At 33.7% G+C, this 58,301-nt stretch overlaps 1 protein-coding gene across 4 annotated transcripts; it reads left to right on the top strand.

The window, feature by feature from the left end:
- Window positions 1-8,274: 8,274 nt before the first annotated feature.
- Window positions 8,275-44,360, top strand: TCEA1 (transcription elongation factor A1). Of its 4 annotated transcripts, none has more exons than XM_051970190.1 (10): window positions 8,275-9,052; window positions 14,179-14,241; window positions 20,221-20,326; window positions 21,536-21,623; window positions 26,063-26,208; window positions 28,159-28,215; window positions 33,227-33,381; window positions 34,511-34,657; window positions 41,397-41,468; window positions 42,880-44,360. In XM_051970190.1, the coding sequence occupies exons 1-10, from the start codon at window positions 8,990-8,992 to the stop codon at window positions 42,886-42,888; spliced, it is 906 nt and encodes a 301-aa protein (XP_051826150.1). In that variant the 5' UTR covers window positions 8,275-8,989; the 3' UTR covers window positions 42,889-44,360. The 4 variants fall into 4 exon arrangements, with proteins under 4 accessions (XP_051826150.1, XP_051826152.1, XP_051826153.1 ...); XM_051970192.1 differs by lacking the exon at window positions 34,511-34,657 and adding an exon at window positions 36,523-36,669; XM_051970193.1 differs by lacking the exon at window positions 8,275-9,052 and adding an exon at window positions 9,081-9,900.
- Window positions 44,361-58,301: the final 13,941 nt, after the last annotated feature.

A 58,301-nucleotide genomic window follows, 5' to 3' on the forward strand; every position in this document is an offset into this window, starting at 1 on the left:
TTTCCTGGGTTTTTAGATGTTTTAAGTATTAGGAGTATTTTAGACCTTCTTTATTCCTTTTTGCTTACTTTCACTGATAACTCTTACATCATTAATATAGCTGGTTATCCATAAACACCTGCCTTTATTTTCAGTCCCTTACTTACTTCCTTCCTTCCTTCCTTCCTTCCCTCCCTCCCTCCCTCCCTCCCTCCCTCCCTCCCTCCCTCCCACCCAATTGGAGTTGACTGACTTGCCTAGGGTCACATAGCTAGGAAATGTTAAATGTTTGAGGCCTGATTTGAACTCAGGTCCACTGGGACTTCAGGGCAGGTATTTTATCCATTGTGCCACTTAGCTGCCCAATTTCATTTTCCTAAATGCTAGATGTTAAAATATTTGAATATCCCTTTCCCTTCACTGTTTTTCTCTTGTAGGTTCAACATATTTTGTTTCTTTACATTTCTGTATTATATAATTAATTTGTTATGATTACCAAAACCTCTCATTAGTTAAACTAGTCTTCTGAAGAAGCATTTTAGTTTATTGACCCTCTTGAAATGTCATATACAAAGTGACTCAGCACTTCAGATTTATCTAAACAGCATAGATATCATGGTACCATTACTTTATATTATTTGTATGTCATATTGTTTTTATTGAGAGGCATTGTAATGATGTGAATAGAGTTGGCCTGGGAAGAGGAAGATAATAGGTTCAAGTTTTATCTCTGGCGTGTATAGGCGGTGTAACATGGGGTAAGTCACTTAATTTCTTAGTTTTGTAGGATATTCTTCATGAGTCCTGAAAAGTTGCAAGGAAGAGTGCCAAAATCTTCATTGGTAGAGGAAGTTTTCTTCTCTGGGAATTTGCTATGCCATTGAAATCACAGATCCTATAATTTAGAACTTGTGATCACATAAAAATCCCATGCTTTCAAGTTTTTAGAGTTGATTTTGTAGACTAAAACATAAGGTTTTAACAATTTTTTTTTTTTTGAGCAGGGGGCTATAGGATTTTGAATTTTACTTTCTGCTTTCTGTTATATTAGTCATTCTTCCAGATTTGTGTTATCAGTAGATTTGATAATCATGCCTTCTATATTCATTCAAGTGTTTGCTAAAAATTTTGTACAGATCAAGATTAGGCAAAAGAGCATTGTGGTTTGCCCCTAGAGACCTTATTTGGGTTGTCATTGACTCGCTGACCGAACACTATATAATTGTTTAGTTTTCTATGAATTTCTTACCATCTCATCTAACCCACATTTTATGTATCATTCATTAAGGATTTCAGAAGAAATGTCAAATTCTTATTCTTGCATCTACTAATGCCTTTTTTAAAAAAATGGTTAATCTATCATGATTTGTTTTTATTTTGGTTTCTAAATAAGTCCTACATATTAACATTCAGAAGCCAAATGTTTAATAATTCAATCTAGAATTTTAAAACGATCTATGTTTTAGTTTTCCATATTTATTTTCATACTTTGTCACTGATGGGGCATAATAGATAGGGCTGGCCTTGGAAACAGGAAGATTTGCGTTTTTTCCATTTCTAATATTTAATTGGCAGACTGGTCACTCTATAGGTAACTATCCACCATCTCATGTAATTGCCCCTCCCAATAGTTTTCTAAGAATGTAAATTCAGTAACTGAAATGATGGTGTGGGAATTCCTCAACAATTCCTTATAGTAATGAAGTCCTAGATCTGGTCCTTATTCTTATATATGTTTTGTTGGATCATTAACATTTTTTTCATTAGCTAACTCCTAACTTTTCTGTACAAAAAAATGTCTTGGTCTTATGGTAGGTCAATAATATTTAAATTTTCTCTTCTGGATCTGTTTTCTAAGTCAGCTGTTTTGCCAATGAGGTAGTTAACATTTTCTTTCATTTTTTCATTCTTTTTAGTTTGAGTGATTTTTTTTTGCTGTCTCACAAAGTTCATTTGTTTCCACTTGCCCTGTTCTAGTTTTTAATGAGATTTTCTTCAGTTATCTTTTTTCCATTTGGTTTATTCTGTTTTAAGTTGTAGTTTTCTTTTCATGCGTACCTCTCATTTTCTCTCTCATTTTTTCTTCTACCTCTCTTATTTGCCTTCTGAAGTCTTATGAGCATTGCCAAGAAGCCTTTTTGGGCTTGAGACAGGTTTATCTCACTCCTTGAGATTTCTTCTGTGCACATTCTGTTCTTGAGTGTGTTTTGGTTTTTCCTGTCACGGTTCTTTTCTGTTTCTTTCTCATTTTCTTTCTTTTTCTTTTGGTATTTCTTTTTTTTACTTTTAAGGTAGAACTCTGCTCTTCGGTTAAAGGTGGCATGGTCCCAAGCTTCCTGTGCAGTGACCTAAGCTATCTGTGCAGCTCTGAGCCTTGGCTTTGAGCATAGCGCCCCCTTGTGTTTGCTTTGTTCAGGAAACAGCCTTGTTTCCCAGAGTTTGCCTTCTGAGCTAGGACTGGAAGCTGCCCCACTGATCTGCTCCTATATTGAACCAGGACTGAGGATCTTAGTTGCTGATTTGCCGTGATTAAGATCCTGTCTCCAAGAGTCTATCTGAACTGGGCTGAATATCCTTTTCACTCTGGTGAGACTGACTTTTTCCCTCCCTGAGGCAATTGGGGTTAAGTGACTTGCCTAGGGTCACACATCTAGGAAGTGTTAAGCATCTGAGGCCAGATTTGAATTTAGGTCTTCTTGACTTCCAGGCTGGTGCTCTACCTACTGTGCCATCTCGCTTCCCCGAGACTTGACTTTTTTTTTTGAAATTTTCCTATCTATCTTCAGGGCTGGAGAGGGGTTTCCATCAAATTCTTCAGAGACTTGGCTTCATGTAGCTTTTGAGGGAAACTGAGAGGGCTTGAGCAGTTTCCTGACTTTACTCTGCCATTTTAGCTCCACCCCCTCCATAGAAAAATAACACATCTTTTTTTAAGTTCACAATAAAAAATTCTATAGTATTTTCTTTTTACCCCATGTTCTTTGTCCACTGTTTCAATGAAGTCTGAAAAGTAATTGTTTTCTCATTAACTTTATAACATTGTAAATGTTATATAGATTCTTACATACTTATTTTTTTTTACTATTTCCTTTTTTAAAAAGCATTTTAAAAAATAGTGATTTTTTTTTTCTTTTCCCCATTATTTCCCCCAAGATTTTTATAAATGTTAGGAATATTTGTAAGAGTATAAGGAATATATATAGATATATACATATATAAATACACACACACAGACTTGTAACACCATTGCTCCCCAGAATTCTTCATATATCCTCTGGCTTTTAAGATAGGAAGATTGCAAAGGAGAGGATGAAATTATGCTTTTGGGGTAGCGTGGAATAATTTCCCTTAAACAGTTCTCATGGATTTAAAAAAAAATTTGAATATATTTTTCTAATTACATGTAAAAACAGTTTTAAACATTTTTTTCTTCAATAGTATTTTATTTTTCCAAGTACAGATATAGTTTCCAACATTCATCTTTGTAAAATTTTGTGTTCCAAATTTTTCTCCCTTCCCTTCTCCCTAAAGCAGCAAGCAATACAATATTGATTAAACTTGTACAATCTTTTAAAATATATTTTCATATTTATCATATTATACAAGAAAAATCAGACAAAAAAGGGAAAAAATAAGAAAAAGCAAATGCAAAAAGATGAAAACACTATGCACTATGCTTTAATCCATATTCAATCTAAATAGTACTCTCTTTGGATGTGGATAGCATTTTCTATCTTAAGTCTATTGGAACTGTCTTGTGTAATATTTGGGTTAGGTTTTTGGACGTCCTTCGGACGGGTCTTGGTCTTTTCTTGTCATTTTAGTTAATCTAAAAGGTATGGAGTAGTATCTTAGACTTGTCTTAATTTGTGTTTCTCTAATAGTGATTCAGAACATTTTTTATGAGTATAAATTATAGTGTCCGGACTATCTCTCTGGAGGACCTCGGGACCAGCCTTGGTCTTAGTGGAGGAGTGAAGGAGGCAGGAGAACATCAGGATGGTCAAAGATGGAGTTTCCATCTTCTAGTCCTTATTAACCCTTATATACCTTATTGTAATTACATCATTACAGCATACTGATTGTGTGAACTAGAGAATCATTACATCACCATACTAAGTACTAATTATATATGTGAACTAGAGAACCATTATCTCATCAATTCCACTGAGTTAATAGCTTGTTTCAAGTATACTTCTCCAGAGTTCCATTCTTTACAATAAATGGTTTTAATTTTTTCATCTGAATATTGTTCATATCTTTTGATCATTTATCATTTGGTAAATGACTTGTATTCTTATAAATTTGACTAGGTTATACATTTTAGAAATGAAGCCATTATTAGAAGCACTAAAAATTGTTTCCTAGCTTTCTGTTTTTCTTTTAATCTTGGCTTCTTTGAGTTTTTTGTTTGTGCAAAAACTTTTTAACATAATCAAAATTATCCAATTTGCATTTCATAATATTTACTAGTTCTTTGCTTATAAATTCCTTACAGATCTGACAGGTAGACTATCTTTTGTTATACCAATTTGCTTATATTATCACTGTGTATGTATAAATCATGAATCCATTTTGACCATATCTTGGTATAAGGTGGGAAATGTTGATCTGTGCCTAGTTTTTGTCAATTTTTATCAAATAGTGAGTTCTTATCTTAGAAGCTATAGTCTTCTACAACTGTTTATGAAATAGTTGATTATTACTAAGTACTACTACTAAGTAGTAGATTAATACTCACTGACTATTGTGTCTTGTGGAACTATCTTATTTCACTGATCCACTACTCATTTCTTAGCCAATACCAAATTGTTTAGATGACTGCTGCTTTATAATGTAGTTTTAGATTTGGCATGGCCTTTGCATTCATTAATTGCCTTGATAATCTTTACCTTGTGTTCTTCCAGATGAATTTTGTATTTTTTTTTTTAAGCTCTATAAAGTAATTTTTTGGCAGCGTGATTGGTATGGCACTGAATAAGTAGATTAGGTAGAATTGTCATTTTTGTTATATTAGATTGATCTACCTATGAGCAACTGATATTTTTTCCATTTCTTTAGATCTCTATTATTTGTGTGAAGTGTTTTGTAAATATGTTTATACAGTTCTTGGCTTTGTCTTGGTAGGTAGACTTTCAGACATTTTACATTGTCTATAGTTATTTTAAATGGGATTTCTTTCTATCTCTTGCTCCTAGACTTTGTTGGTAACAGAAATGCTGATGATTTATGTGGGTTTATTTTGTGTCCTGAAACTTTGCTAAGATTATTCTTTGTTTCTGGTAGCTTTTTAGTTGATCCTCTAAATATATCATTATGTCTGCTAAGTGATAGTTTTGTTTCCTTATTGCCTACCACAGTTACTCCACTTTCTTCTTCTTGTCATTGCTAAAGTTAACATTTCTGGTACAATATGATTTTTAACATTTAAAAAAAAAATTTGGGTTCTAAATTCTTTACCTTTTCTTCTTCTCAGATAACAAGCAATTTAATATAGATTATGCATGTGAAATCATGCAAAATATTTCCATAATAGTTATGTTGCATTATCCCCCCAAAAGGATAAAATAATTTGTTTTAATTTGCACTCATCAGATCTTTCTCTGGAGGTGGATAACATTTTTCATCATAAGACCTTCTCTTTTGGATTATCATTTCACAATTGATTGTTGTATAAAATTACTGTAACTGTATACTTTTCTGGTTCTGCTGATTTCATTTTATGTCAATTCATATGTCTTACAAGATTTTTCTGATTCCTTATAGCATAATAGTATTTCGTCACAGTCTTAAATCTCTGAAGTACCACTTCACTTACATTCATCAGATTGGCTAATATTGACAAAAGGAAAAAATGATAAATATTAGAGATATGGGACATTTTACTTGTTCAGCCGTTCCCTGATTGAGAGTTATCTCCTATTTCCATTTCTTTACCACCACAAAGAGTGACTATAAATATTTTTGTACAAATAGGTCCTTTTCATCCACATGTGCAAAAGTTTGTAGCAGACGTTTTGTAGTGGTAAGGAACTAGACATTGAGTGGATGCATCATTTGGGGAATGGCTGAATTAAGTTAGAAAAATTTAACACAAACTGAAGATGAAGTGAGCAGAACCAAGAGAACATTGTACAAAGTAACAACAAGGTTATGTAATGATCCACTTATAGTAGCCTTAGCTCTATTTCAACAATGAGGTGATTCAAGGCAATTCCAGTAGACTTGTGATGGAAAGTGCCATCTGTTTCCACAGAGGGAACTATGAAGACTGTGGAGCAAAGTATAGTACTTGAACTTTTTTTGTTTGCTTTTTTTTTTTCATTTTCATCCCTTTTGATTTGATTTTTCTTGAGCAGCATGGTGAATATGGAAATATGTTTAAAAGAGTTGTACATATTTAACCTATATTGAATTACTTGCTATTTTGCGGAAAGGAGTGGAAGAGAGAGGGAGGAAAATTTGGAACACAAGGTTTTGCAAAGATGTTGGAAATTATCTTTGCAGGTATTTGGAGGAAAAAAATACTATTAAAAAACAAAAAATACCCTCAAAATTCCTTCCCCTTTTCCCATCTCTTTGGGATATAGATGAAGTAGTGGTATTGCTGAATCAATTCTGTGCACAGATTTGTAACCCTTTGGGTATAGATCTAAATTGTTATCCAGATTGATTGCATCAGTTCACAATTCTACCAACAATGCATTGGTTTCCCAATTTTTCCCACATCTCATTTTATCATTTTTCTTTTTTTGTCATATTAGTCATTCTGATAAGTGAGGTGGTACTTCAGAGTTGTTTTAATTCCTATTTATCTAATCAGAAATGATTCAGAGCATTTTTTTTTCAAGGCTACCTTTCTTTTATACATGATACTGTGTATCATAACAGTACATTTCAAACTCAACTATAGGTATCTCAAATTCAACAGGTATAGAACAGAACTGCTTTTAATTCAGAACTCACCCTTCTTCCAAGCAAAGGAAGATTCCTCGTTTCAGATTCAAAACTGTTATTTTCACTGCATGTATCCAATTAATTGTCTAGAATTTCTTTGCTTTTTCCTAGGAGGGAAAGGAAGTGCTGCCTCCTTAATTCAGTCCTTAATTTCTTCTCACCTTTCTTTATTGAAGCTCTTCCTAATTGTTTTTCCTGTATCTGGTCTCTTGACTTCAATACATTTAATACAGCTGCCAAATGGTTTTCCTAAATCTCAGCTCTCACATCCCTTCTCAAACTCCAGTGGTTTTCTATTATACCTTCAGGATGAATTTTTTTTTTAATTTGGCTTTTGAAACTGTTTATAACTTGACTCTGATTTTCCTTTCCAATCTTATATATAACTTCCCTTCTCACACAGGTCAAAATATAAAAGGTCCAGCCAAAAACACCATCTCTCAGTTCTTTTGAATAGGCTATCTTATTGGGATGCATTCCCTCATCCTTTCTTCTACTTTTCTAGAAAGAACCAAGTTCTAAGTAAGGCCTTTCTCCCTACCTCCAGCTTGTTTATGCCCTCCTCCTTTCCATTCCACTCCCCAAATTATCTGCTATTTATTTTGTATGTATTTAAAACTGTATACCTCTACAAGAAGAGGCTAGGTGGTGGTTATTTGTCCTTTGTTCTGGAAGGGCACTACGATATCAGGAAAGTGATGCTATGACATACAAGTGAGTTAGATTTTAGTGAGAGAGGAGTGTGCATTTTCCCTTCCAGAGCCTTCTGGGTCCAATGTCCAGATATGGATCAGGACTACCCAAGTAACCCTAGATGCAGTGGGAGATCTTTGCCTTTTTAAGCTAAGGTCGTCCTGGGGGTCTGTTGAATGAAGCCGCACACATTCTGTGATAAAGGTTACTTTTGAGGCAAAGAATCAAAATCTTGGAAAAGGGATTTGGCTATTGACATTCAATCTGAGTCAATAAGGACCCAAACATTAACCCAACAAGGCTAGGCCCATGACCTATTTATAACAAATCAACGAGAATCTGATTTTAAGGCAAGGTCCTTAAATGTAGCCAATAAACCACAAGATATCTTGGGAGGGTTCAGAAGTGCAAAAGGAAAAAGCTTTTAACTGTAGGTAAGGGTATGGTATTCTTTGTGGACAGGAGGGAAGACTGGTGAGAAAGGGTGAGCATTATTGACATGGGGTGAGGAGGGGAGCAGTGCAGTTTTTATGTCTGGCATCCAAAAATGGGCGAAGGAGTGGGCTTCGCGGTAATATATAAAAAGTGCTGGAAAAGTAGTTGGGGGAGCTGGACTGGAGGGCTTCCTCTGACAGCCCTGAAGAAAGCTAAAGAAAACCAGTTTCGGAGGGAGGAGATAAACTTTATTCGGGTATTTTGAGTTGGCCACACGGACGGTGGGCCTCAAAAGCACCAAAGAAGAAGCGACGAGGAGAAACGGTGGAGAGAGATTTAAGTTTAGGCAGGAATGAGTCCTGAATTGGGATAACGAGGGATTAGCCTGGGGGTGAATGGGCTTTCATTCTTTCTTCCCCGGACCCCCCTCAATTAAAAAAAAAATTTTTAACAAGCGTCCCTTCTCATTCACGTACTTTATTCTTTTCACTTTGTCCGCTAAATTTGGGCTTTCCGCTTGGTCTTTTAGGCGGGTTATTTTCAACGCCGTCAGCCCCAGTACGCCGGAGTACAGCGCTGAGGTGGAGCGGTCACCATTTCCGCCTTTTGGAGCGCCTCAGGCTCCGCCTTCCCTTCGGTTATCGGAGGTTGATTAGTGCTGCCTGCCCAGCGTCGCCAATGGATTGATTGACGCTGTCTGCGCCTGGGAGGAGCAGTCACCGACGCCCGGTCTTTATTTGTTGCTGAGGGGGCCTTGGGCCTTGGTTCTCAGTGTGTGGCTCTTCTCTGCCTGACGTTCTGGGACTCCTGCTTACCTTTCTTACGCTTACTCTTTTGACATCGCCCTTTTTGCCCCCGCTTCTCCCGCGTCCCGTCCCCACGGGGTGTGTGTGGGGGGGAGTGGGGTTGCAAAACCGCTGGAGCCATGGAGGACGAGATCATTCGTATAGCCAAGAAGATGGATAAGATGGTGCAGAAGAAGAACGCGGTAAGCGAGATAGGCGGAGAAGGCGCGCGAGACTCGAGCGCCGGATGGGGGGTGCGCGGGTGGGGTCGGCATGAGGAAGCGCGCGCTCCGACGTCCGGGCTAGCTCGCGCTGGGCGGCCGCGGGGGAAGGGGATCCGAGCTATTCCAGCTGCTCCGTTTCGGCCTCGGTCCGGGCCTCGCTCCCCTAATCAAGGCGATGAGGCTCGAGAGTGGCGGGGAGGCGATGAAGGCTCCCTTGCTCCTGGAGGACGCCGGGAAGAACGAACGGCTTCGGGCCGGTTCTTAGTGGGGGCGGGGCCAGTAGAATCCGAGCCCAGGGTCTCCCGCCGGGCGAGGAGGAGGCTGATCCTTGGCGGAACCCTAAGTAGTAGGGGCTGCCCTGTGGCGGCACGTGAAAGCGCCCACCTCCTAAATCTCCCTGCGCTGCCTCTCCGCGCCCCGAGGGACCGCACTATGTGTGTGTAGTTCCGGAATTACTCTGAAGTTTTATTTAGGAATAGAAATGCTGGGGAGGGCGAGAAACGGGGAGAAAGGGAGGGAAGCTTTTGTGTGGAGAAAGTAAAGGAAATTAAAGCCGTAATTCTGGAGCCTTTAAGTCTCTTGGCTCGACTTTTAATTAAAAAAAAAAAAATCATACTTGAGTGACGGCGTTTGCTGAGCAGCCACAAAGGGCTTTCCCATCCCTTTTCCAATTAGAGCCTGGCGATTTGACTACCTGCGATTGGGAGGCTGGTGTTGTCCGCCTCACACTGACACGAGCGCGCACACACTTGGACTTCCATTCTTTTTCACACTCCTCCCCTCCCCCCTTCCCCTTCGCTCTTCGATCCTAAAGTAGGCCCGGACAGGTAAGAGGCCACATTTTCTTGCTTTTTCCTCTTTCTGTGGGGTTTCAAACTTTTTGGTGTGTCGTGGACAACTTGGATGCCCACTTTTTATAACTTTGTTTCATTATCAAGTACAGTACATAAATATAAAGAACATTATTTCCTACTAAAATGCATGGGGGGAAAAACATTTGTATTGAAATATTGTATTAAAAAAAATTTTTTTTTGGACTCCAGACTAAGAGTTCTTGGTACCTGCCTAACTAAGTGACGCAGTCTCTGTAAAGGAGATGTAGTTCACGTGCTGTTTAGAGGTATTCAGTCCCTGGCACAAAGTAGGTATGTAATAAATGTTTATTGATTAATTTTTTTTAAGATAAAAGCAAAATACAGCCTTGTAGATAAATTCACTGGCTGGATCCATTTTTTCATAATAAATTTGTTGATCTCTGCCCAAAAGAGATTATATATGTGCAAGCTAAACTGCAAGCCTGTTATTGATAACGATAGTGAACTTTTCTCATTCCTCTAGGGTTTGTGGTGAACTTTTTTTTGTACTTACCAAACAGTTTAGGTGACTACGTTTACCAAAAGTTAACAATTAATAACCTAGTTCTCCCTACTTTCTTCTTTAATCTGAATCACCACATCTAGAGGGTAATATTCTGTTCTTTCCAGATCAACATTAGGATTGCTGCTTTGGTAGTTACTGAGATGTCACTTGTATGTCTGAGATCTAGTTCTTTCTTTTTATATGTACTTAACGTTTTCTCTCACTTGTAATTTGTCAATTTTAGAAAACTTTCCATCATGGCACTACCTTCTTAAGTTCACTTTCTATGAAATTCATTTTCAGTCCTGTAAAATTTCCTTTTATTTGTTTCCATTTCTTAAGTGGAATTATTTTTTTTTCCAAATCAAAAATGAAGAAGAGGAAGAGAGAAGTATATGGTTACTCTAGTTTAAAAAAAAAAATGGAATGGGCAATAGAGGCCATCAAATTCAGTGACCTTATTTTACAGATCAGTAAATTGAGGCACAGAAGTTCATTGACTTGGTCAGGGTCACATTGTAGCAGGATTTGAACCAAGGTCTTTCTGATGTCAAGTCAAATTCACTGTTCTGGAAATAATACTGTTTGGAGAGAGGGATTTACCACCCCCCAAGCCTCTAAGTTTTTAGGCAAAGACCTAAAAACCAGTTGTCAGATAAGTTGTATAGGGCATTTTTTTTTTCAAGTGTGAACTAGCCTAGATTGTTTCTGAGCTCCATTTAAGTTATGATTTAAAAGGGTTTGGTGATTATATTTGAAAATCCACTTCATGTTACCCCTAACGGAATAGGGAAGCTGGGTAACAAAAAAAATTTTAGATGTAAAACAGTATTTCTTTGTGTTACACATATATATTCGTTTTACATATTTCCATATGAATCATGTTGGGAGAGAAAAATCTGAAGAAAAGGAAAGAATCATAAGGAAAAAAGAAAAAAAATAAACATGGCATGTATTGATTTACATTCAGTCTCCATAGTTCTCTCTCTGAATTCGGTTGGCATTTTCCATCTAAAGTTTACTGGAATTGTCTTGTATCATTGAATTGCTGAAAAGAATCAAATTTATCATAGTTTATCATTACACAGTCTTGCTGTTGCTATGTATAATGTTTTCCCGATTCTGCTTGTTTCATTCAGGATCAGTTCATGTAAATCTTTCCAGGTAACAGACAAATGGTAGTTCGATCTTGTTTCAAATCCTTCCTAAGACAGTTGTTTCAAATCCTGTCCTAAGACATTCCTTAATATGTTCCTCAATTTCCTCAGCTGTGAAATGAGAGGATTGAATTATGCGTGTCTCATTGCCTATGGTAGGCAGACTTTCCTTGACCAGGTTAAAACAAGCTTTTGAGACAGCTTACTCATCAATGTTCCTTTTGAGTGCCTGTAGATACTAATGGCTATTGTCATAATTCAGGAGCTAATTCTGTTATCATCTGATGACATTGATTATATTTTGCCAACAAATGCCATATATGGAGACCCTAAAGAGAGTTTAGATTGTTTTATTTGGAGCTTTGGAAAGAAGGAAAGGATGAGTAAGGAGAGAACTTAATTATAGTTTTGAAGATAGTTTCTCAGGGTTTCCTCAATACCACCCTGAATGGTATTGAATTTCATCAGGAGTAATTGAAATTTGATGTTTCTGGGTTTAGTCATAAATTCATTATAAGGTAGACTGATAATTTACTAAATATAGACTATTTAAAAGTGTATAGCTATTGTATTTATCAAAAAAGGTTTTTCCTTTTCCAACTTTTGGTCTAAGTGAATAAAAAAAGGCATCCCTTCTTTCCAGTTATGCTTAGAATGTTATATAAAAAATTAAGCAATTTGATTATGTGAAACAAGATAATTTGAAATCATAGTTTCTATTCTAAGAATAGTTGGGTTTTTAAGCTTTATTACAAATTAAATTTTCTACTAGGTAAAGTAGTTCTCAACAATTATTTCAGGAACCTGAAGACCTAAAATTGTGTCTTACTTGATTTCTTTATGACTTCTAAGCATTTTGTCTTAGCAACATGCTAATCCTTCTTGCTATATTATAGATGTGTTGCACTGAGCCGTTTCCGCATTATCCATCTGAACTAAGTAATGTAAGAGATTATCTTGTTCCATAATAAAGTCTTAAAGTATTAATGAATCTCTGTTAGACCTCATGTCCAGCTTTCACTTGTACTGTGAACTAATTTTGGCTTTGAAATTAAACTGATTCTTTCTTCCTCTTGCATCATTACAGTAGTCGATGCTGTAATTTAATAGAGTCTATGTTAAAACTAGCTTGTTTGATTTTAGTTTTTCATTGTCAGTTAAATGCAAAATATAGTTTTAATTCAAATAAACATGACAAATAAGCATATATTTTGAGGAGTTTATTTTTAATCTCAATTCAAAAAGATGAAAAGATTGAATCTTGAAGTTATAAGTCACTATCATTTCCAGCTAACTCAAGAATGTATACAAATTACAGTATTTTAAATTCTTTTTTTTTTTTATCATTGATAACTGCCAAAAATGGAAGGGAAGGCTGCTTTATTAATTATCTCTTGAAATTTCTGGAAGGTACAAGTTTTTTTTCTTTTTTCTTTTTTTTTTTTTGTTAAAACCTCAATTTTCTGGGTAACCAAAAGCATATAGCTTAAGTTTAGTCATAGACCATATGTCACTGTTTTATTGTTTATCAAATCCATAGAAATAATATAGTGTCCCCCCCCCCCAAAAAAAAAAAATCACACAAGATGCTGAGTAATATGTTCTGGTTGAAGAAGTAGTCACATTGATAAGAATGTATGTGATATATTTAGTGTGAGTTTTAATTTATAGGTCTTTTATAAAAGAATCTCATATATCAGAAGTTGATATTGCTGCTTCTTAATGCAGTAATATTTCTGAAGTATGGAAAGGTACATATTAGATTTTTTGTATAATCTTTTTTATAGAAGGGTCAGGGTGAAGGCAATTCCATTAAAACAGATTTTGGGGGAAGTGTAGTAGGAGTGGTAATTGATAACATACTTACACATTGTATTGTCTTTAAGCAATAGAATATTCCTTAAAAGAAATATGATATATTGACTATTTGGTATGAAAAGAACTGATTGGTGTTTCCTTGTTTTCTTTGTGTGGATTAGTGACCAGATGGTATTTGGGGGTCAATGTTATATGTAATTAGAAGTAGTCTGATGGGACAGTAGATACATTGCCAGGTTTGGAGTCAGGAAGACCTGGGTTCAAATTCAGCCTTAGATGCTAGCTGTGTTATACACCCTGGGCAAGTTACTTAACTTCTGCTTCAGTTTCCTCAATTGAAAAATGGGGATAATAATGCCACCTCACTCTAGGTTGCTGTGAGGATCAAATGAGATGATAATTTATAAAGTACTTCGCATAGTACCTGACACATAGTAAGTACTATAATAAATGCTTTTCTCCTTTTTCTATGTGGTGATTTGTATTTTTAACTTGTCTTATTATTTATTCCTTCTATATTCTTCTCCTTAGGTTCTCTACAATGCATTTTTTTTCCCACTCTGCCAGCTCCCCTTGCTTATCTTTCCCAAATCCCCTCTTCCCACCCACTCAGTCATAAGCAGTACATCACATCTTTTTTGACCTTTGTGCTTGTATGAATAAATGGAATAATGGGGTCATGGCTAGGAAAACATTCTAAAAGTTTTTTTCTAGTTTGTTTTTTACAATATTAAAATGTGACTAAATATTTTGAATAATTTTGTTTTGTAGGCTGGGGCACTGGATTTACTAAAGGAACTTAAAAATATTCCCATGACTCTGGAATTATTACAGGTATGTTCATTGTGGGTATTATTGATATTGCAGGTATATCATTAATGAGAATAGGGGACTTCATAAAATATTAAAGCATAATTAATGATTAAACAAATGAACCACAGTTTCATAAATGCTCACTACTGATGGAAGTTGTTTGTTGATTTTTTTTTTACTCTTATAATAATGCAATTTGCTATTTAATGACATTTCAAAATTTAAGATAATTTTAAATAGTCATAAATTTACTTTGGATCTAAGAATTAGTTTAAATTTAAATTAAGTTGTTCATTTTCAAGAAATTAATCAACTTTATGTTCATATCTATCATTTGGGGATCATAGGAGGGATTTTGATAGATTCTCTTTAAAGTATTCAGAAAGAATTAAACACATGTAGCCAGGTTTTGGGGGGGACATATTTCTTTGCCAGGAGTTCTTCCTATTCATCCTTTTCCTATGAGTAGATGAAGGTTAATGCCTAAGAGGCAGTTTCAAATAGTTGAAAGAATGCTAAGTTTTAAGTCTCAGGAGCTTGTTACTTACACTTTGTAGGACCTCTCTGGGCTTCAGTTACCTTAGTTGTAAAATTCATGTCTTATTTCTTCAAGTAGGTTGTCTTAGGCTGTGAGCATATTGTAATAACCGGTATGTCCTGTATAACACGACACAGTGCCTTGTATATGATTATTCAGTGAATATGAAATAATTAAGTGAATAATTGTGAAGAATTTACAAAAATAAGCGTGTAAATTGTTTATTCTTCTTTCTTTTATATTTTCCTCAGGGCATTTCCTCTCAGATTCTTTCTTGCTTGCCATTTAATTATTTTAGATCCTTCAAAACTACAGTTTTTTCCCCCTTGATCACCTTTTATTTTTGCAAATAAGAGTAAATATAGTTTTCAACTTTCATTTCTGTAAAATTGTGTATTTGAAATTTTTTCACCCTCCTCAACCCCTCCCCAGGATAGCAAGCAATCTGATGTAGGTTGACTATGTACAATCCTTATACACATATTTCCACATTTGTTATGTTGTGTAAGAAAAATCAGACTAAAAGGAAACTCCGAGAAAGAAAAAATAAGTAAAGCAAACAAAAGATGAAAATACTATGCTTTGATCTACTTTCAATGTCCACAGTTCCTCTCTCTGGATATGGATATCATTTTCCATCCCCAAAATTAGGATAATTGGGACAATTTATTGGGATTGTCCTGGATCATCACATTATGGAGAAGATCTAAATCTATCACAGTTGATTATCACATAATCTTGCTGTTACTATGTACAGTGTTCTCTTGGTTCTTCTTATTTTATTCAGCATCTGTTCATGTAATTCTTTCCAGACTTTTCTGAAATAACTGCTTATCTTTTCTTATAGAACAATAATATCCATTACATTCATATACCATAACTATTCAGCCATTTCCCAGTTGATGGGCATCTATTCAATTTCCAGTTCTTTGCCGTTACAAAATTTTTTGCACTTGTAGGTTCCTTTCTCCTCTTAGATTTCTTTGGGATACAGACTCTATAGTAACACTTCTGAATTAAAGGATATGCACAATTTAGGCATAGTTTCAAATTGTTCACTAGAGTGGTTGGATCATTTCACAACTCTCCAACAATGCATTAATGTCCCAGTTTTCCTACATCCCTTCCAGCATTTATCATCTTTGTCATTTTAGCCAGTCTGAGAAATGTGAAGTGGTTCCTCAAAGTTCTTAATGTGCATTTCTCTACTCAATAATGATTTAGAGCGTTTTTTCATATAAGTGTAAATGGTTTTAATTTCTTCATCTGAAAATTGTTTGTTTCCTCAAAACTAGTTTTATAGCTTAAATTATTTCTTCCTTTTAAAAGTATTTTCTGGTTAACCTAAACCTATATTGAGGCATTAAGGTGGTACAGTGGATATGTTGTATTACTTGGAATCAGGAAAATAGGATTTGAAATTTAGCCATCAACACAGTCATATGATGTGGGCAAATCATTTAACCTTTCTCAGCCTTCATTCTCTTATCCTTTAGATAGGTATAATAATAGCACCCTGCTCTCATGGTTGTATTGGAGGATAAAATGAGAAAATATTTGCAAAAAAGTGCTATATAACTACTATTATTATCAGTAATAGTAGTAATAGTGATAGTATTCCACGTAAACCTACTTGCTTTCTATTAGTTTGCTTTTATTATATTAATTGGCAATGATTTATAGACTTGGTTTGGGCAAGATAGCTGCTGTGAGATCCTTTCTAAGTTGAAAATTTTGCGATTATTTTTTTTCTTAAAAGGCTATCTTTTCATATGTGTATTGTGTAGATCTATGGTGGCAAACTCAAAAAAAGAGCCACTGAACCCTACATGTTGCATATTAACTTAGAAAACTACATAGTAACATTATGTTTTATTGCATTTTTATTTATTTTGTTAAATATTTTTTAGTTACATTTTAATCTTATTTGGTTGGCATTTGGTAATATTGTGGGTCACGTGTGGCTTACACATTTTTGACACCTTGGATGTAAATGCTTACATAGCTTGTCAGCTTCTATATAGCAAGTATTATATCTAGTAGTATACACTTCAGTCAGAAAGCTTTATTAATCACTTAATATGTGTCTGTACTTATAGTGTTGAATTTTGTTTTTATTTAGTTATATCCAACTTTTTGTGATTCCATTTGGGATTTTCTTGACAGAGATACTGGACTAGTTTGCCATTTCCTTCTCTAGTTCATTTTGCAGGTGAGGAAATTGAGACAAAAAGGGTTAAGTGATTTGTCCAGAGTTAGATAGCTAGTAAGTGTCTGAGATCAGATTTGAACTCAAAAGACTCCAAGTCTGGGACTATTCATTGAGCCAAGTAGTTGCTTATGGTTAAGCGTACAAACACAAAGAATGAAACAAACCAAATTCAGAATTTATTTCCTAGAAGAAGCAGAAATGCATATGGAAGTATGTACAGAATAGATAGAGGTTAGGAGAGAAGACCACTAGAAATTGAGAATTAAGAAGGGCAGCATATAAAAGGCAGTGCTTGAACTATGCCTTGAAGGAAGAAAAGAATTCCTTTAATGTCAGGAAGGCATGATTTCTAGACGACATGAGGAATTACAAGTACAAATGCATAGAGATATGAGGTGGAATGCTGCGTTTGAGGAATAGAAAACAAGTTTAATGATATCAGAATAAAAGAGGTGGTGGAATTATGGGACTGAAAAACTATGCTGGTATGAGAATAAATCTCTTTAAAAGCAAAACTAGGATTTTAGACATAATAGAACTCATTAGCTTGAGTAGCGTGACATGATCATCAGATCTTGCTTAAGGAAAATTACTTGGGAAGCTATATTGATGGAGAATGGATCAGAACAGAGAAATTTGAGAAACAGATAGGGAGCCATCCCAAAAGTCTATGCTTGAGGTGATGAGGCTTTGAACTAGGATGGTGTTTGTGTGAATAGAAGGAAGGGGTCAAAATATGAGAAATGGAAATTAGAAATAGCAGGATTTGGTAGTTGATAGGATGTGGAGTGAGAGTCGAATCAACAAACATTTATGAAATGTTTACTATGTTTTAAGAACTGAGGTCAAGGATAACAAAAAAATACTGTATGTATAATAAAGTGTGAATGATTTGTTGGGACCAGTCTTTTTAATTTTGAATTCCTATGCATTTTTTATCTTTCTGTTATTTCCATCTTATTTCTATAGTCATCTGGGTCAGCATAAGCACACATACCCACACACATACATATATATATATATGAAATATTTGGGAGACTAGAGGTTACAGAGAGAAAAAATAATCTGAAGCCTTTTCAGATTAGAAAAATGGCAGATGGAAGCATCTTAATTAATTTTAATCAATTTAATTAGCTAATTAAATTTAATTAATTAGACATGGTTCTTCAAAGCACCTTTAGGTTTTGTTATTAAACTTCAGATTAGAGTAACTTTAAGAGAACATGATACCATAATTATAGAACAAGTAGGAAAAAAACCCAAATGATGAGTATTGGGACTGATAAGGTGCTTTTTTTTTTTTCCCATCCCTATTCCTTTTTAATTATAAGGTGGTCTCATATAAAGAAATCTTTATTTTTATTTTTTATTTTTATTTTTATTTTATTTTAAACTTTTTATTGACAGAACCCATGCAGGATAATTTTTTACAGCATTATCCCTTGCACTCACTTCTGTTCCAATTTTTCTCTTCCCTCCCTCCACTCCCTCCCCCAGATGGCAAGCAGTTCTTTACATGTTAAATAGGTTACAGTATATCCTAGATAAAATATATGTGTGCAGAAACGAAAAGTTCTCTTGTTGCACAGGGAGAATTGGATTCAGAAGGTAAAAATAACCCGGGAAGAAAAACAAAAATGCAAGTAGTTTACATTCATTTCCCAGTGTTTTTTCTTTGGGTGTAGTTGCTTCTGTCCATCCTTGATCAATTGAAACTTAGTTAGGTCTCTTTGTCAAAGAAATCCACTTCCTTCAGAATACATCTTCATACAGTATCGTTGTTGAAGTGTATAATGATGTCCTGGTTCTGCTCATTTCACTTAGCATCAGTTCATGTAAGTCTTGCCAGTCCTCTCTGTATTCATCCTGCTGGTCATTCCTTACAGAACAATAATATTCCATAATGTTCATATACCACAATTTACTCAATCATTCTCCAATTGATGGGCGTCCTTTCATTTTTCAGCTTCTAACCACTACAAGCAGGGCTGCCACAAACATTTTGGCACATACAGGTCCCTTTCCCTTCTTTAATATCTCTTTGGGATATAAACCCAGTAGAAACACTGCTGGATCAAAGGGTATGCACAGTTTGATAACTTTTTGAGCATAGTTCCAAATTGCTCTCCAGAATGGCTGGATGTGTTCACAATTCCACCAACAATGTATCAGTGTCCTTGTTTTCCCATATCCCCTCCAACATTCCGCATTGTCTTTCCCTGTCATTCTAGCCAATCTGACAGGTGTGTAGTGGTATCTCAGAGTTGTCTTAATTTGCATCTCTCTGATTAATAATGATTTGGAGCATATTTTCATATGGCTATAATTAGTTTTAATTTCTTTGTCAGAGAATTAATTGTCTGTTCATATCCTTTGACCATTTATCAATTGGAGAATGGCTTGTAAAAAAATCTTTTCTAATCCTCAGGTGGCCAGAATATCCTCCTCATCAGTTGTCAATCCATGATTCTATGATCTTATGATCTAAGATTTGGAAAGAGTACTGAAGAGGCAACTTAATGTTTATGTGCTTTTTGGCCCCCAGAAGTACATATTAGCCAAAGCTGATATGTTTTATGTGCTTCCACCAGCCTGCCCTTTTCCATAGAGAAATGATAATATAAAAAATACTGTTCATTTATAATTAATTTTTGTTTTTAACATTACCTTAATTTCTGAATTATGTCACCCATTTCTCCCACCCCTTAGATATTTCTTGAAATACATGGGAGAAAAGAGTGGGGGAAGGCAGTTTAACTAAACCAACAAACATAATATCATCTGAGTTTGACAATAGTTCTAGTATTTATACTCAGGGTGTATTCTTCCTTTCTTTGTAGAAGTGAGGGTCATTTTCTCAACTCTTCTCTAGGCTAGACCTCATCATTATAATTACATAGCTTGCTGTTTAAAAAAAATATATATATATATGTATATGTATATGTGTGCATATATATATATATATATTTCTTTAGCTAGATGGATCTCTTGATAAACCAGCATGTTATAATAAAATATTAGATTTGTAATTAAATCATATGTATTTACGTGTCAAGTTTCTTCTGAAGAACTTTAGTTGTTTAATAGAATCTTTATTTAAAATAACATCTTTTGTCTTTAATGAAACTGAAAATTAGGTGTATGGCAAGGAATAGTATTTGAGTAAAATTTTAAACTTTATTTGTAATAAGCAAAAGTTTGCATAAATGTGTCTGTGTCTGTGTATGTGTGTCTGTGATTTGCCTTGCAGTCCACAAGAATTGGAATGTCAGTAAATGCTATACGTAAGCAGAGCACAGATGAAGAAGTTACATCATTAGCAAAGTCTCTCATCAAATCCTGGAAGAAGTTGCTAGGTATTGTATTATTTTGTATTTCTCTCTTTTGTAGATTTACTATGTCCAGACTTTTGAGACCGCTATTTTTCTCAAAACTTAAGAAAATAATATTTTACTTTTATAATAATGATGGTCTTCCTGAATTTTAAATTAAATTAAATGAAAAATTAAAAAACCCTTTTGCTTTGTATATAGCCAGAAGAATCCTTGGTCAGAAGAACATTAGTTTATTTTTAACATATCTTTAAAATAAAATATCAACTTATACTAAGTTGTTGGAAGAAGAATAAAAGCACTTTAGAGGCATTTTAAAACAAGTTTGAAATTGAAAACATGTTTGACTAATACAGAAATGTATTTTACATGTTTGCACATATATATGCTATATCAAATTTGTAGCTGAAAATTAGTTGAAAATTTGATATATACTATAGTGTGTATGCTTTTCTAAAAGGCAAGTTTATATCCCTTGGAAAGCAACACAGAAGACATAACAGATTTATTTTTGTGTTTTTCTGCTGTTTTACTATAATAATCTTGAATATGATTCTTCATACATTTACTATTCAAAAAAGATAGAATTTGAACTCAGATTCTTCTGATTTAAGGGCTGGTGCTTTATCCACTGTACCACCTAGTTGCCCCTCCTAAAATCTTTAGAATCCTTTATTCAAGTCTCAACTTAAGGGGCCATCTCCTACAAAAAGACTTGTTTCCCCTAGTCATTAATAGTCTTTCTCAAATTATATTATAGTTATCTGTGTAAGTGTTAGATTTACTAGACAATGTAAGTTCCTTGAGAGCAGTGAGGTGTTAATTTTATATTCTAGTGCTTAGCACATAGTTGACATCTAATAAGTGTTTGTAGAGTAGATGTAATTCCATACCACTGCTGCATATTATTTAAGTTTATCCTCAATTGTAGTATCTGTAATCATATTCTTGTTTTTATTCAAAAATGTAAGTATTCATTCTAATTTAAGGTAATTTTTTTTTTAATAAGAGAACTGAGTAAAAATTTTTGGTCAATGGAGAAAACACAAACAGTTCTCATTGCTGTGCTAATAGAGTAACGATCAAAGATTGGATAAACCATCTATTTATAGAGTTATGCTTTATTTAATACTTAAGATTTTAACGTTTTCCCTTTAGCAAATAGCATTAATAAAATTGTATTTCAGTCCTTATAACACATGACTAAAGCTCATTGATTTTGTATATTTTCAGATGGACCCTCTACTGATAAAGACTCTGATGAAAAAAAAAAAGAATCTGCTATCTCTTCCCAAAACAGCCCTGAAGCAAAAGAAGAAAGGTATTTTGATCTTAAATGTGCTTACCTGATTGTGTAAAAAAATTACCATAATTTCTACAAATATTTTTGACAGATTATCAACACCTTAATATAGTACATATTGATATGGCTTCATTTCCAAATACCAATCTTTTCTCTTGATTCTCTTGTGTACTGGGGTATTGTTGCCATCACAGAATACATATTTATTTGAACAAAAGATCTACTGTAGGAATTTATGACAAGAGTAATAATTAGGTAGAAGGAGAGTCTGTCTCTTTTTTATATGTCTCAAATCTAGACTCATCTACTTCTATATTTGGATATGTACCTGGTTGTATATGTTGTCATTATCTTTTGTGTTTTCCTTTGTGTTCTTAAATTTTTAAAACTGTAAAATTTAGGGTGAGGGTTATGAAAATTGTATTACAGCTTTTCTATCCTGAAGTGAGCCAGTTGTGCAGTTTCCCATTGGGGTCCTTGTTTTCTTTGTCTCCTTGGAAGTAAGGATATTAGAACAGAAGATATCATTTTATTTTTTTAAAAAATGTGATAGATGCTGTTTGTGATTTTTTTTTTTGAACCATAGTCAATTTCCACCAATCACTTCCCTATTTTTCTACCTTAGTAAACCTAAGCAAAGTCAGCTAACAGTGTTTGTGTTCAGAAAGTGGCTATATCATTCTGTATATGGGATAAATTCTCAGATCAGCTTTCCAACATCAAGTTAGATCATTTAATTTGACTTAACTATTTTTTAGTTACAGTATTCTCATTTATGTTATTTTAGCTTTGATATTGTACTCCTTTTTCTTCTTTATAACAGTACATACAAGTTTTCCCGTTTTTCTCTGAAGTTCTCATTTGCTATTTCTTATTGTGAATAATAGCTCAAATCCATTCGTGGTCTTAGAATGTGTTCCACCATTCCTCAGTAAATGGGTGCCTACTTTGTTTTATTTGCTATTACACAAAGTGCTGTTCTGGATATTTTGGTATAAATATGAGAGTTTTGCTGATCATTGAGCTTCTTAAGGTGAGAGTATTTGCCCAGTAAGGGGATTAAGTCAAAGAGTTTGTGAAGTTTTGCAGAGCCATTATTTCAAGCACTCAAATTTTCAGGACAGAATAGTGCTCTGCTCTAAGAAACTAAGGCTAAGATAATAATAATTGAAGCAAATCTACCCACAAAGACAGAGAGAGATGTAGAAATGATAAGGAATTCCAGGAAAATTTAACTAGAGTGAAAGGATAGATCCAGATAGGTTCCATAGTTAGTTTAGAAACAGTGACTCTGATGGGCTTGATTCAGCCAGAATTGTTTAAAGAAGTGTAAGGCTGAATTTAAACTGTGGTCATACTGATAGGTTCACTGTCAATGAAATAATGACATTGTTCATCCATTTTTTTTATTAGCTGTTAGAATCAGAGGACCAAACTGAGTAAGATGAAATTTAGCATGGATAATTGAAAAGTTTTATATTTGGATTAAAAAATTAAACAAAAAGAGCATTTGGAGGTTTGGGTACATAACAGTTACTCTTAAAAAAAAAAGTGAGATAGTTTAGTGGATTCTAGTTTATTATGAATCAACATTGTAATTGTATAAAAAAGTTGATACCATTGTATACTGCCTTAGGAAGAAGCATAATGTTTTGACAAAAAAAGTTTGATTTCCATATAATCTGCTCTTGTTGGACCTATAGTTTGAGTACTGTTTTTAGGTTTGGTTATCTTTGTTTTATATAAGATGTAGACAAGATAGACCATATCCATTAAAAAGTAATAAATTAATTGGTTGATGAGAGAAATGGAGAATATGTTCAACGTGACTTGGTCTATTTAGTGTGGAGGAGAGAAGACTAAGAGGGGACATAATAGCTGTATTTAAATATTTGAGGCCTGCAAGTAGAAGAGGAATTAAACTTGTTTTGTTTATACCAAAAGGTAGAACTAGGAGTGGTGGGTGGAATCTGCAGAGAGGCAAATTTGTTTGATGTAAAAAGAAAAAAAGAAATCTAAAAATTAGAACTGCCCCAGCACTGGAATGCTATCCTGGGAGATCTTTAAACAAAGTCTGAGAGACCATTTATTCCAGTATGTTCTAATTGGTGCAGTGGATAGAACACTAAACTGGAATCTGGAAGGCCGAGTTCAAATTTGGCTATGTGATTTACTGGCTATGTGATCTTGAATCAGATAGGTCACCTTCATCTGTAAAATGTTGATAATAATAGCACTATCATCTCCTAGTGTTCTTATGAGGATCGAAAGATATTTGTAGAGCATTTAGCACATTTCCTGACACACAGGTGCTATGTAAATACTAGCTGTTGTTGTTCTTATTAGGATCATTAGCTGTTAGACTTGATGGCGTCTGAAATTACTTCAGACTTTCAGGGTTTTTTTAAGTATGTTATGTAGAATCCAACATATTGTTCTAAGTTAAACACATAGGCCTCCGTTTTTTAGAAACTTATATTCTAAATCATGACATTGATTTAGTATAGGTAGACAGTTTTAGTATTGTTGATTTATTTCTTGTTAGAAGACCTGGGCTAAAAACCTGGTTTTGCCACTTAATTCGCTGTTGGTTTGGAGACATGCTTCTTGGAACTGTTAGGGTCAAAGGCATTGATGTTTATAAAATGCTTTGCAATTTTATAAAGAACTATTAAATAATAATTGGTATTCTACATAGATTTTTTTTAAAAATGAGAAGATGAGACTAATGCCTATTGTCATAGATTTAGAGCTGGAAGGGGTCTTAAAGAGATTGTCTAAACCTTTATTCACATAGATTGTGACTGCCCATGTTCATATAGCAAATAATATTGGAGACAGGGTTTAAGCCTAAGTCTTCTTGACTTCAAGTTCAGCATTATCCATTATGTTACACTTTTAGTCTGGCAGTGTTGGATATTATTAAATATTCAATATATAAGAGATTTAAGAATCAAAAAATTACATCTCTTAATTTAAGTACATTGCACTTAATAGGAGCTTAATAATTTTTTTAAAAAAAAGGAATGAAAACAGCTTTTTAAAAAATTATAAAGTATTTTGACTTCACAGTTGTGTAATATTCATGATCTTTGCTTGAAGAAAATGAAAGATTATGATAAATGCCTAGTGAAGTGTTTGTGGCAGGTATTTGGGGAAGATAAATTTATTATTTTGTTATTCCATTTGAGCAGTAGTGAAAGACGTATTAGAGAAATTTAGAGTGAAGGAAGCTACTGTAAGTGTTGAAATATAAAAGCAACAACTAATAGGTTATCTTATCATTTGATAGTAAGAGAAATGATGAGAGAAGGTAGCTTGAGAGAACTCTTGAAAGATGTGTGGCATACGTATATAACTTGAATTACACAGAAAAGATGATGTACATCTATTCCCCTAATTGAGGATTAGGAAGAAATGCTTGACTTAGACATTGGATTCTTGAAATAGAGAAGAAAAAAACATAACTATGAAGTAAAAAATAGAATGTAACAGGTTAAAGGAAAAAGTAAAAAGGACTTACCTAATTTACAGAGTAAATAAAATCATTCCATCCATGGTGATCATAAAAGTTTAGCCTATGATTTTTGTCAAGAGAACAGTAAAGAACCTTTACCACATAGAACTAGCAGTTTTGAATGCTGTTAACAGTGAATTGCAGAGAGAGACTGGATGGGTAAAAATAGTTGCTGTTTGTTTTGAAATTGTAACTGAAACTAGGAAACTTATGATCTCACTTGGAAAGAACTTTGTGGAGGATCTATTTTGGGGGAGATTCTAGTAGAAAAAGTTCATCTGAAGTAGTTGGTATGGTTAAATTGGGTGAGAAGTATTCTTTCAATTCTTCACTAAACTCAAGTAGTTTTAGATAGATTTTTTAAAAGAGAAAATCAAATATCTAACTATTTGTGGCTTTTTTGCTGAAGGGGTTGATTTAACTGTATTCTTTCATCTGCTACCTAGGCAGAATGGTCTTTGCTCTACATTGTTCTCTTGAAATTATATATCTAATGCTAATTTAGAGCTAGGATGTTCTCATTTCTCTTCTAGTGATTTTTTTTTCATTAAAATACTTCCTTTTCTAGAAGATGAAACTTCTTTGTGACATTGTTATAAACCATAAGTTTTATTTTAGTATACTTAAGAGATCTATTATTTAGGCTGATTAAGGTTGTCTTAAAATATTTTGGTATCATAAATAATTGCATTAGTAATGCATTTGCTATGATTTGAATCTTTTTACTTTCATGGTAGGAAGAAAAGGTGTATAAGATTCCCTAATTCCTCTGCTTACTTCTTAGATTCTCTGTTCCTATATATTTTAATCATAAAGGGCTTTATTGTAGATACTCTGAGTTTCTATTTCAGTTAAGTCAAAAGCATTGTTTTTACTAAAAATGATGGCAAGGAAACAAATTGCTATGAGAAAACCTTTTCCTGATTTTTGTCTATTTTAGTAGCTCCAGTAGCAATGCAAGCAACAGAAAGGAAGAGACAAATGCTTCTGATTCCTTCATTCCATCTTTTCCCCGGGCACCAAGCACTTCAGATTCGGTTCGAATGAAGTGCCGAGAGATGCTTGCTGCAGCCCTCAGAACAGGAGGTAAGATCTGCCCAGCTCTTGCAGTGTGCCTTCTGCACCAGTGACTCCAGAACACATTTACTTTCATCTTAGATGTCATCCTTTCTTAACTCCTGCCATCTTTTGGCACTGACGGAGATCTGGCTCTTCTGGATTGCTTCCCTAGGCAACTTTTTCAGTCCTGGCAACACTTTCTTTCATTCTTTCATTCATAGTGGCAGAGTAAGAATACTTCTTCCTCTCCATTACTATCTCGAGCCTCTTCCTCTGCTACTGTCACAGAATAATCTCTTCTCTTTTGAGGTCCACACTGTCCAAGTTTATCACCCCATCAAGATAGTAACGGCTGGTATCTATCAACCCCTAAAAGCATCTCCTGTTATTTCTTCTGACTACTTTGGCAAAATAACCTCCACGTATTGAAGTGACATGCCCAAGGATACACAGGCAATAATTGTCAGAGTCAGGATGTGAGCTAGTTTTCTTGATTCAAAGTCCAATGTCTTTCCACTGACCACAATATTTAGAGATCTTTTTGGCATTTATCTCTTATTTGACAAATAGTTAGACTATAAGCTAGAATTTTTACTATTTTAATTTTTAGTTTTTTTTTTTAATCTTATGTACCATTTCTATACATCTTAAAGTTTTAAAAATAATATACAGCTTTATCTTGTCAGTATTGACTTTTACAAAGGTATTTTGTTATTTTTTGTTCAATTGTTTCAGTCAGGTGTGACTCTTCATGAACCCTTTTAGGGTTTTCTTGGGAAAGATACTGGTTTGCTATTTCTTTCTCCAAGCCTATTTTACAGATGAGAAATGTGAGGCAAACTGGGTAAAGTGACTTGCCCAAGTTTATTCAGCTATTATAGTCTGGAGTTATATTTGAACTTGAGGAAAGGATTCTTCCTGACTAGGCTCAGCACTCTATTCACTGCACTCCTAGCTGTCCAAATATTAATTCCTAGTTATGTTATTAAAGAAACTGTCTTTGCCAAGAAAAGAAATAAAGCATTAAAAGGGAAATATAATGTCTAGGACATAGAGGTGATAGTCCCACTATACTCAATTCTAGTCAGATGGCATTTGGAACATTGTAATTTAGTTCATAGGTGTCACATTTTAGGAAGGACATTAATTTTTAGAATATCCAAAACAAGTCAACCAGGATAATGAAAGACTTTCATATCATATCATGTCATAAGTGGGAATTGAAGATGGTTAACCTGGAGAAGAAAAGGTTTCAAGGAGATGTGATAACTAAGTATTTGAAGGGATTTTCACTTATAAGGAGGATTAGCTTTTTTTTTCTCCCCTCCTTGGGCTTAGAGTACAAAATTAGAAGCAGTAGATGGAAGTTGCAGAATTGAATTTAGATTTGATCTTAAAAAAACTTTGCTAACTAGTGAAGCTAAGTGTAATATACTTCCTTGGGAAAGCTTCCGTCAGTGGAGGTTTTCAAGAAAAACCTGGATGTGATCTCTTGTTATGTTATAATAAAAATAATAAAAATAATAAAATAAAAATAATAATAAAAATAATAAGTTAATTGATTACAGAATCATAAGCAACGATATAAACTTACTTGTTATATATTATTTAATAACATTCAAGCTATTAGGCTAATCTAGTCCATTAGTTTTTGTGACATTTTATTTCAACACTTTCATATTGAATGAAGCATATTTGAAAATATTGCTTAAAGATCAGAGTGTAAGATAGTAGATGGGGTTAGACATAACAATACAAAACTGTTTTTATAGGTAATCACAAAATTCCTGAAGGCAAACATTTTCATTTTTATATCCTTCACAGCATCTCACATAGTGGTTTCTAAATAGTAAGATCTTGATCAGTGTTTATTATGAAATTGAATTATTTCATTATCAAGATTTCACTTTCTCAGGACTTCTTTTCAAATACTTTAAGAAAACTCTGAACTCATGAACTTTTAAAAATTATTTTCAGATGACTACATTGCTATTGGGGCCGATGAAGAAGAACTGGGATCTCAGATTGAGGAAGATATCCTTTGAGAAAATAAATAGAGTAGTTTAGCTCAAGTTGAACATTTGTACCAATTATCCTCTTAATTTTAGATCTTATGTTGTCAAATTGAAATCTCATGACTTACTGTTGTAAGTCTCATTATTTGAGATTGAAAGTGAATGAAAGTGAGAGTTGAATGTTAGGGCTGATACCAACATTTTTCCTCCTGTTATATTTTTGTTTTGTTTTTGTCTTTAATGCACTGTCACTTAGAAGTAAGACACATAGAAGTGATGTGATTTTTTTTTTCCCCCTTCTTATCTCAATATTAGGTTCAGTATAATTTTTGTGTTCACTCTAAATGTACTGTCAAGAAATCTTTTATGTATGGCTAGGTAAAGAAAGTTTAATTACTTTTAAAAATTATTTATTTTCTGAAACTTTATGTATTTTCTTATCCCTTGGGGTGGAAAATATGCTCATTTCATTCGGTGAAAACATCTTAATTTCACCAGTATTATCATAGGATATATGATCTGCCTACCTATTTCAGTGTGTCTTCTGGCCTACTTGCTCTGCAATGGACAAAGTGCTTGTCATCTTAAGAGTCTTCCTTCCTTTCTTTTCTTTTCTTTTCTTTTCTTTTCTTCCTTTCTTTTCTTTTCTTTTCTTTTCTTTTCTTCTTTTCTTTTCTTTTCTTTCTTCCTTTCTTCTTTCTTCTTTCTTTTCTTTTCTTTTCTTTTCTTTTCTTTTCTTCTTTCTTTTCTTTTTTTTCTTTTCTTTTCTTCCTTCTTCCTTTCTTTCCTTCCTTCCTTCCTTCCTTCCTTCCTTCCTTCCTTCCTTCCTTCCTTCCTTCCTTCCTTCCTTCCTTCCTTCCTTCCTTCCTTCCTTCCTTCCTTCCTTCCTTCCTTCCTTCCTTCCTTCCTTCCTTCCTTCCTTCTTCCTTCTTTTCTTTCTTCTTCTTCTTTCTTTTCTTTCTTCTTTCTTTTCTTTTCTTCTTTCTTTTCTTTTCTTTTCTTTTCTTTTCTTTTCTTTTCTTTCTCTCTTTCTTTCTTTCTCTCTCTCTCTCTCTCTCTCTCTCTCTCTCTCTCTCTCTCTCAATTGGGGTTAAGTGACTTGGCCAGGGTCACACACCCAGGAAGTAAAGTGTCTGAGGCCAGATTTGAACTCAGGTCCTTCTGACTTCAGGAGTGGTGCTCTGTCCTCTGTCCACTGTGCCACCTAGCTGCCCCAATGTCTTCCTTTCTTCAGCCATTTTTCTGGCAGTGACTGAGACCTGCCTCACAATTATACTGCTTCCCTTTCTGCCTTCTTCATTACTGGCTGTACTTTATTTCATGCCCTTCAACATTCTGTTGATGATGATAAAGTTAGAATATTCCTCCTCTCTATATCCCTCTTAACTACTTCTAGACCTTTCCTGCCTCTTTCTTGCTTCACATCATCCACATTCATAATCCAGTCTGGATACTAATGACCATTATCTTTTTTCTCCCAAAACATTCTCCTTTCTTCTTTAGGAAGTTGAGTGCCAAATTTAGTTTTTTCCTTGAATCATACCAAGGAACTCCATTATGTTAATGTTCCTTCATATATCCTATCTTTGCCCATTGCTTAATGAAGACCTCCTTTCATTTACTTCAACATAGACACGTCACATACTTTTGATGTTACTATAATCTACCAAATCTTTATTCTGAAATTCCTTTATATAGTCATATCAGTAAACAATTTATTAATTGTCTATAACATGGGAGGTACTGTGCTCGGTGCTGAGGATATAAAAAAAGACAAAAGGTAGTACCTTCTCAAGGAGCTCTTGATCGAATCCATCTTTTCTTATGCCTTATAATCTCTACCTTTTTTTCTTTCCCAGGACTTCCATTTCTTGTATCTCTCAGGTTTTTTTTCCCCCAATCCATCACCCCTGTACTCATTATTCTTTTCTCTTCAATGTTTTGTGAACCACTTCAAAACTATACTGTCTTCTTTTCTCAAATCCTTTGAGTCATTGTGCTATTCCCATCAATCATGCCTTGACTAAAGCTAACCCTTGATTACTCTCATCCACCATTTCTTTAATTCCTATTCTTGGACGGCTGTGCGAAGCTGCAGGAAATCACAAAACCATGCTTATTGGATCCATCGCAAATTTTATGTTTTCTAGTCTCATTTGTACCTTCACTTTGGCAAGACAATTCTCTTAGTCCTCCTTAATTGATATTTCATTCTCATCAACAGTTTTTTCAAACCTTGTCTCTCCTCAAGCCTCCCATGGCAAACTCAATCCCTCCATTATTTTAGCTTAAGATTTTATCTTATACTTCATTGAAAAAAATGAGCATTAACTGAGAACTCTTTTTTTCCTTTATCACACAGATTAACTTCTCTCATGATTTTTTTTTTTTTTTTTGGAGACAGTTGGGGTTGAGTGACTTGCCCAAGGTCACACAGCTAGGAAATTTTAAGTGTCAGAGGCCAGATTTGAACCGTTTTCCTGACTTTAGGGCTAGTGCTCTATCCGCTGCACCACCTAGCTGTCTCTCTCATCATCTTTTGTAAAACTTTGCCATGGTCGCCCCTCGGTCCATTTCTCGGAACTTCTTATCCCTACTGTTATTCCTACTCTCTCTCTAATCTTTAGTTTTCCCTTATCATTAACTTTTTTTTTTCCTCTTCATTACTGGTGAGTTCTCCCTTTTCATTTTTAAGACTAACAATTTGATTTTCCTCTTTCCTTTTTTTAATCAGATTTACTAAGGGTTTGTCTATTTTGTTGGTTTTTTCATAGAACCAACTCAGTTTTATTAATCAATTCAATAGTTTTTTTACTTTCAATTTTATTGATCTCTCCTTTTATTTTTAGAATTTCAAGTTTAGTGTTTGACTATCATTAACTTTTTATTCTTATCTGCGTGCTCTCTTGATCTTATCTATTATTTGGTACACTTATATCTCTCCTCTCCTTCTTGGATAAACTCATTGAGAAAGTTTTATACATTAAATTCTTCCACTTCCTCTGCTTTCCAACTTCATCATTTAAATAAAATTTCTCTTTCCAAAGTTACCAGTGATTCCTTAAAAAAAACAGGTTCAGAATCTATCTATATGGAAATGATAATTGAACTTAGGATTTTTATCCATGTCACACCCATGAACTGAGTGTTGTCCTAGGCCCCTTTTTTTTTAGACCTTCTCTTTTTCCTCTATACAATGGATTATTAATCTTTTTTGTACCACTCTTTGGCAATTGAGTAAAGCCTTTTCATGGTAAGTTTCAGTTAGAGAAAATAAAAATGTAATTCCTCCCCCCCTCCCTCCCCAATCTAAGTTCAAACTACTCGAAGTCTATCCTTAAATAGGTAGGTATAGATAAACACAGAACCCATAGGCACAGATGAAATAACATCTGTATTTGTGGGTTCAGTTGTCTCTATCTGACTACTAATTCACAGAGATCTACAGAACTATTATGTCTTCTCCAGTCTTAGATCTTCAGCTGTGTTTTGAACATTTGCAACTAAATTTTCTGTACATATCTCAGGATGAACTTGTCCAAAATCAGAACAAATTATCTTCCTTTCCTCTCCTCTGGAATTCTCTATTACTGTCAAGGACACCACCACTATCATCTTAGTCATCCAAAGGTGCCATTTCAGGGTCTCTTGACTCTCTTCATGATTCTCTGTATCACATAAAATATTTTTTTCTCTCAGTCTTGTCATTTTTGCCTTCAAAAGATTTTCTCTGCAGTCATAAAAGTCAGCTAAAAGATTCAGGCCTTTATCCTTTTTATCTGTACTATTAGAAAATATTCTAATTTATCTCCCTACCTCCATTCTCTCTGCATTCCAATCCCTCTTTCACTTAGCTGCCAAAGCCATTTACTAAAATATGGGTCTGTCGCTTCCTCAAACTTACGACCTTTGTCTTATGCCATATATACCCCTCTTCCCCCCCATACTTTGTCAAGCCTTACTTGGTGATTATTTGGGCTCTGATTGGCTCAGAGTGAATGCAAATAGCAGTTGTTTCTGTTTTGATCAGAAATCCTGAGGGTCTTCCCTTTTCAGATTGATTTTTTTTTTTTTTTTGGACGAGGCAAAAGAAGTCATTCTCTGCCTCATTTCCTACTAATCCTTAGTTATTTTTTTGAGTATTGCCTCAAATTGAGAAGTGTTAAAAAGGCCAAGTTCTCCCACCACTGTATCCAGGGATATCTCCAGTCATCCTGATCTGTATCTGGTCACTGGACCCAGATGACTCTAGAGGAGAAAGTGAGGCAGAAGATCTTGCACAGCCCTCCCTCACTTAAATCCAGTTCACTTCCATGTCATGGTCTTTGGGAACAAAGGACAAACAGCCATTATAACCTCATACTTAAACTTCAGTGGCTCCCTACTACTTTTGACATCTACTATAAAGGATTTATGTTTGCATTTAAAGCTTTTATTATCTGACCCCTTTTTACCCCTCCTTCAGTACACTAAATTCGCCTCTTTGCTACTTTGTGATTCATTTACACTTGCTATTCTTTATATGAGATACTTCATATCCCTTCTCAGTGCCTTTGCACTGGTTCTCCCATATTTAGTACTCTTTCTCCTCACCTTTACCTTCAGGCTTGCTTCAGGAGTTAGCTAAATCCTACCTTCTTCAAGAGGTCTTTCTTGATCTCCTAGCTGCTAATATGTTTCCTTTATGAGATTGTCTTTTCATCCATTCTGCATGTCTTTTGTCTACCTAATTTACTTCTTGGTTGTATTACACATTAAATTGTGAGATACCCGAGGGCAGGAATTGTTTTTATTTTTCTTTTTATCCCTATTGTTTAGCACAGTATTTAGCATTGTTGACTGTTAACTATTTTGTGATATTTGGGATTATTCACTAAATATAGGTAAAAACACTATATAATTTAACATTCCGTATCTTGATCTGATGATTAGCTTTTGTGTAACAGTTAGAAATATAAGAAGCTGCCATCTTTTGGTAATAGTATAGTTAAACATCCTGGTTAATATCATATTCCTTAACTGCATCATACCTATATATCAGGAGTTACGGAACACGGATATGAAGTATAAAAATAGGGTACGAAGTAGAATAGCAAATCTCAAGGATGCAAAGAATCCAAATTTAAGGAAAAATGTACTGTGTGGGAACATACCTCCAGATTTGTTTGCTAGAATGACGGCAGAGGTAAGTAAATTTACATTTGCTAACCTGAACTTATTTCCTTTGACTTCACAAATCTTTATACTTAATTAAATATAAAGTTTCTAAAATACTCTGATATTTTCAAATTTTAAAAAGTCAAAGTTTTTGTGGAAATGTAATTTGTATAATTCCTGGGATTTTATAAAATTCAGAATTTACTAACATTTGGGTTATAAATGCTTTCAAAACCTACCTAAATTTTATTTAAATTTGGCTATTATGTTAACCTAAAAGGAAGGGACAGTGTGGTTCATAGAGGTCCTTAGTTCAAATCCTGGATCTGATATTTTCATTGTGGGATTATGGCAAAATCATTTAACCTGTTTGGGTTTTAGTTCCCACTTAATAAAATAAAGAATTTGGATGAGATGACCTCTCTAGTTCCTTTTAGCACTAAATTTTGTACCCTTAGTATTTCTGTAAGAATTTTGTAGTGTGTGATTTTGAAAGTTTTGGCGTTAGTTCTCACTCAGTAAAATGAAGAATTTGGATGAGATGACCTCTCTAGTTCCTTTTAGCACTAAATTTTGTACCCTTAGTATTTCTGTAAAAATTTTGTAGTGTGTGATTTTGAAAAATCCATTTGTTGGTTTACTTGACTAATGGATGCTACCAATTGATTTGTTACTTATATAATAACAGTTGCCAACTGTTCTGTTCACTTATATATTTCTTTCTGGATATGCTACCATATATGGGGTTGCTTTTTTCACCCCTGCTAAACCTAAATTTCTCAAAATACAAATTTTAAAAAGATTTTTGAAAAAAATAATAGCTGTAATGATGTTAAAACAGTGCTTTTGAAGTTGGAGCTATTGTGTTGTTTCATACAAACTTTGTATATTATTGAGTTTGATCTTTTCTAACTTTAAAAAACTTAGTATGATTATAGATTATTAATTATTGGCATAAATGCATTAACAGTGATTAAAGGAATTGGAGGCTGATCCATGAATGCCTAACTTTACTTTCCATGTTCTTTAAAATTAATGTCTTCTTTTCTAGAATTTAAAATTGAATGATTAGCTTTACTTTTACATTAATAGATAAGAGTATCTGATAAGTTGAAAATACTGAAACTGAAGAATTTGTGCTGTTGTATTCTTCCTAGGAAATGGCTAGTGATGAACTTAAAGAGATGCGTAAAAACCTGACCAAAGAAGCAATTAGAGAACATCAAATGGCTAAGACAGGTGGGACCCAAACTGACCTATTTACATGTGGCAAATGTAAAAAGAAGAATTGTACCTATACCCAGGTATGTGACTGTTCATTTTTTTTTTTTAATTTCATTTTTGGAAATCTTTAAAATTCTCCTTTCAGTAGAATTGACCTAGTTTAATTTAGTTATGCTTTTAAAAAATTTTCTTCTTAAAAAGTTGCAACTTTTTATAAGATATTAAGAATTCTTTTTTGGCATTGATAAGTTCCAGTCTAACCTGGAAGCGAATTGAAATAGGGACAGAATTCCTGCTAGATAAAAATTTCATATTAATAAGACAATTTCCTGCTTTCTGTGACTTTGAGAATTTATAAGCACTTGTTGAATTTATAAAATGATGATCAGTAAAATGAAGGGTTTGGATGAAATTACCTCTCTGGTCCCTTTTAGCATTACATCTTGTATCCTAAGTATTTCTATCAGAATTTCATGGTGTGTTATTTTGAAAATCGCATATATGGCATATGTGGTTTAAATGGCATATATACTGTCATTTATATAGAGAGGCATTTTGAGACTCTTTATCATAGTGGATAGAGAACTGGTCTAAGAGTGACTAAGTCCCATCTTCAAATCCTGCTACTGATATTTATTTGCTGTGTGATGAGACAAGTCACTTAACCTTCTAGTGTTCTAGGCTATTACCTAAAACTATAAGCTAAATGCTGCAGTGAAGGCACTGATCTATATTGGTAGAATTTCCTCAAAAGGTGGTTCTCTGTATCAATAAAATCACAGATCTAGTGCTTGTCCCATGATCTTAGTGATTTTCATACAGTTCTTTGCTTTAACTTAGAGTCTAATATATTTGAGTACTTGTGCATCTACTTTTTCAGTTTATAAGGACCAATCGGTGGCACATTTTTTGATCACAGTATCGCACAAAACAAATAACAAAAAGACTTATACAGCTCTCTTTCATTTATGATGTATGAAAAGATCATGCATATGAAGTAAAGAAGGGTTAGAGCAGAACTTTTTAACTTTTTTTCCACTCATGACCCTTTTTTACCTTAGCAATTTTTATGTGACCTTGGGTATATTGGTATATAAAACAGGTATACAAATCAAACGTTCAGCATTCAGTGATAATAAATCATATTTTTGTGACCACCCCTTCCCTTTCTCCCCTCTCCCCTTTCCCCTCCACAGTCAGATTTTGTAACTGAAATCTGAATCTCAGATTGGAGATCTGGAACTCATCTATAGGGGATCATTAATCACTTTAAGAAGCTGTAGGTTAGATCATACATCATTGGGAGATGTATTCACACTCTTGAATCACAATTATTCAAAGTGAAGGCGTGATAGCATATTGGTATGCTTAGTATTTCTGTAAAAATTTTGTAGTGTGTGATTTTGAAAAATCCATTTGTTGGTTTACTTGACTAATGGATGCTACCAATTGATTTGTTACTTATATAATAACAGTTGCCAACTGTTCTGTTCACTTATATATTTCTTTCTGGATATGCTACCATATATGGGGTTGCTTTTTTCACCCCTGCTAAACCTAAATTTCTCAAAATACAAATTTTTAAAAAGATTTTTGAAAAAAATAATAGCTGTAATGATGTTAAAACAGTGCTTTTGAAGTTGGAGCTATTGTGTTGTTTCATACAAACTTTGTATATTATTGAGTTTGATCTTTTCTAACTTTAAAAAACTTAGTATGATTATAGATTATTAATTATTGGCATAAATGCATTAACAGTGATTAAAGGAATTGGAGGCTGATCCATGAATGCCTAACTTTACTTTCCATGTTCTTTAAAATTAATGTCTTCTTTTCTAGAATTTAAAATTGAATGATTAGCTTTACTTTTACATTAATAGATAAGAGTATCTGATAAGTTGAAAATACTGAAACTGAAGAATTTGTGCTGTTGTATTCTTCCTAGGAAATGGCTAGTGATGAACTTAAAGAGATGCGTAAAAACCTGACCAAAGAAGCAATTAGAGAACATCAAATGGCTAAGACAGGTGGGACCCAAACTGACCTATTTACATGTGGCAAATGTAAAAAGAAGAATTGTACCTATACCCAGGTATGTGACTGTTCATTTTTTTTTTTAATTTCATTTTTGGAAATCTTTAAAATTCTCCTTTCAGTAGAATTGACCTAGTTTAATTTAGTTATGCTTTTAAAAAATTTTCTTCTTAAAAAGTTGCAACTTTTTATAAGATATTAAGAATTCTTTTTTGGCATTGATGAGTTCCAGTCTAACCTGGAAGCGAATTGAAATAGGGACAGAATTCCTGCTAGATAAAAATTTCATATTAATAAGACAATTTCCTGCTTTCTGTGACTTTGAGAATTTATAAGCACTTGTTGAATTTATAAAATGATGATCAGTAAAATGAAGGGTTTGGATGAAATTACCTCTCTGGTCCCTTTTAGCATTACATCTTGTATCCTAAGTATTTCTATCAGAATTTCATGGTGTGTTATTTTGAAAATCGCATATATGGCATATGTGGTTTAAATGGCATATATACTGTCATTTATATAGAGAGGCATTTTGAGACTCTTTATCATAGTGGATAGAGAACTGGTCTAAGAGTGACTAAGTCCCATCTTCAAATCCTGCTACTGATATTTATTTGCTGTGTGATGAGACAAGTCACTTAACCTTCTAGTGTTCTAGGCTATTACCTAAAACTATAAGCTAAATGCTGCAGTGAAGGCACTGATCTATATTGGTAGAATTTCCTCAAAAGGTGGTTCTCTGTATCAATAAAATCACAGATCTAGTGCTTGTCCCATGATCTTAGTGATTTTCATACAGTTCTTTGCTTTAACTTAGAGTCTAATATATTTGAGTACTTGTGCATCTACTTTTTCAGTTTATAAGGACCAATAGGTGGCACATTTTTTGATCACAGTATCGCACAAAACAAATAACAAAAAGACTTATACAGCTCTCTTTCATTTATGATGTATGAAAAGATCATGCATATGAAGTAAAGAAGGGTTAGAGCAGAACTTTTTAACTTTTTTTCCACTCATGACCCTTTTTTACCTTAGCAATTTTTATGTGACCTTGGGTATATTGGTATATTAAACAGGTATACAAATCAAACGTTCAGCATTCAGTGATAATAAATCATATTTTTGTGACCACCCCTTCCCTTTCTCCCCTCTCCCCTTTCCCCTCCACAGTCAGATTTTGTAACTGAAATCTGAATCTCAGATTGGAGATCTGGAACTCATCTATAGGGGATCATTAATCACTTTAAGAAGCTGTAGGTTAGATCATACATCATTGGGAGATGTATTCACACTCTTGAATCACAATTATTCAAAGTGAAGGCGTGATAGCATATTGGTATGCTTAGTATTTTTAAAGAGATAATTGACTTCTTTGTTCTTTAAACCTTTGCATTTGGGTATATATAAAAGTTATTGTTTTATAATTGATAGTTTTACATTTGCTTTCTCTTTTTACATCTTAGACATATAGACAGCCCAGGTTTTTGTATTGAAAACAATATCAAAAAAACAATTCTAGTAACAGTTTAATTCATTAATATGCTTGGAGAACAGTTAATTTGAATATTTAGCCATATATTCAGTATGATAATTCATGACTAGAATTTGTTTCTTAACATATACTTTATTTAATTTTATCAGTTGTATGATTTATCTTTAAATTCTATCTTATAGCTTTATAATTGCAGTGCTCATTTTCAAGTTTTTGTTCTTTTCTTAGATGTAGTCATTTTTGTTTACTGTTTACCTGGCTCTGTTTATATCATTTGTCATTTCATTTAAGACTTACTGTATTTATCTGTAGGTTTCTTTTTTCTTTCTTTTTTTTAATAGCTTTTTATTTACAAGATATATGCATGGATAATTTTTCAGCATCGACAATTGCAAAACCTTTTGTCCAACTTTTCCCCTCCTTCCCCCCATCCCTTCCTTCAGATGGCAGGTTGACCAATACATGTTAAATATGTTAAAGTATAAGTTAAATACAATATATATACATACACATCTCCATACAGTAATTTTGCTGTAAAAAAAGAATTAGACTTCGAAATAGTGTACAATTAGCCTGTGAAGAAAATCAAAAATGCAGGCGGACAAAAATAGAGGGATTGGGAGTTCTATGTAGTGGTTCATATTCATCTCCCAGAGTTCTTTCTCTGGGTGTAGCTGGTTCAATTCATTACTGTTCTATTGGAACTGATTTGGTTCACATTATTGAAGAGGGCCACGTCCATCAGAATTGATCATCCTATAGTATTGCTGTTGAAATATATAATGATCTCCTGGTCCTGTTCATTTCACTCAGCATCAGTTCATGTAGGTCTCTCCAGGCCTTTCTGAAATTATCCTGCAGGTCATTTCTTACTGAACAATAATATTCCATAATATTCATATACCATAATTTATTCAGCTATTCTCCAATTGATGGGCATCCACTCAGTTTCCGGCCACTACAAAGAGGGCTACCACAAACATTCTTGCATATACAGGTCCCTTTCATTTATGATGTATGAAAAGATCATGCATATGAAGTAAAGAAGGGTTAGAGCAGAACTTTTTAACTTTTTTTCCACTCATGACCCTTTTTTACCTTAGCAATTTTTATGTGACCTTGGGTATATTGGTATATTAAACAGGTATACAAATCAAACGTTCAGCATTCAGTGATAATAAATCATATTTTTGTGACCACCCCTTCCCTTTCTCCCCTCTCCCCTTTCCCCTCCACAGTCAGATTTTGTAACTGAAATCTGAATCTCAGATTGGAGATCTGGAACTCATCTATAGGGGATCATTAATCACTTTAAGAAGCTGTAGGTTAGATCATACATCATTGGGAGATGTATTCACACTCTTGAATCACAATTATTCAAAGTGAAGGCGTGATAGCATATTGGTATGCTTAGTATTTTTAAAGAGATAATTGACTTCTTTGTTCTTTAAACCTTTGCATTTGGGTATATATAAAAGTTATTGTTTTATAATTGATAGTTTTACATTTGCTTTCTCTTTTTACATCTTAGACATATAGACAGCCCAGGTTTTTGTATTGAAAACAATATCAAAAAAACAATTCTAGTAACAGTTTAATTCATTAATATGCTTGGAGAACAGTTAATTTGAATATTTAGCCATATATTCAGTATGATAATTCATGACTAGAATTTGTTTCTTAACATATACTTTATTTAATTTTATCAGTTGTATGATTTATCTTTAAATTCTATCTTATAGCTTTATAATTGCAGTGCTCATTTTCAAGTTTTTGTTCTTTTCTTAGATGTAGTCATTTTTGTTTACTGTTTACCTGGCTCTGTTTATATCATTTGTCATTTCATTTAAGACTTACTGTATTTATCTGTAGGTTTCTTTTTTCTTTCTTTTTTTTAATAGCTTTTTATTTACAAGATATATGCATGGATAATTTTTCAGCATCGACAATTGCAAAACCTTTTGTCCAACTTTTCCCCTCCTTCCCCCCATCCCTTCCTTCAGATGGCAGGTTGACCAATACATGTTAAATATGTTAAAGTATAAGTTAAATACAATATATATACATACACATCTCCATACAGTAATTTTGCTGTAAAAAAAGAATTAGACTTCGAAATAGTGTACAATTAGCCTGTGAAGAAAATCAAAAATGCAGGCGGACAAAAATAGAGGGATTGGGAGTTCTATGTAGTGGTTCATATTCATCTCCCAGAGTTCTTTCTCTGGGTGTAGCTGGTTCAATTCATTACTGTTCTATTGGAACTGATTTGGTTCACATTATTGAAGAGGGCCACGTCCATCAGAATTGATCATCCTATAGTATTGCTGTTGAAATATATAATGATCTCCTGGTCCTGTTCATTTCACTCAGCATCAGTTCATGTAGGTCTCTCCAGGCCTTTCTGAAATTATCCTGCAGGTCATTTCTTACTGAACAATACTATTCCATAACATTCATATACCATAATTTATTCAGCTATTCTCCAATTGATGGGCATCCACTCAGTTTCCGGCCACTACAAAGAGGGCTACCACAAACATTCTTGCATATACAGGTCCCTTTCCCTTCTTTAAAATCTCTTTGGGATATAAACCCAGTAACAACACTGCTGGATCAAAGGGTACGCATAGTTTGATAATTTTTTGAGCATAATTCCAACATATTATTTCTTATAGACAGTAATGTTCTATTAGCGTCACAATTTGTTTAAGTAGCCCCTATTTTGTTTCCCACTTCTATTTCTTTGTCACCATAAATTTTTTTTGTAAATTATTTTTATATTGTGGAATTTTTCTTTTTGTAATTGATTTCCTTGAGGTATATACTTGTACTGAATTCTCAGTACAAGTCAGAGGATATGGATGTTTTAATCAGTTTTTTCAAAATGTAATTCCAAATATTAGGGTTTTTTTTAAATCATCTTTGCCATTTTGCTGAGTATGAGCTGGAAAATTCCCGAGTTGTTTTAATTTGTCTTTTTCTTAGTATCCAGTGTTATGGAACAATCTTTCATATAGTTATTAATAGTTATCACTTCTTTTGAGGACTTTATGTTCTTTAATCATTTAGGGCAGTGACTCTTGATCTTAATATGTTTGTATTAATATTTTTATATTTTGGGTATCAGAGCTATTTGATGCAAAGATTTTTTTTTACTTTGTGATTTACCTTATCATGACATTGATTTTGTTGCTGTAAAATATTTTCAGTTAGGTCAAGTGTATATTGATCATTGTAAAAATGATGCTAATATTTTGTTCTTGATTTTTTTTTTTTACCCCTTTGAGGTTCAAACCCGAAGTGCTGATGAACCTATGACAACATTTGTTGTTTGTAATGAATGTGGAAATAGATGGAAGGTATGATTCTATACTTTTTATTTAATATCTATTCTACTACTATATAAATAGCTGACTCATTACTATATAGTTGTACTTCCCTCTTCTCTCCCCAATCCTTTCTTTATCGTCTTGCTTTTTAAATTCATTTATGCCACTTTCTTGTCTTGAAACATCCATAAAATATCACTAATTTCTATGAGGTCAGTTCACTTTCTTGAATTAGAATTTTTAGTTAATCTTGCTTTTGTTTGTATGTGTAGACAACTTGAAGCTATGAATTTTAGAATTTGTTCTTACTTTGGATTTTGTCTTGAGTTTTTCAGTATTTTAACAGCAGTTCTTCCTTCTACTTTGTTAACATTTCACTATGCTCTCTTTATTGGTGGCTAGTTAATACCTTCTCACATCCTTTTTTAGTTTAAAGCTATAATTTAATAGCTATACTTAACATTTTATAACTTATATTTACTATGTCATAGTAAATCAGTCAATAAATATTTATTAAGTATTAAATATCAAGAACAGTTCTAAATGCTTGGGATAGAGAAAGCTTCAAAAGACAGTCCTTGCTTGCTGTCAAAATAGCTCACAAGCTAATGAAAAAGAGTTTGAATTGTAAAGTATTATCCTTAAACTCTGTGGGGCCTAGGTGATACAGTGGATAGAGGGGGGGCCTGAAGTCAGAAAGACTCATCTTTCTGAGTTCAAATTTGATTTCCGATACTTACTTACTAGCTGTATGAGCTAGTCACTTAACCTCAAGATCCTGGGTAAAGGAAATGGCAAACTACTCCAGAATCTTTGCCAAAGTACCAAATGGGGTCTCCAAGAGTTGGATAGGAATGAAACGATTGAATAAGTCTTTAAACCCTATTCTGTTTAATACAAAGATTTTTGTCATCTTTGCTTATAAAACTAGTTATCTTATCATTAGTTTTAGATTGGGGGGGGGGGGGATGAAATCCCCATACTATATTGCTGCCAAGAGATTTTAGTAAATGTTCAAAATGTAATTTATCTGATGGCATATTTAGATTTTCAGATCTTTTGAGACTGTATAATGATTTTCCAAAGGTCTTTGTGAATGCTGTAGAAATATATGTGTATAAGCAGCATTTAAAATTTTGAAGATAAAATTTTTAACAAAGTGATTACATATATGTTTAAATTTGTTTTTAATTAAAATGTTGGGAATAATTTTGCTATATTAAATACTAATTTAAAATATTTTAAAAACAAGTTTAATTATACATTTTGATTTATATTTCTATATTAGGTGAGGCAAACATCAACAACTGATTATCATACGTTTGAAAAGTAAAATATTTTTTCCCAAGATGTATAGCTTTAAAAGTCTTATTTCTGTAAAGTAAAAAGAAACTGTCATTTTCATATGTCTCACAATTTATTTATTTATTTTTTTTTACAGTTTTGTTAGAAGAAGAAATTGGGAAGATACCTGGACACTTAACAAAAGATTTTGTAATTAGCTTTAAAAACTAGGCCAAGAATCTAGTTTCCCTGCAAATGAGATTTTTTAAAGCAGCATAAATCCTTTGGGTTAGTTTTTTTGTCTTTGTTTTTTTCCCTTAAAAACCATTCTTATAGTTAGTCAGTGTAAGATCAGATAGTCAGTTGTATGGTGTATGTTTAGAACTATTTTTTCATTTTTATAAGTAAGTCAACATTAAACTTTTATCAATTTAAACTTTTGGTAACTTGTTTGTTTTTCGTAACAAATGGAAAATGTACTTTAACTTTTTTACAATCTGAGACATACACAAAAGATTTTTTACTTCTCTTCTCTGTTAATGTGAAAGTGGAATTTGCATTTGTTTCTGTATTGGCATGTTCCTACTTTATTAAGGGAGAAGAAAGATTAGTGTAATTTTAGGATTACCAAATGTAGTGTGGTAATGAAATAATATTGGGACAGCTTATCTAGTTTGTAAATACCATTTTTGAAATAGTATCTCACTTTGATCATAATGATTGTTAATAAGCCTTAGTGATTAGATATCATTTTGCATCTGTGACTAGCTGTGACCAATTGCATTTGTTGTACTTCTTAACTCTGTAAATTACTTGCTCTTAATAGATCTTACTTTTGGGAAATTTACTTTAAGTAGTTTGTTAAAACTGATCAATTGTTCTTTTTTTATTTGTTTGACATCAGATTTTTAAATTTTGCTGATGAACAAGGTCATTGTTTGGTAGATTTTCAACTATAGTTTAGATCAATTCTTCACATGAAGGTAGATTGAGGGAAATGATGTTAAACTTCACCAATTACTATAGTTTTCCTAAACTGTTCATGAATTTTACTGTGATGTAAAGAACAACAACAATAATAATAATCAGTGACTAGGCTTGAGCATCCAGTTTACAATATTAAAGCTATGTTAATCCCACATCTAGGTTAATAAATTTTTTTCCTTCTGAAGTTTATTTTCTGATTATATACTTTTAAAAACCACTAAATGCTGTTCAGTAAAACTGGGGCATTCTTGTTCAAACTTTTTCTTATGGCAGTGCAATTTTTTTTCTCATCATCAAATGCTACACAGATAACATTAAATAATTTTGGAACAATGTTGTCACATTCTTTGTGCCATTTCATATCCACTCTGTCCCCCACAAAATATTACAGCTCAATTTAGTAAAATATAAAAAACTATCTAAAATAACATGTTGGTTAAAATCTATGTTAAAAATTGGCCAATTTAGGCCCCTCTCTTCCCAAAATGTCAGATAGAATCTACTGAAGTGAAGAAAAATGTTTTACTTAATGATTTAAAAATGATAAAGGAAATTTGAAAAAACAGTTGAGCATTAAGTTAATAGAAATCTCATGTAACTTAAAGTGTTAAATTTTTCAAATAACTCAATAAAGGTCTTTTTATGAACTTATTTGATAGTCTATCTTATTTTGCATTTTATTTATGTATATTAAGCCTTTTTTAAAGTATCTTTTAGTTATAGGAATTAATGTCTTTTTCCCCTAAAAATTTTTTGGACTTTAGAATTGTTGCTTTGAAATTAATGCAGCCTGATTTTATTTGAGGACTGGTAGTGCTAAAATTAATTTGAATTCCTTGAGAATATTGAGATTATTGATATGAGATAATTATATATGGGATAATGAAACAAAGCACGTTTCTTGCTGTCAGGTACTCTTGAAGGAAGAAAGAGATGGTGAGAGTATTTCAAGAGAGTACCATAAGAGAGTATATTTATGTGTATTTTTCTTCCAGTAAAATCCTTTTCCAGTGCCTTATTGTGTGTGAGGTGAGTATGTGTTTTTGAAGCCTGTGCCAATAGAATGTAAACTCAGGCAGGTCGTACAAAGCTGGAAGGATTTAGGGTATAAATTCAGTAACAGACTTTGCAGTGAAGGATCAGCTTAACTAAATTTGGATAAGACAGTCATCATGTTGGCTATAGTGAGATGAAATTTTTGTTCCCAAAAGACTGTTTTGTGCTGATGAAGTAAATAACCTACATTGTCAAAACCACTGATCTTTTAAATAAGGTCTATTTATATGTGTACATGGGATAGATATTTCAGTTGTGTGTGCACATGTATACACAAACATTCACAAAAGACAACAGAAGATGGCAGCATTATCTTATGGATAGAGAGCTGGTCTTGAAAATCAGAAAACCAGTGATTCAAATTCTGCCTTTGGCCATTCTGGCTGTATGACCATGGGCAAGTCACTTAACCTTATGTTGTCCCTGACAACTTTCTAAGATCAAATTAACTGGAAGTAACACACATTCCTATTTTAAAAGGCAGGAAAATGTGCATGCTATTAAAAAAAAATTTAATGTTGAGAGAAATTGGCTTGAAAAGATAGTAAGAAAACTTGTTTTTCACATCTTAAATCCATCTATAGCTGAATTAATTTAGGCAAATTAATGGTTAATAAAAAAGAAAAGCAGAACTCAAAATTAAGTCTTCAAATGCATCATTTTATTGGCAATCATTTTATGATACATAATAAGTAACAATTCTTATAAACAAGCTGATATTATGTCTGAATCTTATATAATATAACCTGTAGAAATGATGTCTTATGAATCACCAGTAGAGGGTAGTCAAAAATGTAGAGTAAAAATTCCAAATTCAATAGTTTCTTTCTTTGTTCAGTTTCTTTAAGAGGTCCAGTATAGCTTAATTTGAAGGTTTAAATTAGAAATTGCTTCTAAAAAAATAGACTTTTAAAGTGTTGTGATCTAAAGAAAGGTATTTTTAAGCAACAACTTTATTTTTGTTCATATTTAGCCTCAGAAAACTATTCAAGAAGAGTTAAATATCTCACTGAAAAATAATGCTTGTTGATAGTATCCTTGACATGGAGATGCTAGTGAAATCTGAAAGTCAGAGCCTCAAGGCAATAAGAGTATAAGCAAAGGACTGATCTTAAAGGTACTGCTTACAAGGTAAGTTAAAGGTATGTTGAATACATTCCCACACAGTAAGAAGAGATGTGTTTGGGGAAAACTATTCAGTATAAATTAACATAAGAAAATATTTATCTTTACTTAACTGTCATGTTTTGGGAGGAAGATTTAGTAACATTGGGTATATTTGCTATCTCTATCTATACATGTCCTTTATCAGAACATAAACGTGTATTGTTGTTTTTTAAAGAACACTTAGATTCTATAGCAATATAAAATGGCAGAGCTGTTCTGACCTTAGATGTTTGATAATAATGACAACCAGTCTGATTCATGAGCTTGTTTCCTGGGTTGGACCAGAGGTCATTTCATCTTCATAATTCCAAGGACTTTTCAAGTATCTTTTCAATGTTTCTCACTCTTACATAAGAAGGCCAGAATAACCCACATACACTCTTTTCTGAAAATCCCTGACTCTTCCTCTAATTATTCTCACTGCTCACTGTAATCCCTTAGAGGAATAATGAATTTTCTATTCTGAAGTTCAAAAGGGTAGGGAATTTGACAAAAAAACACTCTCCTATAGCATAGCTAGTATAGAGAATAGCAAAATGGTTTTTGATAATACCATGCAAATGGTATTTTGTTGGAATTTTTTTTTACCTCAATAGCAGAGAAGCTAAAAAATTACCCCCAAATGATTTTTAACCCATATTCTTTTGTTTAGAAAAATGTTTTTCAAAACTACCCTCAGTTTTGAGAACTCAGAAACAAAAAGATTCTCACCTTGTAGTCTTTTTAGAATATTAATGACAAAAGAAGAAAATTTAAGTATATTAAAAGGAATCTATAGAATTAGGTAGATATGAGCTTTTCTTTTTTTTTTTTTTTAACTAGTTATTGATGAATTACTTTCAGGTTAGATTTAGATAACTCAGTACCAACTTTTAGTTGTCTCAGAATGATTTAGTAAATACTTGTTTCTTTATAAATTTATATATCATTGGACAAAGTCTCTGACCTAGGAACTGTACAATGTAAAGCAGTTCTCATGTAACCAGACATAAGAGAAATACACCTGAAATGCATATTGATTAGATATGTTAAACAAAAAGATGTGTTTATGCCAGGATAATTAAAAGAGATTATGAGACTAAAATAATTCATGGAAATTTTGTCTTTTTAGGCTCTGAATTTCTTCTGTCTAGGTCCTTCTCTTCCTTCAGCCACTCTTCAAAATTAGATGTTTTCATAGAATTTCAGAATTGGGTAGGAACCTTGGAATTGCTTGTACCTGAACAGATTTCCTACTACAAAATCATTAATAAGTGGTTATATAGTCTGTTTGAAGACCTCCTTACTACCCTCTGAAATATCTTTTGCCCACCTTTGTGTAGTTCTTGTTTGGCTTTGTAATTCTACCTTTCTGCAACTCATAACTCATTGCTCATTACTTTTAGTTATATACCCTCTAGGGCCAAATAATACAAATAATCTCTTCCATATAACAAGCCTTTAAATACTTGGAACTTTGTTATGTCTGCTCTAGGTCTCTGGGCTCTGATGGCATGGTCATTAGTCCTTGTTACTTTTCTCTCAAGCATTCCAGTTGTTTCTGTTCTTTCTAATATATGGTACCCAGAATTAAATGCAATTCCAGATATAAAATTACTGCCTCTTCCATTCTGAACACGAACCTTCTGTTTAGTTTTTTCCCTGTGCTATTGACTCATAAAGAGGCTCAAATCCTCTAAAACCTTTCTATAATTTAAAAAATTTATCTGGTTATGCATTTATATTTGTGCAGATGATCTTTAGAACACGAGCCAAGGATATTAACTTGTTAGGTTTAACACATTCTAGGTTTTTGAGATCTTTATAAAGCTGTCTTCCTCACATGTTATTTTACAATTGTGGTTTTATCTGTTTCCTTTTTTATACTGTCTTCTCTTTTAGAATATAAGCTCCTTCCATTGAGGATCAGGAACTGTCTTTTTACCTCTGTTTCTATCTCTAGTAAGAGACATTAGTAATTTACATATAATAGTGTTGTTAAGACTGAGAATTTTTTGAAGTTTTAATTTATTGTTAAGGTCTGTAGTTTTTTGATTTTTCTGAAGCATCTACATTTGGTTTAACGAATATGTATGATTTATTCTAGAACTCAATTCCTGCTTTTATATTAGGGGATTTAATATATATGCTGATATTTTACAAATAGCCCCAACTTTGTTTCAAAATATTCTCAACTTCCATTATTTATTCCTCCATTCCATCTAAGATATACATAGATACACACTAAGATACATTCTTGATTTTTCTGTTATCCACAGATAATTAATTTTGGCTAGTGAGAATTCTGAAATTCCATTATAAGATCACAATCTCCTATCATTCCATCTTTTTTTTTTTAACTTTTTAATTTAAAATTAAAATTAAATTTAAGATTATTTCTTGCATTATTGTGTCAAGGTGTTTTAATGGGTCATAACTTTTATATAGTCCAATTATTCTTATATTTCCTCTTCTTGATCTGTTCTCCAGATCTATGTTTTCTTATAAAATGTTTCATGGGAGAGAATTCTGGGAAGAAGATGGAATAAGTTGGTAAATTTCATGCTCTCTAGATTTCCTTCACAAATAGAAGAAATTTGTTCCTCAGAGTAAACACAGACTAGTGAAAAATCAAGAAAACTTGAGGCCCAATCCAGGTCCTCCTGGCATTAGTGGAGAAGATTGAAGAAAGATCCCAGGCTGGGAAATCAACTCATGTAAAGTGAAAACATCGCCAGATTGGTTCCATAGAAATACCAAATTGGGACTTCTGGAGCTAGTTGGGCTTGGCTGGAGCCTTAGCTACAACCACAGGAATTTACATCTCCCAGACAGTGTCTGTGTGTGTAAGGGGGGTCCTGGATTTGAATCCAGGAAGACAGAGTGAACCTTGACTTATTAGCTGTGCTGCAGAGACACTGCACTGGGCTAAAAGAAAGTAGCACACTGGGAGTGCAGAAATAGTGGGGCAGGGATTTTGCTGGCTTCTGATACTTGGAGAAGGGTGGAATTCTTGGTTTGGAGTTTCAGGTCAGAGGTGGGAGCTGAAATGAAGCTGGAAGTACCATCCTCCCCTCTCCCACAACAACAATTAGAGGTGTTTACACTAATAGCTCATATTTTAAAAAATGAACCAGCAAAGAAGAAAGAAGCCAATCATAGAAACTTACTATGGGAACAGGAAAGACCGGGGTTCTTCTTCACAAGAGGACACTGAAGAAATAAAAGCTATCCCAAAGAGAACGTGAAATGGCTCTCTGCCTAGAAAGAATTTATAGAAGAACTCAAAAATTTTAAAAATCAAATGAAAGACATTGGAGAAAAACCAAAATAAAAATAATTTGAGAAAAACAAGATTGAAAAGATTTAACTAGAAAAGGTTTCATCAAAGATGAAAAAAACTTTGTGAAAATTAAAATTGGGCAAGGGGGGAAACCAGCAAAGGTATGAAAGACCAAGAAATAACAAAATAGGTTATAAAGAAGGAAAAAGTAGAACAGAATGTGAAACAAAAACAATTGATTTGGAGAACATATCAAGAAGAGAAAATAAAAGAATAGTTGGGACTGCTTGACAGTTATGATCAAAAAAAGGACTTTGACACAATAATGCAAGAAATTATCTAAGAAAAATTTGCTGGAGTTATAGAATGTAAGGGGAAAGTAGAAATAGAGTAAATCCACTGATCACCATCTCAAAGAGATCCTTTGTGGAAAACAGGAATAGTATTGCCCAATTTCAAAAACCCCAAGAAAGAAAATCTTGGAAGAAACAAGAAAAAGCAATTCAGATATGCTGGAACTACAATTAGAATTGTTCAAGAAGTTCTGGAATCATATCTACTGACAAAAGAACTAGGCCTGTGGCCAAAAATATCACATGCAGCAAAATTAACTATAATACTTAATGAGAAAAAAATAGACATTCGAACTTGCAGCTTTTTAGGACTTTCAGGACTTATAACCAAACTTGAACTTAATAGAAAGTTTAACATGAGAACCAATATCAAAGATAGGTTTTAAGGAATTTAACATGGACAAATTGTATACCCTATGTTTAAGATTGACATCAGCAATAGGGTAGCTCAAAAGAAAGATTGGGGCAGAGTTGAGATAAAAGTAATAATTATGTTATACACATGAAGTGAAGAGGAAGAATGGGCACAGAAGCATTAGAGGGGGGAGGAAGGCTCGTAGTTTTAAAAACCTGTTCACATTGGGAATGAGTTAAATAGGCAACACTGCATATATACCATGAAGGATATAGCACTCTTCAAAATTTATACAGAAAGAGGAGACGGATGAGTGGAGAGGAAAGCAAAGGGTGAGGGAAGAAGACAAGGAAGGGATCTAAGGGTGGGGGAGGTTAAGTAATGGGAAGGCAAGTTAAGAGCAGAATTAAAGGGTCATCAGTGATAGGAAAGATGTGTGTAGGTATTTGTGACTATGAATATATTTACATATGTAAACAAATTAACTATAGCCTGTTTGGGGGAATATAGGTGAGATGAAGGGGGGAGGGAAAGGAAAGAATAAAGTAAAAAAGATGCACAGCAGAGAACAAAAGAATATTTACAAGGAAGTAAAGATGGACACTCACAAATGTTGTTGTGTGTGTATGTGTATGTATCCCCCGGCAATTGGGGTTAAGTAACTTGCCCAGGGTCATAAAGGTAAGAAGTGTGAGGTGTCTGAGAACAGATTTGAACTCAGGTCCTCTTGACTTAAGGGCTGGTGTTCTATCCACCGTGCCACCTAGCTGTCCCTCTTATGTTTTGAATCCTCCCTGATGTATCAGAGGCCTCACATCATAATGGAATGACTGTTAAGTACTACTCCCTCATGATTCTTGGTTAGTGAGAGAGTCACCTCAGATATTCATTACATATTTGGTATATTATAAGTCACTGTTTAATCAAATGGGACATAATCAATATGTCATAATTGTACCCATTTCTCTAATGTCACCTTTTTGCCTCAGTAAGGGGACTGAACTCTTCTGGTTTTGTGTCACCCTTGGAAAGACTGGTATTTCTGTGGATCAAAGGGAAGGAATGAAAGAAATAATTTATTTTGCACTTTTACTCTTTTCCAATCAGTATTAATTTGATAAAATCATATAAAGTTCTATATATAAGACTCCAGAGATATGAACAACTTAATTATAGGAAATAAGCTAAAGACCTTCCACCCTTGTTTTGCCTTGTATTGGTCACCAAGCCCAGTTTGGCAGAGGTGACAACTACATGGAAAGTCCTCCCAAATATTTTTGTTCTTTCAGACCAATCACTTGTCCAACAAGAGCAAATGATCATCTTATGACCATTTAGGTCACTGACTGGTGGCTTGTACTCTTTTCTCCTACCCAAATTAAGCAGAAACTTATCCATCTTATGTGGAGATATTGCTTCATCTGACTTGTGACCCAGCTGATTTTTCTTATTTAGTGGAATTATTCAATATTTGGTATAGATGTTACAGAATGACTGGACCTTTAGCCTTATAAAAATAGTATCCAGGAAGGAGGAGACATCTGAGAGTGTGAAGAACTGAGATCCACTTCTTTAGAGGGGACCATGGACCCTTTAATCAAGTGCCATTGACTCAGATCTTTGCTCCAGTCTTTCTTATTTTAGATGGGATCATTTTAATCTACACATAAGACCTGCCATTACTCTCAGACAGAATACTTTAGTTTGTAAATATGCTTCTGTATTCCTGTTTAACTCATAACTCTAGGGAAAGGAAGGAAGGGAAGAAGCATTTATTAAGTGTCTTCTATGGCACTCACTTTACAAATATCTCAATTGATCCTTACAGGAGCTCTGTAGGTGCTGTTATTCCTATTTTACCGTTAAGTGTCTTCTATATCAATCACTTTACAAATATCTCATTTGATCCTTACAGGAGTCCTATAGGTGCTGTTAGCCCTATTTTATTGTTAAGGAAACTGAAATAGAAAGTTAAGGGACATGTCCAAGGTCACACAAACTTATGAAGCTAGATTTGAGCATACATACATGGCTGAGCACTATCCACTATGTTGCCTAGGAATGGTACTTAATTTGTAGAGTTTTCTATTGATAATTTTATTTTCTGTTATAAATTACATATCATTACTTAAGAGCTTCAACATTGGGGTTGTCTTGGTAGAAAATAAAAATGTGGTTTCATTATTTTGACTTTTCTTTCTACTGAAACAATCTTAAATCTTACAACTTAGTTTTCTTTTATATTGGCTGAAACCTTTCTGTCATGGTAGGATTTGTCATCTTGATTTCATCAAATGAGTATGTGAAAAAAAGAATTTCTATAAATTAATAATAATAGCTAGCATTTATATAGTGTTTACTATGCACCAAGCACCCAAATATTTTACAAATATTATCTTACATAATAACTCATAACAACTCTTACATGTGGGTATTTTTATCCCTATTTTAAAGATGGAACTAAGGCAAACAGATTTAGTGACTTGCTTAGGATCACATAGATGCTAAGTATCTGAGGCTAGATATGAACTCATCTTTATTCATTATTACCTAGCTGCTTGCCCTAAGTGCAGTGTTGGAACATATGGGATACTTTTGAGTATTTTTGAAAGGCTCCACAAAACCTCTGAATGATGCCTGTAACCAAGGAAATTCATAAAATTTCTTTAATTTCCTTGCTAATGGATAATTTCAGTTGAACTTCTTATCAGCTGGATGCTGTGTTGCATTTTGTAATTTATGTGTCGCTCCTTTGTATGACTAAAACTGTACAGGAACACCATTTTCATTTTTTAATCCTAAATTCACTTGGCAAATTTTCTTTTTTTTTTTTTTTTTTGTCATTTAAAAAAAAATTTTATACTTCAATCCATGAAATTTTTTTTTTTTCATATGCATGGGTAATTTTACAGCATTGACAATTGCCAAACCTTTTGTTCCAATTTTTCCCCTCGTTCCCCCCATCCCCTCTCCCAGATGGCAGGTTGACCAATACATGTTAAATATGTTAAAGTATAAATTAAATACAATGTAAGTATACATGTCCAAACAGTTATTTTGCTGTACAAAAAGAATAGGACTTTGAAATAATGTACAATTAGCCTGTGAAGGAAATAAAAAATGCAGGACGACAAAAATATAGGGATTGGGAATTCTATGTAATGGTTCATAGTCATCATCTGGAGTTCTTTTGCTGGGTGTAGCAAGTTCAATTCATTACTGCTCTATTGGAACTGATTTGGTTCATCTCATTGCTGGAGATGGCCACGTCCATCAGAATTGATCATCATATAGTATTGTTGTTGAAGTATATAGCAAATTTTCTTTTAAAAACTTTTTAGACTGTGAATTTTCAAAGTAAAGGAAAAGATTTGGTTGCTGCTCAAGTTCTGTGCATGTCAAAACTTTAGAACATTTCCTACATGGAAGTAATTTCAAAGTGCAAGAAAAAAATATCCTATATTGTGTTCTCTCTGGTTAGTATTTCAATGAGATTGTCCATGCTAACAACCCCTTAAAATCTGGAATTTGGTATTTTTTTGTTTCTTGAAAAAACAACTAAGAAAGAACAGGAATCTGTACTCTCTGTAATGTTGAAGCTTTCAAATCTTACAAGGCAAACTACTGTGAAATTGGAACTATATATAGAGACTGATTTTTAAAAAAATTAAATTTTTGTTTTCTATTCAAATTTCTTTCCCATTTTTTATTTTCTAAATGTTGAGAAAGGAAAAAAAACAAAACCAATTATAGTCATGTAAAGCAAATGTCTGCATTAGTGATCCATCCTATATCCCACAACTCTTCACCTCCCCCAACCCCACTGTTCAAAAAAAAAGGGAGAGGAAGAAAGAAAAAAAATATGCCACAGTCTTCTCTGAGTTCATCAGTTTTTTACCTGGAGGTCAGTTTTTGGTGAGAGCAATTAAGTGAATTTTTTTTTTAAATTTTTTTTCATTTGTAAAACTCAGTATTGTAATACTGAAAATCTCATAACATCTTAGAGGTCATTTAGTCCAGTTCCTGGTGCATACATATTCACCATAACAAATGGCTCTCCAGTTTTTTGTATAAAGAACTCTAATAACAAGGAATTTATCCCATCATGATTCAACCTATTCTAATTTTGTATAGATCTAATCATTAGGAAGTTTTCTTTATATTGAATTCAAATCTGATTTGTGCTTTCTATTCATTATATGGTCAATCACATATGAAATCCTACCTTCCATATGAGAATCTTCCAAATATTTGAAGACTACAATTAGGGCCCTCATAGGTTTTCTTTATCATAGAACTGTAAAATCTAATATTTGAAATGAACTTCAGAAATTCTAGTCCAACCAAAAATAAGAGTCCAGCCTGAGATATATCTAACAAGTGATTATTGCCCAGCCTTTGCTAGATAATACCTGTTCAGGAGGAAACCACTGCCTCACAAAGCCATCTATATTGGAGAACTCTTATGAGGAAGCAGATTTTCTGTACATCAAACTTTAACTTGACTCTCTCCAACTTCTACCCTTTGCTTTAAGTTCTACTCTATAGGATTGAATAAAACAAATGCAGTCCTACTTTCTTGTGACATTCCTTCAAATACTTGTAGACAATTACAGTCTACCCCTACCACACACCTATATTTTCTAGGCTAAACATCTCTGATCTTTTCATGATCTGGTTTCTTTATAAATGTAGTTGTTCTAATCTAGTAACACTGGTTTATTATACCTTGAAAACTATATTTTTGTTCCACATTTATGGTATTCTAACCCAAAGGTTTTTATGGAAGTAATTCATGAATTTTTGAAGTAGCTCTAACATGAAGAGTTGTGAAGGAAAAAAAAATATTTAAACTTGGAGTTTGTGGAATTATTTATTGCCTACTCCTAATATCAATTAACCCTTACAAAAAAAAATTTAAGTGAGGATTTATTAACAATTAACACATTCGTAGAGATGAGGTGGCACTTTACCACTAAACTGGTGACTATTTTGGGCATGTGATGTTTAACACATGTAGGGATGTGAAAATTTTCCACATACATAGAAGCCAGGTACATTGAAAGCTATGGGACCAGCTCTTACTTGTCTCATAATCATAGTTCTAAGCTGAGAAATTTAGATAAATTTTGAAACATATCTTGCCTCTAACCTAAGGTTTCATGACCATTTTCACAATGAGGGACCTTTTTTCTTGAATAGTCCAACTGAAACTGTCCAAAATTGTTCTCTGCATGCCATACAGTTTGATACCTCCTAAAAATGTAGCCTTTTCATGTCAGTGCAAACCATATTAGATAAAGAACTAAATTTTGTGAAAAAAATTCTGAAAAGTATGTTCCCCAATAAGTAGGTGAAATGGACCATATACAGGGCCAACTAATAGGGGGAAAAATCCCATTGTCTATGCTGCTGCATTGCATATCTAAAGCATGAGTGGGTACAATACTTGTTTGTTAAGAAATTTATGTTCAGAAGTTTTAGGTTCATAGAAAATATGTGTTCTAAAAGTATGAAAACTGCACTTAATGATAGGATTTTGTGCAACTCTACAGGCCAAGGTCTAGTTAGGGAAGCAGATCTGATTTCAGGGAAACCAATGAAGAATAGATTGATAGAGCAAAGAGAAAATTAAGCCTGTCTGATTTGTAAGGTCCTTTCTCATTCCCTAGTGGAAATTATATCCCTTCCTTAAAAGTAATAAAGGAAATAGGATTAAGACTTAGGAAATCAACCCTGTGCTTGAAATCTCTTTTAGTATATATAGTATATCATTCTTTTAAAGTTGAGCAGTATTCAACATTCCTGTCCTCAAATCTGCATAATTTCCAGAATGTCAGAGTGGCAGGTGCATGTAGTCCCCCCAATAATCATAGCCTTTTTTTTTTTTCAATCCATTCTCCCCGTGTTTTATCCTTACCGAATGTAATCTTGAGAGTAGTGATAATTTCACTTTTTTCTTTATATCTCAAGTATGTAGGACAGTACCTTTGAAAATAGTAGATGCTAAATAAGTTGTTGTTAAATTGTCTTGAGTTGAATTCATGTTGGGTCACAGGAAGAACATGTTAAAAAGGGAAATAGACCATTGGCATCACCTGATAGCATTGAAAGATATAGTCTCAAGGACTAGGCATGGGAATAGATGGAGGATGTATAGCTAATCAAAGTCTTTCACCACAAGCACCTAGAAAGGCCACAACTGCCCTCCCTTGGGAAACGGGCAGGGTAGAAGTGTAATGACCGCGCTCGCTCCCAGGACACCCCAGAATCAGCCGGAGTCAGGATAAGCAAAAGTCCTCAATCTTTATTCTTGGTCCTCAGACTCAGGATTGAACAGGATGGAAGCAGAATCTCCGTGACCACCTTCCCTAGTTTACTGCCCAGAGTGTGTGTCTCTGGCTAGCTTTACTCCACCCCCTAGTCCCTCCTACAATCCTCTATACGCCAATCATTGAGCCACTAACGGATAGTGGATAGGACCATTTTCCAAGCATATGCCCATAGAGTATCGTCCAATCAGAAGTTAGCCTGTCCAATCAGAAGTTAACCTCAAGCGCTCACAGTCCCGGCAGTCCTGATCTCAGTGCATAGTTCCAGCCCTCTATACAGAAGCTTTAAGTCATAGGATAATGTTGGTGAAAAAGTCCTATTTGAACTCAAGAACATAAGTCTTCCTGACTTCAGATCTAGCACTCTATCCACTATACGACTTAGCTGTCTCATAGGGTTTAAGTATAGCATCCATACAACTCAACCTTCATTTCATTAGGTTGTGAGCTCCATGACATCAGGGACTGCCTTTTGCATGTTTCTGTATAAGCATGGCGTGTTCAGCTAGGGTATGGCTCCAACATAAATATCTATGAGTGCCAGGGCAGAAGAGTTGAGCTGAGTATGCCCCAGAGGTGAATATTAGGGACTTCAGATTTATTTGCTGGGTATTTTATTAAACCAGCTCTGTACTTTAGTGCCCATCCTTTTATACCCAGATCGCTCTGACTCTCACTGATTGGCCTATTAACACCTGCTCATGGTTTGGGTTTTGATGACTCAGAAAGAGAATAAATGCCAACTGTTTCTTTTCTTGCTAGAAACCCTGAAGGTCTCCTCCCAGACTGATTCTTTTGAATTGACAAACAAGGCCATCTTTTGCCTCAATTGTAATCTAGCCTCAGAGAATGTGAAATTAGTTTAAAAGGCCAATCTTCCCACTACATCTAGGGCAATCTCCAGTTTTCCTGACCTACATCTTCCCTGGACTTGGAAGGGAAAATGAGGCTGATGACTGCACAGCTCTGCCTCACTTAAATCCAATTCATTTGCAAATAGAGACATCACCTTCCTAGTGTCATTAGTTGTCTTCCAGGAACAAGGACAGCTAGGATCTTAGGTGTATTGGTCTAAAATTTTCTCTTGATCCCCCCCAGAATTTTTTTTTTAATATTTTTGAGAAAATAGTCATGAGCTCATGAACTTGCCATCTGTTTCATGAACACATGAACATGTTCATATGAGTTTGATATAATTTGGGGACCAAAATACAGGTTACATACAAAAGGGGATTTGAATATTGATATGTACTGCAGATTTTAGTCTTTGAATCTTAACCTTCACAAGTCCTTCACAAATCCTATGTATAAATTGTACAGATTGTAATTTGCATTTATGGAAGGAATACCTACATGAATGAAATTCCAAATCCACCAAAGTGTCTGTAGTGCCAATAAATGGCTTATGTGTATGTGTAATTTCCCTTCCCCCTTACTTTACATCGCACTGATATTGAGGGAGAGAGGCTGTGAATACTAGGAGCCCTCATCCTCCATGGTAGTAGTAATTATTTGTATAGTTAAGATGTTTGTCTCTTAGGAACTTCCTTATTAAACTGGGGAAATTGTGGATGACTCGCTCATTACTGCAATTTATATATTCTTAAGGCATTTGTGAAGATTGAAAATATTTTCTGTTTCTTTACTGTAATGTTGTCTTTATTAATTTCTAAGGTTGTTTTTGTCTTTCCTAGCTCCTTTTTCCTCCTTTTTTTTAGAGACAATGGGGTTATGTGACTTGCTCAGGATCACACAGCTAGTAAGTGTCTGAGATCAAATTTGAATTTGAGTTCCCTTCTAACTCCAGGGCCAGTATTTTGTCCTCCACACTACCTTGTCCTTTTAACGAAGTATATTGAGTGATTTAGCCTGTGTAATTTGTCATATTATTATTTGAATTGTATGGGAAAGTGAAATTCCATGTGTGATGTTTGAAATAGATAATTCAGATTATTAAGGGAAATAAAGCAATCTCTTTTCTCTGAAGATCTTGAAGAATAGAAAATATTCTTTCCTATTTGTTGATTGTAGTTAACAAGGAACAAGGTAACGAGCTAGATGATCTCT

This window comes from Antechinus flavipes, chromosome 1 (assembly GCF_016432865.1).
Source record: "Antechinus flavipes isolate AdamAnt ecotype Samford, QLD, Australia chromosome 1, AdamAnt_v2, whole genome shotgun sequence".
NCBI lineage: Eukaryota > Metazoa > Chordata > Mammalia > Dasyuromorphia > Dasyuridae > Antechinus > Antechinus flavipes.

Bases quoted from the DNA above. Each gene is read 5' to 3' on its own strand.
- TCEA1 (XM_051970190.1), top strand. From the start codon at position 8,990: ATGGAGGACGAGATCATTCGTATAGCCAAGAAGATGGATAAGATGGTG. The intron at 26,209-28,158 runs GTAAGATCTGCC...AATTATTTTCAG, and splicing joins TGCAGCCCTCAGAACAGGAG to ATGACTACATTGCTATTGGG. The intron at 28,216-33,226 runs ATATCCTTTGAG...ACTGCATCATAC, and splicing joins GGGATCTCAGATTGAGGAAG to CTATATATCAGGAGTTACGG.